General features: G+C 36.1%; 3 protein-coding genes and 2 non-coding genes across 5 annotated transcripts; all 5 read right to left on the bottom strand.

Moving 5' to 3' along the window:
• Positions 1-8,682: 8,682 nt before the first annotated feature.
• On the bottom strand, positions 8,683-8,790 carry LOC148545874 (small nucleolar RNA R71). Its single transcript, XR_015900228.1, has one exon. It is a non-coding gene; the product is annotated as a small nucleolar RNA R71 (small nucleolar RNA).
• A 26,465-nt stretch (positions 8,791-35,255) lies between these two features.
• Positions 35,256-36,575, bottom strand: LOC107615699 (uncharacterized). The gene is made up of 2 exons (XM_088499104.1): positions 36,425-36,575; positions 35,256-36,361 (listed from the first exon to the last, which is right to left on the bottom strand). Exons 1-2 carry the CDS (start codon positions 36,573-36,575, stop codon positions 35,256-35,258), a joined length of 1,257 nt encoding a protein of 418 aa, XP_088355230.1.
• Positions 36,576-37,159: 584 nt separating this feature from the next.
• On the bottom strand, positions 37,160-38,077 carry LOC148545873 (glutathione S-transferase T3-like). The gene is made up of 3 exons (XM_088499103.1): positions 38,056-38,077; positions 37,717-37,945; positions 37,160-37,628 (listed from the first exon to the last, which is right to left on the bottom strand). The coding sequence occupies exons 1-3, from the start codon at positions 38,075-38,077 to the stop codon at positions 37,160-37,162; spliced, it is 720 nt and encodes a 239-aa protein (XP_088355229.1).
• Positions 38,078-40,069: 1,992 nt separating this feature from the next.
• LOC148545872 (uncharacterized) lies at positions 40,070-41,184 on the bottom strand. The gene has a single exon (XM_088500263.1). It carries the CDS (start codon positions 41,122-41,124, stop codon positions 40,159-40,161), a length of 966 nt encoding a protein of 321 aa, XP_088356389.1. The 5' UTR covers positions 41,125-41,184; the 3' UTR covers positions 40,070-40,158.
• Positions 41,185-59,151: 17,967 nt separating this feature from the next.
• LOC148545871 (small nucleolar RNA R71) lies at positions 59,152-59,259 on the bottom strand. The gene has a single exon (XR_015901965.1). It is a non-coding gene; the product is annotated as a small nucleolar RNA R71 (small nucleolar RNA).
• Positions 59,260-72,089: the final 12,830 nt, after the last annotated feature.

The following is a 72,089-nucleotide window of genomic DNA, read 5'->3' as shown; positions in this document are numbered from 1 at the left end:
ACAATTTCGTGCACCATGCATATTATAATTTGTAATGTATGGATGTAAGTTTTGAAAAAATATGGTTTAAGTTTTAAACAGGCTCCTATTTTAGTATTAAATATGTTTAGAGTCATCGTAATATCCAAGCTATCAGAGTAGCGCAGCCGGAAGCGTGACATTCTGATAGTGAGGGTGTTACATTATGGTATCAGAGCGGTCCTTCCTGTATTGCCTAAGAAATGGACCAACTATGCTTCAATTGCATACTCTGAGTGTTTGTCATGTAGTAGGTCTTGTTCAGATAACGAGAATTAGAGTTTTATGCACATGACAGTCTATTGATTAATGCCATTAGTCTTACATTGCATAATTCCTGGTATTAAGTTTGGCTGGCTTAATATTAGTGAATTATGTATATGAAATCACTAATGGGTTGTCATAGATGATATACGAGTTATAGGAAATGCGAATCGCGGGTTTTGGGAACGTTATGAATTAATTCTTGAGGTTACTCAGTTAGGTGTCTTAAACTCTGCGAATATCATGTATCTTATTCCTACTTGTATGCTCTAAGGTTCTTGTTTGCGATTCTATTCTTTGAAAGTGATCGGATTATCTTCCAATCCTGTCCTGTTGTTCACGCGCGCTCTTGTTTGATCCTAACTGCATATGTCTGCTTAAAATTCTTGGTGTATTTACCTTCTTTGTTTAGACACTTCCTCTTGAGTCATGTATTCTTTGATATACATTTGAACCTATTTTGATGTAGTATACCGTTTTAAGTTCTTATTCCGAGTCATTTGTAAACAAATTGTGATTTAGTTTTCCTCTTATTTGACGATAATTACAGCCATTCTTCAAATCTTAACAAAACTGCTTTTGATTTGATATACACTTCTCTATATAAACTTTGAAAGTTCCTTATACAGTTTAAAACTAATTGTTTCTAATACCTCGCCTGTTCCTTCACTGATTTATGGAAATATATTTACTTTAAATACAACTTGATTTTCTAACAACTTTATTACAGTTTTTACAAATATCTTTATTTGATTATGTAATTAGGTATTCTTCAAAAGAAAGATTTTTACCTCTTTTCCATTGATTTTCATTTGACAAACTTCACTTAATTTATTTTTAATTTGAATTTGGTTTAGTATAACACATTGTCTATGCAATTGTTGTTCTTTTGAAAGTATTGGACTCATATCCTTCCTTTTAGGAACGGACCAATTCCTTTTTAAGCTTTTGACTTCTTTGAATGATATACTTGGTTCTGTTTTTATTTATTCTTTTACTGCTACGAACATCACCATTAGTTTTAGTTTTTCTTCTCTTGTGAATCTCATACTCGTCTGAGTCATCCTGAATTTGTTTCAATCTAGTGCACCGTTTGTCCTCTTATTTGTCTTTTTTTAGTCAAAGGTTCTTTCTCAAAAATTCACTATTTATTGAGTTGTCTTTCCTTACGAGTTTTGTATTCTTTTGGGTCGATTGAAAGCTTGTTTGATGTCTCATGCCTCATGGATCTTGTTTGAACTCCCTTGATTTAAGATCCTTTCTCATATGGCTTGATTTCTTTTCAGTACACCTTAATATTCTTGAATGTCCCTAGGTGATGGAGATTTCAAGTGTATTCTGGAAGTTTTGATGTGAATTTTTAAAACAAGTTTCGGATTCCCTTCTTAAGAAATTTTAAATCAATTTTTCACACTTAATTGCATCCATAGCTATTCTTTAAATTTGACAAAGTTGTTTTAAATTTGGCATGCTGATAAACCCCAATTTTGTGGTTTATCTTGTGCTTAATTTGGGAGATTTTATCAACTTTTCTCATATTTATTCAATGAAACAGCATGGTTTTGTAATTCTCCCTAAATTTGTGCTTAAGTGTGAAAACATGCTTTTTAGGCCTTAAAATAGCTAAATTTAACTCACTTTAATTCCTTTCGATGTCTTGATATGTTTGTTAAGTGATTTCAGGTTTAGAAGGCAAAGATTGGATTGAAGGAATGAAGAAAAAGCATGTAAAAATGGAGAACTCATGAAAAAATGAAGGAATCGCAAAGCTGTCAATCCTGACCTCTTCGCACTAAATTGATCATAACTTGAGCTACAGAGATCCAAATGAGGCGGTTCTAGTTGCGTTGGAAAGCTAACATCCGGAACTTCAAAATAATATAAAATATGTCATAGTTGCCTTGTATTTAGACAATGCGCACGTGTCCTCCACGCGCACGCGTCCTCCACGCGCACGCGTCGCAGGACCAGCGTGGACCATTTTGGGCAAAATGTGGCCAGCAATTTCTGAAGCATTTTGGGCCCAACCCAACTCATTTCTGATGCTATTAAACCCAAGGATTGAAGGGGGAATGAACCAAGTAGTCATAGTTGAGTTTTCATCATGTTTTAGGATAGAATTCTAGAGAGAGAGGCTCTCTCTTCTCTCTAGATTTAGGATAGAAATTAGGGTAAAGTTAGGTTAATCTCTCTCAAATTTCTCTTTCAATTCTTGTTATGATTTCAATTCTCTTTATATTTTAGTGTTTTATTGTCTTGATCCTCTTAGTTTCTCTTGTTAATTTCTCATTTTGCTTTCTTTTATGTTGATGAACAATTGTTGGATCTTGATTTCCTTTTTATGCAATTTTATGTTTTCATGTTTCTTTTATGTTGATCTTGATTGTTATTGTTGATTTCTTACTTATGTTAGTTATGGGTTTCAGTAATTCTTGCATGTTGTGATGTTTACTTTTCTTGCACTCTATGTGTTTGTTAAAATGCTTTCACTAATTTTTGAGTAGTTTTCTTGATTCATGGCCTAGGCTAAGGAAATTGAGTTACCTTGAGTCATTGGGTCTCATTGAATTAGTAATTTGAGAATCCTTGGTGGTCAATTAGATAACCATTGATACTAGCCTACTACTAAGTCAATTAGTAGCTAGGTTAGAACCTATGGATTGATGTTGATCAAGCCATTTGATATACTTCAAGCATAGAAGTAGACTTAATGAGCTTGGTTCCTCACAATTGTCAATATATAGTTTGTAGACAATGATGGTGATCTCAATTACCTATGTTTAGCCAAAAGTTCTTTTTCTTTATTTTATTAGTTAATTGTCATTTACTTTCTTGTTATTTACTTTTCTTGCCAATTATAAATCAAACTCCCTTGCATCTTCATAGCCAATAACTAAACACTTCATTGCAATTCCTTGTGAGACGACCCGAGGTTTAAATACTTCGGTTAATTTTCATTGGGGTTTGTACTTGTGACAACTCAAATTTTTTATGTGAGAATTGTTTGATGGTTTGGAGCTATGCTTACAACGAAGTTCTTATTTCTATAAGAGAAATTCTAAACCGACATAACAAATTCCTTCACTATCAAAATGGCACCGTTTCCAGGGAATTGCAATGGTGCTATGTTATTGGCTATTATATATATGTTAATTGGCTTCTTTGTTAGTTTTGCTTGCTTTAGAAGTTAGTTTTTATTAGTTCTTATTAGTACTTGTTTTTATTCTCTTTTGTTGTTTTGAATTCTCATCCTCAATTTGGCTATGAGTTTGGCTCAAATTATGTTGTAGGAAATGGGAGCTATAATAACAATATGCATCAAGGATGGAACAATCAAAGGTGGGAGGAGCCTCAAGGAATTGATCAACCTTCTTGGCAACGACAACCTCCGGTTTCTTATAGGTATAATTCTGATCCTAATGCATATCAATCTAGTGGATGTGGTGACCCTTATTGTGATTGTCAACAATCACCACCATATGCCTATGAACCACCTCCCCAATATAATTTTGAACCACCATACTCACAAGCCCCTATTCACCAAACACCTCCATATGACCGTAACTCATATCCACCATACTAACCACCTTGTGAACCATATGAACCATATGAAGAACCACCCCAATTCAACCCCCAATACCCTCAAGAACCACCACCTCCATGTTATTTCCAAGATGAGCCACCTCCAATGTATGAGAACTCTCAACCACAAGATGAATCACCTCCCATATTTGAAAAAATCATGGCTCAGCTTGCTAAAATTACTACTATCTTAGAATCATGGGACCCATGCAACAAGCAAAGCATCCCCACAGATGAATGTGAGGAATCAACCAAAGAGTGGAGCATGAAGGATATTCTAGAATCCCAACATGAGGACAAGAAGATGGGGCATGTCTTGCAACAAGTGGAGGAGGAAGAGATTGTTGAAAAATAAGAAGTGGTTAAAGAGCTAGAGAAAGTTGAACAAGAGGTGGATTTCAAGCTTGAGAACACTTCCACACCAAGTGATGTTGATGATGATCTTGTGAAAGTTGTTGAGCCTTCTTCCAATGAGCTTGAATTTGGTGTTAAGGAGGATAATGTGCAACCTCCAAGGCATAGTATGAATGATGAAAGATTGAAAGAGGTTGAGCAAGAAGCAAGCTCCATCATTGAAGATGATTTCACACCTACCAATGTGTCTTTTGAAATTGGTGAACCTACCTCATTGTGTTATGAAATTGATGACAAGGAGGACCGTGCACAACCTCTGACACATATTGAACTTAAAGAAGCTTGCAAAGAGGTAGGAGTTGCAAAGGAAGAGCACAAGGGAATGGATCTCACATTGGCTAAGTATGGGGAGGTCCTGATGAGCGGATAATTTATACGCTTTTTGGCATTGTTTTTAGTATATTTTTAATAGAATCTAGTTGCTTTTAGGGATGTTTTCATTAGTTTTTATGTTAAATTCACATTTCTGGACTTTACTATGAGTTTGTGTGTTTTTCTGTGATTTCAGGTATTTTCTAGCTGAAATTGAGGGACTTGAGCAAAAATCAGATTCAGAGGTAGAAGAAGGACTGCTGATGCTGTTGGATTCTGACTTCCCTTCACTCAAAGTGGATTTTCTGGAGCTACACAACTCAAAATGGCGCGCTTCCAATTGCGTTGGAAAGTAGACATCCAGGGCTTTCCAGCAATGTATAATAGTCCATACTTTGGCCGAGTTTAGATGACGTAAAAGGGCGTTGAACGCCAGTTCTACGCTGCTGTCTGGAGTTAAACGCTAGAAACACGTCACAAACCAGAGTTGAATGCCAGAAATATGTTACAACCTGGCGTTCAACTCCAGAAAGAGCCTCTGCACGTGTAACATTCAAGCTCAGCCCAAGCACACACCAAGTGGGCCCCAGAAGTGGATTTATGCATCAATTACTTACTTTTGTAAACCCTAGTAACTAGTTTAGTATAAATAGGACTGGTTACTATTGTATTAGACATCTTGGGACGTTTCGTTCTTAGACTTGGGGGCTGGCCATTCGGCCATGCCTGAACCTTTCACTTATGTATTTTCAACGGTAGAGTTTCTACACTCCATAGATTAAGGTGTGGAGCTCTGCTGTTCCTCATAGATTAATGCAAAGTACCACTATTTTTCTATTCAATTCAACTTATTCCGCTTCTAAGATATTCATTCGCACTTCAACCTGAATGTGATGAACGTGACAATCATCATCATTCCCTATGAACGCGTGCTTGACAACCACTTCCGTTCTACCTTAGATTGAATGAGTATCTCTTGGATCTCTTAATCAGAATCTTCGTGGTATAAGCTAGATTGATGGCGGCATTCATGAGAGTCCAGAAAGTCTAAACCTTGTCTGTGGTATTCCGAGTAGGACTCTGGGATTGAATGACTGTGACGAACTTCAAACTCCCGAGTGCTGGGTGTAGTGACAGATGCAAAAGGAGGGTGAATCCTATTCCAGTATGATCGAGAACCTCAGATGATTAGCCATGCTGTGACAGAGCATTTGGACCATTTTCACAAGAGGATGGGATGCAGCCATTGGCAAGGGTGATGCCTCCAGACGATTAGCCATGCAGTGATAGCGCATCGGACCATTTTCCAGAGAGGATTAAAAGTAGCCATTGACAACGGTGATGTCCTTACATAAAGCCAGCCATGGAAAGGAGTAAGACTGATTGGATGAAGACAGCGGGAAAGCAGAGATTCAGAGGAACGAAAGCATCTCTATACGCTTATCTGAAATTCTCACCAATGAATTACATAAGTTTTTCTATCCTTATTTTATGTTTACTTATTATTTAATTTCGAAAACTCCATAACCTTTTGATATCCGCCTGACTGAGATTTACAAGGTGACCATAGCTTGCTTCAAGCCGACAATCTCCGTGGGATTGACCCTTACTCACGTAAGGTTTATTACTTGGACGACCCAGTGCACTTGCTGGTTAGTTGTATCGAAGTTGTGAATGAAAAACGATTTATTAAGACGTGCGTACAGAGTTTTTGGCGCCGTTGCCGGGGATTGTTCGAGTTTGGACAACTGACGGTTCATCTTGTTGCTCAGATTAGGTAATTTTCTTTTTGTTTTATTTTCAAAAATTTTTTAAAAAAAAATCTTTCAAAAATTTCTCCTTTGTTTTCGAAAAAAATTTTAAAATAAAAATGTTTTCAAAAATATATTTTTCTTCAGAATTTTTAAGAATGAATTCTAGTGTTTCATGAAGCATGTTGAAGCCTGGCTGGCTGTAAAGCCATGTCTAATTCTTTTGGATAGGGAATGTCAGGCGTGTCATGTCTGAGTTACATACTAAAGCTTGGCTGGCTATTAAGCCATGCCTGACCCTTTGATTGGAGTTTTAGACTAAAGAGCATAAGATTCCTGGAATTCATATTAAAAATTTTGGAATCCTTATTTTTCTTTTTCAAAATGATTTTCGAAAAAATTAAAAGAAAATACAAAAAAATCATAAAATCATAAAAATCAAAAAAAATATTTTGTATTTCTTGTTTGAGTCTTGAGTCAGATTTAAAGTTTGGTGTCAATTGCATATTCATCTTGCATTTTTCGAAAAATTCATGCATTCATAGTGTTCTTCATGATCTTCAAGTTGTTCTTGGTAAGTCTTCTTGTTTGATCTTGATGTTTTCATATTTTGTGTCTTTTCTTGTTTTTCATATGCATTCTTGAATCCATAGAGTCTAAACATGAAAGATTTCTAAGTTTGGTGTCTTGCATGTTTTCTTTGCATTAAAAATTTTTCAAAAATATGTTCTTGATGTTCATCATGATCTTCAAAGTGTTCTTGGTGTTCATCTTGACATTCATAGTGTTCTTGCATACATTCATTGTTTTGATCTAAAATTTTCATGCATTGCATCATTTTCATGCTTTTCTCTCTCATCATTAAAAATTCAAAAATAAAAAAAATATCTTTCCCTTTTTCTCTCATAAATTTTCGAAAATTTGAGTTGACTTTTTCAAAAAATTTTAAAATTCAATTGTTTCTTATGAGTCAAATCAAATTTTCAATTTAAAAATCTTATCTTTTTCAAAATCTTTTTCAAAAATCAAATCTTTTTCATTTTTCTTAGTTATTTTCGAAAATTTTAAAAATATTTTTCAAAAATCTTTTTCTTATCTTTATCTCCTAATTTTCGAAAATAACATCATCAATTAATGTTTTGATTCAAAAATTTCAAGTTTGTTACTTACTTGTTAAGAAAGATTCAAACTTTAAGTTCTAGAATCATATCTTGTGATTTCTTGTGAATCAAGTCATTAATTGTGATTTTAAAAATCAAATCTTTTTCAAAACTAATTTCAATCATATCTTTTCAAAAATATCTCCTTATCTTATCTTTTTCAAAATTTGATTTTAAAATATCCTTTCTAACTTCTTATCTTCTTATCTTTTCAAAATTGATTTTCAAATTTGTTTCAACTAACTAACTAACTTTTTGTTTGTTTCTTATCTTTTTCAAAGCTACCTAACTAACTCTCTCTCTTTAATTTTCAAAAATATCTTCCCTCTTTTTCAAAATTTCTTTTTAATTAACTAATTATTTTAATTTTTTTATTTTAATTTTCGAAAAATTACTAACCTTTTTCAAAAACTATTTTCGAAAATCACTAACTCTTTTTCAAAAATTATTTTCGAAAATTATCTCCCTCTCTTATCTCCTTCTATTTATTTATTCATCTACTAACACTTCATCTTACCCAAATTCGAACCCCCTCTTCCATCTGTGTTCGAATTTTTTCTTCTTCTTTTCTTCTACTCACACAGGGACATCTATACTGTGGTAAAAAGGACCCCTATTATTATTATTTTTCTGTCCCTCTTTTTCATATGAGCAGGAGCAAGGACAAGAACATTCTTGTTGAAGCAGATCCAGAACCTAAAAGGACTCTGAAGAGGAAACTAAGAGAAGCTAAATTACAATAATCCAGCAAGAACCTTTCAGAAATTTTCGAACAGGAAGAGGAGATGGCAGCCGAAAATAATAATAATACAAGGAGGATGCTTGGTGACTTTACTGCACCTAATTCCAATTTACATGGAAGAAGCATCTCCATTCCTGCCATTGGAGCAAACAATTTTGAGCTTAAACCTCAATTAGTTTCTCTGATACAGCAGAACTGCAAGTTTCATGGACTTCCATCTGAAGATCCTTTTCAGTTCTTAACTGAATTCTTGCAGATATGTGATACTGTTAAGACTAATGCAGTAGATCCTAAAGTTTACAGGCTCATGCTTTTCCCTTTTGCTGTGAGAGACAGAGCTAGAATATGGTTGGACTCTCAACCTAAGGATAGCCTGAACTCTTGGGATAAGCTGATCAAGGCTTTCTTAGCCAAGTTCTTTCCTCCTCAAAAGTTGAGTAAGCTTAGAGTGGATGTTCAGACCTTCAGACAGAAAGAAGGTGAATCCCTCTATGAAGCTTGGGAGAGATACAAAGAACTGACCAATAAGTGTCCTTCTGACATGCTTTCAGAATGGACCATCCTGGATATATTCTATGATGGTCTATCTGAATTGGCTAAAATGTCATTGGATACTTCTGCAGGTGGATCCATTCACCTAAAGAAAACACCTGCAGAAGCTCAAGAACTCATTGACATGGTTGCTAATAACCAATTCATGTACACTTCTGAGAGGAATCCTGTGAGTAATGGGACGCCTATGAATAAGGGAGTTCTTGAAATTGATACTCTGAATTCCATACTGGCTCAGAATAAAATATTGACTCAGCAAGTCAATATGATTTCTCAGAGTCTGAATGGAATGCAAGCTGCATCCAACAGTACTCAAGAGGCATCTTCTGAAGAAGAAGCTTATGATCCTGAAAACCCTGCAATAGCAGAGGTAAATTATATGGGTGAACCTTATGGAAACACCTATAATCCATCATGGAGAAATCATCTAAATTTCTCATGGAAGGATCAACAAAAGCCTCAACAAGGCTTTAATAATGGTGGAAGAAATAGGTTTAACAATAGTAAACCTTTTCCATCATCCACTCAGCAACAGACAGAGAATTCTGAGCAGAATCCATCTAGCTTAGCAAATTTAGTCTCTGATCTATCTAAGGCCACTGTGAGTTTCATGAATGAAACAAGATCATCCATTAGAAATTTGGAAGCACAAGTGGGCCAGCTGAGTAAAAGGATCACTGAAATCCCTCCTAGTACTCTCCCAAGCAATACAGAAGAAAATCCAAAAGGAGAGTGCAAGGCCATTGACATAACCACCATGGCCGAACCTGTAAGGGAGGTTGAGGACGTGAATCCCAGTGAGGAAGACCTCTTGGGACGTCCAGTGATCAATAAGGAGTTTTCCTCTGAGGAACCAAAGGAATCTGAGACTCATCTAGAGACCATAGAGATTCCATTAAACCTCCTTATGCCCTTCATGAGCTCTGATGAGTATTCCTCTTCTGAAGAGAATGAGGATGTTACTGAAGAGCAAGCTGCCAAGTTTCTTGGTGCAATCATGAAGCTGAATGCCAAATTATTTGGTATTGAGACTTGGGAAGATGAACCTCCCTTGTTCACCAATGAACTAAGTGATCTGGATCAACTGACATTGCCTCAGAAGAAACAGGATCCTGGAAAGTTCGTAATACCTTGTACCATAGGCAACATGATCTTTGAAAAGGCTCTGTGTGACCTTGGTTCAGGGATAAACCTCATGCCCCTCTCTGTAATAGAGAAACTGGGAATCTATGGGGTGCAAGCTGCTAAAATCTCTTTAGAAATGGCAGACAATTCAAGAAAACAGGCTTATGGACAAGTAGAGGACGTGTTAGTAAAGGTTGAAGGCCTTTACATCCCTGTTGATTTCATAATCCTTGATACTGGGAAGGATGAGGATGAATCCATCATCCTTGGAAGACCTTTCCTAGCCATAGCAAGAGTTGTGATTGATGTTGACAGAGGTGAATTAGTCCTTCAATTGAATGAGGACTCCCTTGTGTTTACAACTCAAGGTTACCCTTCTGTAAACATGGAAAAGAGGCACAGTAAGCTTCTCTCAAAACAGAGTCAACCAGAGCCCCCACAGTCAAACTCTAAGTTTGGTGTTGGGAGGCCACAACCAAACTCTAAGTTTGGTGTTGAACTCCCATATCCAAACTCTAAGTTTGGTGTTGGGAAGTCTCAACAATGCTCTGAACATCTGTGAGGCTCCATGAGAGCCCACTGTCAAGCTATTGACATTAAAGAAGCGCTTGTTGGGAGGCAACCCAATTTTTATTTATCTAATTTTATTTTTGTTCTTTCATGTTTTATTAGGTTCATGATCATGTGGAGTCACTGATGCACATAAACTTGTTATGCTACGATTTAGGAAATTGCACTATCGGCAAAATTCCTTCCGGCAAGTGCACCGGTTATCGTCGTCAAGTAAAAACTCACAATAGAGTGAGGTCGAATCCCACAAGGATTGGTTGAGTGAGCAATTCGGATTAGAAGTGTGTTCTAGTTGAGCGGAATCAAGATTTGCGATGAGAATTGCGGAATGTAAAATTGGCGGGAAAAGTAAATGACAAGAAAATTAAATGGATGAATCTTAAATTGCATGAATTAAAGAGCGGAATGTAAATTGTTGAAATTAAAAGGGAATGGGGATGATTGCAAGAATTGAATTGCAGAATGTAAAGAGAAAGTAGAAATCAGAAATGGGGAATTCATTGGGTTTAGGAGATATTGAAATCTCCGAATCAAAACATGTATATCTCTTCCTCAACCAATGCATTCATTGAATTTTGCTTGGCAATCTTATATGATTGGATCCCAATTCCTTGGCTCACCAATGCTCTCTAAAAACAAACAAATTCCCAATCCCTTGGTTTAAATGTTCATAAGAAGAGATGATGCTTGATCACTGATTATACCACACAATTTCATGAACCACAATTTGGTAGGATTACATGTCACAATATCCATCCAAACCCCAATCCAATCCACTGTGAGAAAGCTTCTCTAGCATGAATCCTCCATTCCTTTCCCAAGGCTCCGAAGGATTCCAAGTATGAGTAGTTTCTTTCCCAAGACAACTACTCAATGGAATTAGATCGAGAAGCTTTCTAACAAAATTCAAGAGAAAAGATTGAAGAAGAAGATAAACTATTATTGATTCATTGAATTACAATAGAGCTCCCTAACCCAATGAAAGGGGGTTTAGTGAGTCATAGCTCTGAATTCAATTACAAAGAAAAGGAAAACTAGCTAAAAGTGAAAGTAAAAAGTCCCCTTCAGGGGCTGGATTCCCCTTCAATCCCCCGTGTGTGTCAAATGTAGAAACTAAGGCCTTTAAATAGGCTCCCTAAATTACAAAATGAAAATGAAATTCAAAGCAAATTACAATCAAATGAAAATAAACTATTCTAGATGATTCTTGTGGCCTTGATTTGGTGTTGTTGATGGGCCTTGCTTGCTTGAAGGGTAGAGTGACATAATTGATCCAAAAAGGATAATGATCCATTAAACTACACTCAAATGTTGCACCCCCTTTCTTGAGTCGTCACTTTGTTCTCTTGTCAACCTTGCCAATTTGATGCCAAATATAGACTATTATACCTCGTTAGAAAGCTATGGATGTCAGCTTTCTAACGCAACTGGAAGAACCTCAATTGGATCTCTACAACTCGAGTTATACTCCATGGAAGGTGAAGAGGTCAGCTGGCCTGATTGCATGTTGGTACTATGCTCTTCTATGCACATTACGGGGCTGTTTTCTCCCTCAATTTTTAGTATCCACCATGCATGCCATATATTCTTGGAAAGCTCTAGATGTCTTCTTTCCAATGCATTTTGAATCACCTCATTTGGAGTTTTGTAGCTCAAGTTATTTATGTTTGAAGAAGGCATGGTCAAGCTGTTCCATATAACACGTTTAAGCTTCAGTTTAAGGTTAAACTGAAGCTTAAACGTGGAAATGGAAAAGGTAGCCCTGGAGGTCGAACACGTTTAAGCTCCAGTTTGAGGTCAAACTGGAGCTTAAACGTGGAAATGGAGAGAGCAACCCTGGAGGGGAAAACTTGGTCGAACACGTTTAAGCTCCAGTTTGAGGTCAAACTGGAGCTTAAACGTGGAAATGGCTCCCTGGTGCTTTTCCCATTCTGGCGTTTAACCTCCAGTTTAAGGTTAAACTGGAGGTTAAACGTGGAACTCCTTCCTGAGTGGCATTATCATTCTGGCGTTTAACCTCCAGTTTGAGGTCAAACTGGAGGTTAAACGTGGAATGCTTCTTTGGTGAGACTTTTCATTCTGGCGTTTAACCTCCAGTTTAAGGTTAAACTGGAGGTTAAACTTCAATTCTAGCATTTCTTAGCCTTCATGATTCTGGCGTTTAAACTCCAGTTTAGGCTTAAACTGGAACTTAAACTCCACATTTGATATTCAAGCTTCCTTTATTGATTTTGTTGCTTCCTTGCTTAGCCTCTTCTTCCCTGAAATCATCCAAACAATTGCATCAAAGTCTTGCAAAATTTCATGAGAAATCTTCCATTCATAGCATTCAAGTAATATAACTAAAAACTCATGGAATTTGCATCAAAATCTTCATGTTGAATGATTTAAGACAAGCATGACTATTTGGCCCAAATGATTACTTAAGGCTCAAGAAAATGCATAAAACAACTAAAAATAAAAGAAAAAGGCTAGTGAAACTAGCCTAAGATGCCTTGGCATCACAACACCAAACTTAATCCTTGCTTGTCCCCAAGCAAGTTCTGAATTATTGAGAAAAAAGAATGAAACAGAAAGTAAATTCATTAGCCATATCAGTAAGTAATTGACATTGAATAATGGGGTGTTCATGCAGAAAGTTGTTGCAGCATCACTTTATTGTTTTTTAGGTAAGAATGTCACTTTTTATGTTTCCACTAAAACACTGCTATGGCCTCTTGTTATTCACATATCCTTGGCAAGTTTCTTTTCTTTGTTTTTCTTTTCCTTTGAGCTTATTTGCTCCTTGTTGCTCAGTGTCATGTGTTGCACAAGCCTTTGGCATTTTTTTTTTCTTATCAGTGCACTACACATATCCACTACAGGCATTTTAGTTCACATTTCTTCTTGAGACATTGGTGCCCAGCACCTCTTTGTGTGACTAAATGTTTTGTATTTAGGTTGCTCTTGATAATGGACTTTTGGTTGATAATCCCGGGTTAGTTAACCCAAGTTACCAAGTGTTGAAACACTCCTCAGAACCTATTCATCCAAGCATATCCTTAATACATAAACACCACAGGCATTTGTCTCAGAAGTTCAAACCATTGGTGCCTAGCTTATTTTCTCAATTTTTTTGCTTTTTGGTTGCCCTTTTTCAGTGGCTTTTTCTTCTTCTTTTTCTTTCTTTTTCATGGCCAAAGACATTTATTCATCAAGATCCATAGACAGCATCCTAATTTCCACTAAAAGTGACAATTCTAACTTAATTTCTTAGTGAGCTGACTATTCAATCAAACATGCATACCACCACTTAATCTTATTTGATTTCTTACTAAATGGAATTGAGTTACTTTTGTTCAAACTTTTCTTTTATTTTTTTTGGAAACAGAACAAGCATGGCAATCATACATTTAAGCAAGTGAAGTTTATCCAGACACTTAGACTATCACTTATTTGGAAATTAAACAAACAGACAAACAAAAACTGCAATGACTCAAACTTAAAGCAGGGGTGCATGCAAACTTCCAATATCAGCAATTCAAAGTACAAGCAATTAAGTGACAATACAACCTTTTATCATCTTCTTTGTTGTTCATCATCCTTCCTAGCCTTGGTGTTCTCTTTGATGATGATGTATATTCCTTCCATGAGATTGATTGTCTTCCTGCAAAGCTATTAGAAGTTGCTTGTTCCCCAAGCACTTTGAGAATTGGTTAGCATGCATGGATGTTTGTAGGCCTCTGAACTTAGATTGGTGTGTGAACACCAAACTTAGTTCCTTGCCATATGCAGCAATTTGGATCATATGCAGAAAACCTCATGTGCTTTTATTAAGAAAATAACTATGAACTAGAAAAAGAAACTATGAACTAGAAATTAAACTATTGTTTAAGTAGTTTCCCTGATTGGTTGGAGCTAGTGACTAGTCATGCTGAGGTAGAAATGTGCTTTTAATGAAGTTTTTTTTTTGGTGGAACACCAAACTTAGAATCTCACATTCACCCTTGAATTGTTTTGGTGTGCAACACCAAACTTAGCTCCTTGCAATACAGATAAATCTACTTAACTCTTTTATTGAAATAACTAGAAAAGAAAAACTACCTTTGGTTGGGTTGCCTCCCAACAAGCACTTCTTTAACGTCATTAGCTTGACATGCTGTTCCTGACTTTCTTCCTCTTCTTCCAGTTTGTTAAGAGGAATGACTTCAAGTGGATAAAGGAGCTAGTTAGTGCCCCTTGTTGTGAATGCTTCTTTCCAGCAAGCTTTCCCTTGTGATTGGCTTGAGTGAACTTGCTTGTTGGCTCAGGAGTTGGATTGTTCTTCGACCTTCTCTTCTTCATGGATATGATCCTTTGTTTCTCGGTCACAATCCTCATTTTGGTGCTTGTTTCTACTGCCTTCACATCCTTGATCTCAGAACTTGGTTGTTGTTGGACAGTTGGAGTATCCTGTTCATCAAAAGCTTCCTGAATTTGTGGTTCAATGAACCCTTCCTCTTTGCAACTCTCTGTGTCATTGGAGTGTGATCTCCCTTGATTGACTTTCTCCCTTTCTTGTTCTTCTGATTCCTCCCTTGGGTTTGCCATGGTATCACTAGAAGAATTGTGGGTAGGGATTTGCTTTGATAGATATCCAATTTGTGCTTCTAGCTTTTGAATGGCAACACCATGATTTTGTAAGTTGGATATCACTTCTTCCTTAAAGCTTTTCAAATCGGCCACATCTCTGCCCATAGTTGCAATCATTCCTTCTATCCTGTTTAATTGATCTTGAAATTGTTGGTTCGGATTGGATTGATGAGGTTGATTATCTTGGCTGTGATATGGTGGCTGGGAGTATGTGTTTTGTATGGGCTGATAGAGTCTTTGGTTGGCGTGTTGGTAGTGGTATGACTCTTGTGGATAGTGAAATGAATTGTATGAATTTGAGAAGGAATTTTGTGCTGAGAAATGCTCAAGTGATGAAGAATTTGGATATGTAAAACTAGGAGGTGAGGTTGGATAATTCAGAGGTGATGGCTCTTGATGAATGGGGTGTGAATAAGTGAAATCTCTTTGGTTTTGATCTTCCCAGCCACAACTTGAGTAGTGATCAAATTCACCAAAACATGGACCATTTTGTGGCTCTGGGAAGTACCCCGTTTCCTGTTCCTGATATTCCCACCCACCATGAGCATAATAACATGAATCATTCTGTGGTGATGGAGAGTTTCTCATGGATTTTGATTGACCAAAAGATGATGGATACTCCTTTCTTTTTTGCAATGTGCCCAGTCTCAAACAATACTCATCCAAAGATAGTGGAAATCCCATAGTGAGGCAATATCACAAACAGCTAGTGGTTAGTATGCTAACAAGTGAATAAGCAAAGAAAACAAATTAAAATTTGCAGAAATTAGCAGTAATAAACTGAAACAAAAACTATTAACAAAAGAAAAGAAAAATTGCTCAATCTAGTTAACTTCCAATTTGAGAATTGTCAATCGAAAACCAATCCCCGGCAACGGCGCCATAAACTTGATGCACATAAACTTGTTATGCTACGATTTAGGAAATTGCACTATCGGCAAAATTCCTTCCGGCAAGTGCACCGGTTATCGTCGTCAAGTAAAAACTCACAATAGAGTGAGGTCGAATCCCACAAGGATTGGTTGAGTGAGCAATTCGGATTAGAAGTGTGTTCTAGTTGAGCGGAATCAAGATTTGCGATGAGAATTGCGGAATGTAAAATTGGCGGGAAAAGTAAATGACAAGAAAATTAAATGGCTGAATCTTAAATTGCATGAATTAAAGAGCGGAATGTAAATTGCTGAAATTAAAAGGGAATGGGGATGATTGCAAGAATTGAATTGCAGAATGTAAAGAGAAAGTAGAAATCAGAAATGGGGAATTCATTGGGTTTAGGAGATATTGAAATCTCCGAATCAAAACATGTATATCTCTTCCTCAACCAATGCATTCATTGAATTTTGCTTGGCAATCTTATATGATTGGATCCCAATTCCTTGGCTCACCAATGCTCTCTAAAAACAAACAAATTCCCAATCCCTTGGTTTAAATGTTCATAAGAAGAGATGATGCTTGATCACTGATTATACCACACAATTTCATGAACCACAATTTGGTAGGATTACATGTCACAATATCCATCCAAACCCCAATCCAATCCACTGTGAGAAAGCTTCTCTAGCATGAATCCTCCATTCCTTTCCCAAGGCTCCGAAGGATTCCAAGTATGAGTAGTTTCTTTCCCAAGACAACTACTCAATGGAATTAGATCGAGAAGCTTTCTAACAAAATTCAAGAGAAAAGATTGAAGAAGAAGATAAACTATTATTGATTCATTGAATTACAATAGAGCTCCCTAACCCAATGAAAGGGGGTTTAGTGAGTCATAGCTCTGAATTCAATTACAAAGAAAAGGAAAACTAGCTAAAAGTGAAAGTAAAAAGTCCCCTTCAGGGGCTGGATTCCCCTTCAATCCCCCGTGTGTGTCAAATGTAGAAACTAAGGCCTTTAAATAGGCTCCCTAAATTACAAAATGAAAATGAAATTCAAAGCAAATTACAATCAAATGAAAATAAACTATTCTAGATGATTCTTGTGGCCTTGATTTGGTGTTGTTGATGGGCCTTGCTTGCTTGAAGGGTAGAGTGACATAATTGATCCAAAAAGGATAATGATCCATTAAACTACACTCAAATGTTGCACCCCCTTTCTTGAGTCGTCACTTTGTTCTCTTGTCAACCTTGCCAATTTGATGCCAAATATAGACTATTATACCTCGTTAGAAAGCTATGGATGTCAGCTTTCTAACGCAACTGGAAGAACCTCAATTGGATCTCTACAACTCGAGTTATACTCCATGGAAGGTGAAGAGGTCAGCTGGCCTGATTGCATGTTGGTACTATGCTCTTCTATGCACATTACGGGGCTGTTTTCTCCCTCAATTTTTAGTATCCACCATGCATGCCATATATGCTTGGAAAGCTCTAGATGTCTTCTTTCCAATGCATTTTGAATCACCTCATTTGGAGTTTTGTAGCTCAAGTTATTTATGTTTGAAGAAGGCATGGTCAAGCTGTTCCATATAACACGTTTAAGCTTCAGTTTAAGGTTAAACTGAAGCTTAAACGTGGAAATGGAAAAGGTAGCCCTGGAGGTCGAACACGTTTAAGCTCCAGTTTGAGGTCAAACTGGAGCTTAAACGTGGAAATGGAGAGAGCAACCCTGGAGGGGAAAACTTGGTCGAACACGTTTAAGCTCCAGTTTGAGGTCAAACTGGAGCTTAAACGTGGAAATGGCTCCCTGGTGCTTTTCCCATTCTGGCGTTTAACCTCCAGTTTAAGGTTAAACTGGAGGTTAAACGTGGAACTCCTTCCTGAGTGGCATTATCATTCTGGCGTTTAACCTCCAGTTTGAGGTCAAACTGGAGGTTAAACGTGGAATGCTTCTTTGGTGAGACTTTTCATTCTGGCGTTTAACCTCCAGTTTAAGGTTAAACTGGAGGTTAAACTTCAATTCTAGCATTTCTTAGCCTTCATGATTCTGGCGTTTAAACTCCAGTTTAGGCTTAAACTGGAACTTAAACTCCACATTTGATATTCAAGCTTCCTTTATTGATTTTGTTGCTTCCTTGCTTAGCCTCTTCTTCCCTGAAATCATCCAAACAATTGCATCAAAGTCTTGCAAAATTTCATGAGAAATCTTCCATTCATAGCATTCAAGTAATATAACTAAAAACTCATGGAATTTGCATCAAAATCTTCATGTTGAATGATTTAAGACAAGCATGACTATTTGGCCCAAATGATTACTTAAGGCTCAAGAAAATGCATAAAACAACTAAAAATAAAAGAAAAAGGCTAGTGAAACTAGCCTAAGATGCATTGGCATCAGTCACAAAATAAATATAAAAATTGAAAACGGAATCAAAAACAGCAAAAGAAAAATCATACCCTGGAGGAAGACCTTACTGGCATTTAAACGCCAGTAAGAAGCATCTGGCTGGCGTTCAACACCAGAACAGAGCATGGTTCTGGCGCTGAACGCCCAAAATGGGCAGCATCTGGGCGTTTGAACGCCAGAATTGCACCCTGGAGAAGAGCTGGCGCTGAACGCCCAGAACAAGCATGGTTCTGGCGTTCAACGCCAGAAATGGGCAACAAATGGGCGTTCAACGCCCAGAACAAGCACCAACTTGGCGCTGAACGCCCAGAGTTGTGTGCAAGGGCATTTTGCATGCCTAATTTGGTGCAAGGTTGTAAATCCTTGAACACCTCAGGATCTGTGGACCCCACAGGATCACCTCAGGATCTGTGGAACCCACAGGATCCCCACCTACCTCCACTCACTTCTTCTCACCCCTCTTTCACACAATCCCATAAACACTCTTCCCCAAAACTCTTCACCAATCATCTCAATCTCTCTTCCCTATAACCACTTCACCACTCACATCCATACACCCACCTACCTTCAAAATTCAACATCTCTTTCCCACCCAATCCCACCCATATGGCCGAATACACACAACCATCCATCCCCTCCATATCTTCTTCTTCTTCTTCTTCTATTCTTTCTTCTTTTGCTCGAGGACGAGCAACATTCTAAGTTTGGTGTGGTAAAAGCATAGCTTTTTTGTTTTTCCATAACCATTAATGGCACGTAAGGCCAGAGAAACCTCAAGAAAGAGGAAAGAGAAGACAATTGCTTCCACCTCTGAGCCATGGGAGATGAAAAGATTCATCTCAGAAGCCCATCACTAAGAAAAGGATGGAACAAACAAGAGAGCACATTTATGGATCTCAACAGGCACATGAAGAAGCTCATCATCAAGAAACCCCTGAGATACCTCAAGGGATGCACTTTCCTCCACAGAATTTTTGGGAGCAAATCAACACCTCCCTAGGAGAATTAAGTTCCAACATGGGACAATTAAGGGTGGAACATCAAGAGCACTCCATCATCCTTCATGAAATAAGAGAAGATCAAAAAGCAATGAGGGAGGAGCAACAAAGACAAGGAAGAGACATAGAAGAGCTCAAGGACATCATTGGTTCCTCAAGAAGGAAACGCCACCATCACTAAGGTGGACTCATTCCTTGTTCTTACATTCTCTGTTTTTCATTTTCTCTATGTTAATTAAGTGCTTATCCATGTTTGTGTCTTCATTACATGATCATTAGTATTTAGTAACTTTGTCTTAAAGTTATGAATGTCCTATGAATCCATCACCTCTCTTAAATGAAAACTGTTTTAATTCAAAAGAACAAGAAGTACATGAGTTTCGAATTTATCCTTGAACTTAGTTTAATTATATTGATGTGGTGACAATACTTTTTGTTTTCTGAATGAATGCTTGAACAGAGCATATGTCTTTTGAAGTTGTTATTTTAGAATGTTAAATATGTTGGCTCTTGAAAGAATGATGATAAGGAGATATGTTATTTGATAATCTGAAAAATCATAAAAATGATTCTTGAAGCAAGAAAAAGCATCAAAGAACAAAGCTTGCAGAAAAAAAAAGAAAAAAATATATATATAGGCGAAAAAAAAAGAAGAAAAAGCAAGCAGAAAAAGCCAAAAGCTCTTAAAACCAAGAGGCAAGAGCAAAAAGCCAATAACCCTTAAAACCAAAAGGCAAGGGTAAATAAAAAGGATCCCAAGACTTTGAGCATCAGTGGATAGGAGGGCCTAAAGGAATAAAATTCTGGCCTAAGCGGCTAAACCAAGCTGTCCCTAACCATGTGCTTGTGGCATGAAGGTGTCAAGTGAAAACTTGAGACTGAGCGGTTAAAGTCAATGTCCAAAGCAAAAAAAGAGTGTGCTTAAGAACCCTGGACACCTTTAATTGGGGACTTTAGCAAAGCTGAGTCACAATCTGAAAAGGTTCACCCAGTTATGTGTCTGTGGCATTTATGTATCCGGTGGTAATACTGGAAAACAAAGTGCTTAGGGACACGGCCAAAACTCATAAAATAGCTGTGTTCAAGAATCATCATACTGAACTAGGAGAATCAATAACACTATCTGAACTCTGAGTTCCTATAGATGCCAATCATTCTGAACTTCAATGGATGAAGTGAGATGCCAAAACTATTCAAGAGGCAGAAAGTTACAAGTCCCGCTCATCTGATTAGAGCTATGTTTCATTGATAGTTTGGAATTTATAGTATATTCTCTTCTTTTTATCCTATTTGATTTTCAGTTGCTTGGGGACAAGCAACAATTTAAGTTTGGTGTTGTGATGAGCGGATAATTTATACGCTTTTTGGCATTGTTTTTAGTATGTTTTTAGTAGAATCTAGTTGCTTTTAGGGATATTTTCATTAGTTTTTATGTTAAATTCACATTTCTGGACTTTACTATGAGTTTGTGTGTTTTTCTATGATTTCAAGTATTATCTGGCTGAAATTGAGGGACTTGAGCAAAAATCAGATTCAGAGGTAGAAGAAGGACTGCTGATGCTGTTGGATTCTAACCTCCCTGCACTCAAAGTAGATTTTCTTGAGCTACAGAACTCAAAATGGCGCGCTTTCAATTGCTTTGGAAAGTAGACATCCAGGGCTTTCCAGCAATGTATAATAGTCCATACTTTGGCCGAGTTTAGATGACGTAAAAGGGCATTGAACGCCAGTTCTACGCTGCTGTCTGGAGTTAAACGCCAGAAACACGTCACAAACCAGAGTTGAACGCTAAAAATATGTTACAACTTGGCGTTCAACTCCAAAAAGAGCCTCTGCACGTGTAACATTCAAGCTCAGCCCAAGCACACACCAAGTGGGCCCCGGAAGTGGATTTATGCATCAATTACTTACTTCTGTAAACCCTAGTAACTAGTTTAGTATAAATAGGATTGGTTACTATTGTATTAGACATCTTGGGACGTTTCGTTCTTAGACTTGGGGGCTGGCCATTCGGCCATTTCTGAACCTTTCACTTATGTATTTTCAACGGTAGAGTTTCTACACTCCATAGATTAAGGTGTGGAGCTCTGCTGTTCCTCAAAGATTAATGCAAAGTACCACTGTTTTTCTATTCAATTCAACTTATTCCGCTTTTAAGATATTCATTCGCACTTCAACCTGAATGTGATGAACGTGACAATCATCATCATTCCCTATGAACGCGTGCCTGACAACCACTTCCGTTCTACCTTAGATTGAATGAGTATCTCTTGGATCTCTTAATCAGAATCTTCGTGGTATAAGCTAGATTGATGGCGGCATTCATGAGAGTCCGGAAAGTCTAAACCTTGTCTATGGTATTCCGAGTAAGACTCTGGGATTGAATGACTGTGACGAACTTCAAAATCGCGAGTGCTGGGCGTAGTGACAGACGCAAAAGGAGGGTGAATCCTATTCCAGTATGATCGAGAACTTCAGATAATTAGCCGTGCTGTGACAGAGCATTTGGACCATTTTCACAAGAGGATGGAATGCAGCCATTGGCAAGGGTGATGCCTCCAGACGATTAGCCATGCAGTGACAGCGCATCGGACCATTTTCCAGAGAGGATTAAAAGTAGCCATTGACAACGGTGATGTCCTTACATAAAGCCAGCCATGGAAATGAGTAAGACTGATTGGATGAAGACAGCGGGAAAGCAGAGATTCAGAGGAACAAAAGCATCTCTATACGCTTATCTGAAATTCTCACCACTGAATTACATAAGTGTTTCTATCCTTATTTTATGTTTACTTATTATTTTATTTCGAAAACTCCATAACCTTTTGATATCCGCCTGACTGAGATTTACAAGGTGACCATAGCTTGCTTCAAGCCGACAATCTCCGTGGGATCGACCCTTACTCACGTAAGGTTTATTACTTGGACGACCCAGTGCACTTGCTGGTTAGTTGTATCGAAGTTGTGAATGAAAAACGATTTATTGCGACGTGCGTACAGAGTTTTTAGCGCCGTTGCCTGAGATCACAATTTCGTGCACCAGGTCCCCCTTCCTAAGTCACCATCATCCAACACAAAATTCAAGTGGGTAAAATTTCTATCCCTAAGCTTTACTTTCTCACTTGAATATAGTTTGGTTGAAAATGATGGTAAACTTAGAGCTCTTTGTGGAGTAAAGAGTAGGAGGGAGTTGTGTAGTGGTTGGAAACATCACTCTAAGTTCATGATGGTTGCATGCTCAAAGTTGAATAGTAATGGTTGGTGTAGAACCAAATTAAAGGGGTCTAGGAAGATGCTTTGGTGTTTACTTGAGAATTCAGATCACTTCTCACCCAATTGGAAATGTGATGATCAACTTGAAGATGGGTTTGAAAACAAGGTTTGGGATCCCGGATCGCAACATGAAGTGCTAGGTGGGAGACACCCAACCATGGTAACCTCTTTCCATTCTCTTGTATATATAATCAATGAATGAATTGAGTTGCCATTGTAGGTAGTTTTTCTTATTTTCTATACCCTTCTACATTTTGCTTTGATTGATAGATTTCTTGTTAGATTTATGTTTTGTTTAGAATAGTTGTTGTTAGATTGTATTTTACTTGAAGTGTAAGTTTTGGTGTGTCTTGTATTTAAAAATTTTTCAAAAACCAAAAATATTTGTTGTTAAATTTGAATTTTGATTGTTTTAGAATGCTTGTAGATTAGGAGAGTGCCCTGTTTCTGTTTTTTTTTTTTTTAAAAAGGGGCCAGGCATGCGTACGCGTGCCCGACGCTTACGCGTCGATGCGTCAACATGGCTCCATACATGGAACCCAAGAGTTGCGCGAACACCACGCGTACACTCCGCGTAACGCACAGCTGCACCCACGCGTACGCGTATATCACGCGTATGCGTCAATTCACACTCTCACTATCCATGCTCAAGCGTACAGGATGCTTACGCATCACTTGTCCATCCTGCCATCCACGCGCACGCGTGAGCGACGCTTATGCGTCACCTTCCGTGCCCTGTTTTCTCTTGTTCTGCCCTGTTTTTTTTTTTCCCTTCTTCTCTTCTTTTCCTTCTCATTTCTTCTTCCTTCTTTCTCCTTCTTTCTTCTTTCTTCTTTCTTCCCTTCTTACTTTCTCTTCTTTCTTCTTTTCTTTTCAAAATTCTGCTTTTTATTTTTCCTATTTTCATTTTGTTAGTTATATGTTGTATTTGCATACTAGCATTCATTGCATTTTAATTTTGTTTTTATAGCTTGTTCTTCTTTTCTTTTCTAAGTCTTTTATTTTAATAATAGTGTTGAATTTTTTACCCAATCGTTGAGAATTTCTTGGTTAATCTTGGTGCTTCTTGACTTGTTTGATATTGATAGGTGATGAACTTTTAAATCAATGCTTAATCTTATACGATTATTGCGTCCTTTACGCATTGATGTGAACTTTTAATGTCTCTCATGACCCACTTTTTTGTGTTTGAACTTGATGCTTCTGAGTGTGCTCTTCATGTCATTCACTCATGCTTTGCCTTTACTCTTGCATCAAGTATTAGTTGATATGCCATTTGCCTATATTGTTTCCTCACTTACATGCGTAGCTAACATGTAGTGAGAATCCTATTCTTATTTGGCATTAGCCCCCGCCTATGTTCTATTTGGTTTGATATCTTTGTTATGGGCTTAATTGTCTTTCTTTTTCTTTTCTTTTAGGTTGGCCACCAAGAGGGAAAGGAAAAGCTTCTAAATAGGGAAACAAACAAGTCCACCCGCACGATCCTTTGAAGAAGCTCATCAATTGTAGCAACCTGTCCACCTTGCTCTTCTTTGCATGCACCGAGGATGGTGCAATCTTCAAGTGTGGGGAGGTCGTTCGACCGATCTCCATAGGTAACAATTTCCTTTTTCAACACCAATTTTTAATCTTCTTCGTTAGTTAGTTGTTTCATTGCATAATAGGTTGCATGTTAGTTAGAATTTGTAGATATTTTAACAATTCTTTTTTATGTTAGGACTACTTGGATAGGGTGATGATTTCTTTTCCAAGAAATTATTTTTAAGGTACCCTACCAATTTGAAAAAAAAAATTTGTTGAACTTTCTTGAAGAATTTGTTTTGGAACATGATTTTTGAGCTAAGAACACAAGCATGTGAGTTTTGAGCCCAATTGTATGGTTACATCTTATAACCATTTATTTTTTATTCTTGTGTGCCTTGTTCTCTTTCTATGATTGTAATCTTTGATTTGTTTGGTTCTATATGTCCATTATTCCATGTATACATGCATTTATATGATTGAGGCCATCATTTCATTTAACTCACTTACCCAAATAGCCTACGTTTTATCAACCATTGTTAGCCAATTTTGAGCCTATTTAATCCCTTTTGTTCTTAATTTTAGCACATCACTACCCCTAAGTGAAAAACAATAATTGTCCCTTAATATGGATCTTTGATTAGCTTAGGCTAGTGAGGGTGTGTATCATTTGGGTATGGGAAACTTGGGATATTGGTTGAGGTAAAAGTGTATTTTGTATTTTTGTTGAAAATCATAGAATTGGGTACATGCTTATGCATTAAATATGTAAAACCATATACATTGATACGTTTGTATATGAAAAAAAATGTAGAAAAAGAAATAAAAAAATAAAAGAAAGAAAAATATATGAAAAAAAAAAGAGGCAATAAAAAGGGGACAAAAATACCCCAAAGTAAAGTAACAATAACAATGCATATGGAATGTGAATTAAGAGAATGCATGAGTATGTGAAAAAGTGGGAATCATGGGTAGCTAGGTATTGTATTAGAATTGTATAGGTTGTTATATGTGTTTGGTGAGAGCTTAGGTTAATCAAAGATTCAAATTTCAAACTCACTTGACCATATGCATCCTTACCTTTCACCCTAGCCCCATTACAACCTATGAATAAGTCCTCATGACGAATGTATGCATGCATTGAATAATTGTTGATTGTTAGAAGAAAAACAAATAATGAAAAGCATGATTAGAAGAGAATTGAGTGATCAACCCTATACACTAGAGCGACGACTAGAGCGGATACACATCCGGTGAGGGTTTGATGCTCAATTCCTTGTTCCCGGCTTTCATGAGCTTTCTTCTTGCAAGTCTATTTGAACTTCATTTTGATATTTGAATTGGTAGGATTCATGAATCGTCATATGATCTTAGCCCTACTTGCTTATATATGTTCATGGAGATTGATTTACTTTTAACCAAGTAGATAGAGTCATATTGCATTTAGTGCATTCATAAAGATAGGTGCATATAGTTTATTTGCATTGAATAAATGTTCATATCCCTTTTCTTGTCCTTCTTTATTCCTAGCATGAGGACATGCTTGGTTTAAGTGTGGGGAGATTTGATAAACTCCAATTTTGTGGTTTATCTTGTGCTTAATTTGGGAGATTTTATCAACTTTTCTCATATTTATTCAATCAAATAGCATGGTTTTGTAATTCTCCCTAAATTTGTGCTTAAGTGTGAAAACATGTTTTTTAGGCCTTAAAATAGCTAAATTTAACTCACTTTGATTCCATTCGATGCCTTGATATGTTTGTTAAGTGATTTCAGGTTTAGAAGGCAAAGATTGGATTGAAGGAATGAAGAAAAAGCATGTAAAAATGGAGAACTCATGAAAAAATGAAGGAATCGCAAAGTTGTCAATCCTGACCTCTTCGCACTCAATCGATCATAACTTGAGCTACAGAGGTCCAAACAAGGTGGTTCTAGTTGCGTTGGAAAGTTAACATCCAGGGCTTTAAAATGATATAAAATTTTCCATAGTTTCCTTGCATTTAGGCAATGCGCACGCGTCCTCCACCCGTACGCGTCGCAGGACCAGCGTGGACCATTTTGGGCGAAACGTGGCCAGTGATTTCTGAAGCATTTTGGGCCCAACCTAACTCATTCCTGATGTTATTGAACCCAAGGATTGAAGGGGGGAATGAACCTAGTAGTCATAGTTGAGTTTTCATCATGTTTTAGGATAGAATTCTAGAGAGAGAGGCTCTCTCCTCTCTCTAGATTTAGGATAGAAGTTAGGGTAAAGTTAGGTTAATCTCTCTCAAATTTCTCTTTCAATTTTTGTTTTGATTTCAATTCTCTTTATATTTTAGTGTTTTATTTTCTTGATCCTCTTAGTTTCTCTTGTTAATTTCTCATTTTACTCTCTTTTATGTTGATGAACAATTGTTGGATCTTGATTTCCTTTTTATGCAATTTTATGTTTCCATGTTTCTTTTATTTGATCTTGATTGTTATTGTTGATTTCTTGCTTATGTTAGTTATGGGTTTCATTAATTCTTTCATGTTGTGATGTTTACTTTTCTTGCACTCTAGGTGTTTGTTAAAATGCTTTCATTAGTTTTTGAGTAGTTTTCTTGACTCTTGGCCTAGGCTAAGGGAATTGAGTGACCTTGAGTCATTGGGTCTCATTGAATTGGTGATTTGAGAACCCTTGGTGGTCAATTAGATAACCATTGATACTAGCCTACTACTAAGTCAATTAGTAGCTAGGTTAGAACCTATGTATTGATGTTGATCAAGCCATTTGATATACTTCAAGCATAGAAGTAGACTTAACGAGCTTGGTTCCTCACAACTGTCAATATATGGTTTGTAGACAAGGATGGTGATCTCAATTACCTATGTCTAGCCAAGAGTTCTTTTCCTTTATTTTATTAGTTAATTATCATTTACTTTCTTGTTGTTTACTTTTCTTGCCAATTATAAATCGAACCCCCTTGCATCTTCATAGCCAATAATTAAACACTTCATTGCAATTCCTTGTGAGACGACTCGAGGTTTAAATACTTCGGTTAATTTTCATTGGGGTTTGTACTTGTGACAACTCAAATTTTTTATGCGAAAATTGTTTGTTGGTTTGGAGCTATGCTTACAACGAAGTTCTTATTTCTATAAAAGAATTTCTAAACCGACATAACAAATTCCTTTACTATCACATGCGCTATTTTAAATGAAGTTTTGAAAAGCTTCCTTATTTAGCAGAAACCTATTTGTTTGCAACGCATCACTTATTTTCTTTACTGACCTATAAGCAAATTTTACCTCGGAATTTTCTTTTCTAAATGGAGTTTGAATATGAACTTTGAAAGTTTGTGTAGTTTAAAACTTTACCCCATACTTTCTTTTTCTAACAAAATTTGACTCCTTCCAACTTTGCTGCGATTCCATTGTACAACTTTATTTGATTTAGTACCTACATGTCTTTTGAGAATGGTGAGACATTATTTTGGCCTTAACACAATTGATTTTTATTTTTTCAAACCTCACATATTCTGTCTTTTACTTGGAAACTATTTGGATGAAATGCAATTAAATTTTCCTTTGACCATATTGTAGTTTTGATATATGTTTTTGTCATCCTTTTGCAAAATGCAAGTTATATATCTTTTCTTTTAGAACGTGAAATGATTTTCCCTTAAGATTTTCATTCTTTATGAACAATGTATTCGAAAGTATTTTTAAATCATACTCAAGTTTTGGGAGCTTTGTCTTTGGTTTTGGATATTCTTCTTCTGTAAATCTCAATACCTCTTTGACTAAGCTTGAATTCATTTCAAAATACTGCATTATTTTTCATCTTATTGGTCCTATCAAATTCCTTTTATTCAAGAGTTACCTTTAAAATTGTTAGTCGTTGATTCTCTTTCCAGCACTCTTCATTGATTGTACATCCTTGTCTACTTGTAATTTCAACAATTCTTTCAAATTCTCGCGAATGTGGTCCTAGTCAAATTTCTTTCTTTTCTAAGCTCTATTATCCTTCTGAGTATACTCGAGATTTATTTTGGTATCTTGTGCAACCATTAAACTTAGTAAACGACACATTAGTCCTTTAGGACACATTTGGTGGACGCAAAAGGTGAAACTTGTATGTGTAAAAAGTCATAGGGAGTTGTGGAACCTTGTTTTTTGTGAAGGAGTTTTGTTGATGTTAGGTTTGTAACTAGTAAGATTTGCAAAGTGTTTGATAAGGTTGAGAACCCTCGGATGAGTTGATTGATGAAGTACGATTGAGAATGGTGGAGATAAGTTATGTTGAAGTTTGAATAGTTAAATATCTGAGGTTGGTGCGAGATCAATGTGCAAATGTTAAGCACGTCGTCTTAACCCCAGCCTGTTTTATAACCTTTAACCGCCTTACTTTACCATTACATGTTTGAACCATGTCATCATTTGTATCAAGCTTGCTTTGTAATTTCTGTCTTGCAGTCACACTCCTACCCTTATGTCTTTATGCTATGTGATAATCAAAGTATTTGAAACTATATAAATATGAATACTAAGGTTCTTTGCTTTTACATAAAGTGTTAAAATCATGTAATATTTTTTTGTAATACGCTAATTTTTTAGGACGAAAATTTTTATAAGTAAAGTAGGATGTAAGACCCAGAAATTTCAAAAAAATCTTATTATGAGTCAATTTCAATTTATTTATTCATTAAAGACTTTATTTATAGAAATTATTTTATTAAAAAAATTAAATTAAGTTTTGATAATTAAATAGAAATTTTACTTAATTCTATAATTATTGAATAATTTTCTATATTTAAATTATAAATCTTAATAGTGTTAAAAGAATAAGAATTTTATTTGATTTAGTTTAAATAATTGAGAATTTAGAATTTAATATTTTAATTTTATAAATAAAGGAAATAAATTACATTATTTCTAATTTTAAATTTGGATACTTGATTAAAAGTCAATTAGCAAATTAATAATTAAGTAATATTTTTACAGTAATTTTAAAAAAATTAAGTTATATTTTAAATTTATACATTATACCCTAATTTTATTAAAATTACCCTAATCTATTAACTCAATCCCCAAATTAGAACCACTAACCCTAACTCCTCACCACCACTCACTCTCACCCACTACCATCCCTCTTTCCCAAACACACACAGCACCAACACACGCACACAGTAAGAAAGAAAGAGAGAAACATAGAGAGTGAGCGAAGAGGAGAAAAAGGAAGAGAGAAGAGGGAGATCCGAGATGGTGGGAGGGCGCCGGTGGAAGGGGGAAGACGCGTCGGAGCTGGTGGGCTGCGCCGCCGCTGTCGTCGCGCCCTGCCTAGTCGCCGTCGAGATGACTGAGCGTGAAGAGGAAGGAGATTTTTCCGTTAGTGTCGCGGGTCACCATCAACGAGGTCCTTGTCACCGTTACTGCTCGCATCTTCCTGCCGCCGCGGGGTATTCATCGCGCCGCTATCAGATCTCCTAACTGAGGAGGAAAAGGACGCTGTCGTGCTGTGCACCGCCGTTCCGGGAACCACCGCCACCTCTGCCACCGAGAAACGCCACTCCTGTCGCTGAATCCTCTGTCTTGGTAAGCGTTCTCGTGCCGAAAAGCCCTTTTAGTCGCTATTCTGTTACCTTATGCTGAAGTGTTACGGCGTTGTCTGTCATAGGGTTGTGTATCGATGCTTGCGTATCGTGCTCAAAGTTGCGGTTGTTTCGTTTTGTCATTTCAGTAAGTAAGTGTGTTTCGAAAACCCTCGTGTTAGTGTTCTGTTACGTGTACTAAAGTCTTTGCGATATTAATATGTTAGATGTTAGTAACCGAGGTTGCATGTTGTGTTTTAAAGCTGTTTTTGCTATTGAGAAAGCAAGCGGAGTTGAGGTTTTGGTTGCCATCAATCTCGGGTTGAGACGAAAGAATTTTTGAAAGGCGTTTGGGTTATGGTTTTGATTTATCGAGGTAAGGGCTGTTTTCAATAAATTATACTTTATAAATTGGAATTATTATATATGCATATTTATGTGAGAAATGTATTTTTAGTGATTATATAAGTCTTATGTGTTATTTGGTTGTCTTGGATGGATATGAATGCTTGTTTGATTGGATTGTCGTTCGGTTTTGTGAAATAGATTGTTTTCAAAGTGTTTCTTTAAAGTTATTTCTTCTAAAGTCTTGAAATTGAGTTCAATCCGTTGGAGGTTGGTTTGAGTTGAATTGGTTTTCTTGAAAATGAAAATGGTATGCATTTTTGGGAATCAACTTAATTTTAAACTGATTTGGTTTTGAACCCATTATAGAGGGTTGTGGAATGGTCTGGTTGGGACCCAGAAAGGGTCCAAGTTTTAGGGGAGGTGTTGCCGAAATTCCTATAAAATCTGAGGTTTTATTTGAAATGTTAATTGGAAAGTCATAAATTTAAGACTGGTACAATTTTACTTGAACTATTTAAAGTGATGAATTATGTTTTAAAATGGCTTATTGAAAAGAGAACTATGATTTAGCTTATTAAGAAAGGTATTATATTTTTGGGAGCAAGACATTTTAGAAGAAACTTATGTTTTAAGCTGTTTTAAATGTGAAAAGGGTTTATGTTTCTGAAATCAACTTGAGGATTTTAATTAGAGGAGTTTACGTGCTTGTGAAAGAAGGTGAATTTCGATTGATAAAACCTCATTTTTACAATGTTTTAGAAAGAAGTTTAAAGTATTCTTTAAATTCTGAATTTCGCTTCGAGTCGTTGGGAACGCTTCGGATTTTATCAAGCAATTGAAAGTGGTTTTTTGTCTAAGTAAAAGAAATAGTTTTGAAAATTGTTTAGAGTAATCGATTACCTGATATGGTTTGGCTTGAATTATATTTTATTTATTCAAATAAAAAAGCTAAAGTTTTAAAGATTTTAAACGAATTTGAAGAAATGAGTTATGTTATTCTCCACTAAAGTCTTGAGATTCTGCTGTGGAATTTTCGTTACCAAATCATGTTTTAGGGTGAATGATTTTGAATCTTTCAGAAGAGACTTTTAAATTGGTGTGCTTTTCAAATGTTTTGGAAAGATGTTGTCTAGGGCGACTGTGTTTTAGAAAGGGAAATTTACGTTTCACGAAAAGTGGCTTATGAGTTTAAAATGATTTGAGAAATGAGGATTTTAAAGTTAAGACTGAGATGGATTGACTTTTGGTTTCTAAGTAAAGATATTTGAGAAAAAGTCACTTATGGCTTGAATGATGATTGATTTGTTATGAATTGTTAATGAAGTGCGGAAATGATGATGAATAAATGAATATGTGGCTTTTGCGCTTCTTTTATCTGAGATACGAGTTTTTCTGGGTAAAGTACCGTGGCTTGCCACTATGTGTTCCAAGTTGAGACTCGATACTCTGTTGACCCTACGACGTAAGGGTGACCGGACACTTATAAATTTCCGGGAATGGTACCCCATTGAGCGATTTGATATATATATGAGAAAGGGCTATGCATAGACTCATGGGGATGCGCGTCGGGGGACAATACAAGGGTTTAGCAAACCGGACTTGTCGGGTTGGCTTGATAACTGACAGATGAGACTCATCAGCCATAGGGCAGGGATTCATTATATGCATCTATGTGACATTGTTTGGGTGTGCATATTGTACTTGGGTTTGTCTATGTGAATAATTCTGTCTAATTGCTAATTGCTCTACTTGATGTTACTGCTTGATTGTGCTTGAACATCCCTACTTATGTTTGTGACTGAAATTGGTTGAATTTGTAGTAAATTGGCTGTGGATTGATTTGTTTGGGCCTAGAGCCATGGATGATTATGAGATAGGCCGAAGGCCGTGTTTGGTTGAGTTTTTGGTTTAGAAAAGTATGAAAAACTAAACTGGTTTAGCATAGACTTAATGAACCTATGCTTGGAACTGGTTTAGTATAGAAAAAACTTTTTGAAAAGCTTTTGAATTTTTGAAGAAATAATAGTTTTCTCTTTTAGAAAGGATTTCAGATTTTTAATGGTAAATCTTTTGGTTTTGAAAGGGTGCATAAGACGGTTATTAATCACTATGTTTTAAAAAGTTTTATTTTCGCGTATCCTATTATAGTAATTCTCTAACCTCATAGTGAGAACCTGCGTGGATGATATTCTCACTCCCCTACAGGTATTTTCTTTTTCAGGTTATGGGCAATGAAATTCGGAAGAGCTTATTTATTTCCTTTTCTGTTTTAAACGATGTTTGTGTTGTATTAGTTACTTTTTCCCTCACCTTTATCTTTACAAGTTTTTATAAGAGGAATAGGATTCTGATTATGTAATGCTTGTAAAATTAATAATATGTATATATATGTATTCTTTGCGAGTATTATAATTTGTAATGTATGGATGTAAGTTTTGAAAAAAATATGGTTTAAGTTTTAAACAGGCTCCTATTATAGTATTAAATATGTTTAGAGTCGTCGTAAGATGGCATTCTGATAGTGAGGATGTTACAATAAATAATTCTAAATTTTAATAATATGAAAATAAAATATTAATTATTAATATTAATAAAATATTGACTGGTTACCTTTTCTTTTTTCTTTTTTCTTTTTGAATTTTGATAGCGTTCCTTATAGAAAGGTTATTTATAGGGGTGGCAAAACGGATCGAACCCGTCGGCCGATCCGCTAAATCCGCTAAAAAAGACGGGTCGGGATAGGATTTGGAGCCCGCCAAATTAAAAAAACCCGCCAAACCCGCACCGCCAAATTGGCGGATTTTGGCGGGGCGGGGCGGGCCGGTCCGCCGGGTCGAAGCTTTTTATTTTTTATTTTTTTTATTAAATAAAAGAGTGATTACTATTATAAAATTAATAATTATAAATTTTTAAACACTTTTTTTTGTTTTTATTCTTCTTTTAGTTATTAACTTTATTTATTTTATTTTATAATTTCTTATATATGCTCAAATTATGTAACTTATTTTTTAAAATAAAGGTGATTCTATTGACAAATATTATTTTGAACAATTTTATTGAAGTTAAAAATTAAAAAAAAATAGTAAAAAATTATATTATAATTTGACTATTTTTTATTTGTATTTAATTTTTTAATTATTATTTTTTGGTTAATTTTAATGAATTTTTTTTTTTAAAAAAAGAAGCGGGCTAGCCCGCCAACCCGCCAATCCGCCATAAAGCGAGGCGGGCTAGCATTTTGAACCCATTTTAGTTGGCGGGGCGGGCCAATCCGCCCCGTTTATGGGGCGGGCCTAGGCGGGACGGGGCGGGTTGGGGCGGGCCAGCCCGCTTTGCCACTCCTAGTTATTTGTCCATGGATGATATGGTCTTCGAGGATAAATGAAAAACATATTATTTAATATTTTTATCAGATCAAAATTAACTATTGATTAGATTAGATCATTCAAGGCAAATATATATATATATTAGATCATTCATATTTTTTTTGCGATGAATTAAAAAAATTAACATATGTATAATAAAATTGATACTTATTTAGTTTAATAAAAAGCTTTAATTTGTAAAAATTTATAGTTTTAGGGACTTCCTTTTTCTAATCGAAAAATTAGAAATTACCTCTAGAAGATATGTTAGGAGAAAATAATAAAAAATAAATATAGAACATCACAAGATCAACATATATGTAAGTGATAATTATTAGGCTTTAAAGTGAATTGCATTGCTTCATAAAGTTAACCATAAAACCATAAAATTTTGAGATTGTACTATAGTTATGGGATAAAATATACGTTTGTAATATATCCTATGTTTAATTTGATTCAAGTTATTTTGAATAATTTGATTCATACCGTTTATTGTTTGACAATCAAAGATTATTCAATTTTTTTGAGAACTTTGTCCCTCTCAATCTAATTCTAATCCTAACTCTAAAAGAGAAAAAGCAGAAGAAACATTAACAAATTAAAATAAGAGACAAACTGCAGAGACAAAACAAAGATGATGATAATGGTAGTAACAATAATTTCTCTACATCTCTCTATTTCTGTCTGTAGTAAAAGGTGATAGTGAGTAGTGGTTGTGTGGTGGTGGTGAGGGAATGGCGATCGACGATAGCTAATATTTAAAGAGGAGTGTTAGAGGACTAATAATTTTTGTGATTTATAGACATTAAGGAGTTATTAATGATGTTTTTAATGGTGTGAGATTTTATCTAATAGTATGAGATTATTCACTTTTTTTTATTGGTTATATACTGGCCAAAATTTAATAAAGTTGAACTTTTCCATATTTAAATTGGGAGGTGGATGGCAGTGAAATTTAAAAAATCAGGTTTGAAATATAGGTTTTAGTAGAGGGCTTAGGGGAGCGAAATTATGATTTATTGGTAGTCCGAATTTAAAACTAAAATAAGAATTAGAATTAAGAATTATAAAATTTGAAAAAGATACTGATTAATTATTATTTATAAAAAAATTAATAATAAAAATAGAATTAAAATTTATTTTAAACTTCAAGAACAAAATTATATTTTAAGAATAAAAGGTATAATTTACCTAATATGTATGCCTGATGATTAAAAAAAGAAATCCTCTATAATCTATTACTTTTTGTTTTAGTTTCTTATAATATCTTCTCATAGTTTAAAAAATATAATTAAAATTGGTCTATTAGTTTCGTTGAATAGAATGTTGTGTTAATAATCCCAAGGTCGCAGGTTCAAGGCTGACGTGCGCTGTATTTATTTTTTATTTTTTCCCATTCTTTCCTATTGAAATTAAATAATAAACAGAACAATAAAGCATAAGACCATCTCCAGTAGGAACTCATCTCAGTTTCTGTTTTTGTTTATAATTCACCTGTCATAAAAAGTAATTTCACATCAATTTTTGTGTCATAAACAGTAAATAGGAACTCAAAACATCTCTCTCTTCTCCATTAGGAGGAACTAACTTTAGTCCCTGTTGTGATCCCACTTAATAATTAATTAAAATACTTGAAATTAATGTAATTAATTTTTTTAATAATGTAATTTAAATATTTAAATTTAAAAATAATTCACTATTAAAAGATATTAATATTAAATAAATTTATATATAACAATAATACACAATATATAATTCGGGATTACACTAATTTGTAAAATTACTTAATACAAAAAAAAACATAATTAAATTCTATAGTTGACGACAAGCATTGTGAAATTGCCATATGTATTCAATCAAGTCCTCTTTCAATTGTCTATACTGCTGCCTATTTCGAAGTTGGGCATTTCTTTGAAGAAATTGATGGTATGGTGCAAAATCTTCTTCTCCTACCTGAGGTTGTGATAAGCCATTTTCAACATCATCATACTCTAAGCCTTGAGCAAAATTTCTTGCATAAGTGTCTCTTTCATCCTCAACAATCATATTATGCAATATAATACAAGCTCTCATTATGTTGACAAGCTTCTTCTTTTTCCAAAAACGAGCTGGACCACGTATAATTGCAAAGCGTGCTTGCAACACTCCGAATGCTCGTTCCACATCTTTTCTTTGCCCTTCTTGGTATTGTGCAAATAACTTGTGTTTCTCCCCTTGTGGCTTTGAGATTGATTTGACAAATGTGGCCCATTCAGGATAAATACCATCTACTAAGTAGTATCCCATTGTATAATTATTACCATTAATAGTATAATTTACCCCCGGAGCACGATCATTTAGAATGTCATCAAACACTGGAGAACGATCTAACACGTTGATATCGTTATTTGAACCAGAAACTCCAAAGAACGCATGCCATATCCAAAGGTCTGAAGATGCTACAACCTCAAGTACTATGGTTGCAACCCCACGATAACCACTCATGTACATACATTTCCACGCCTTTGGACAATTTTTCCATTGCCAATGCATGCAGTCAATGCTACCCAACATGCCAGGGAAGCCACGACCCTCTGCCATTTGTAGTAGGCGTTGTACGTCATTTGGATTTGGTTTTCGCAAGTATTCATCCTCGAACACCGAAATGACACCTTCAACAAATTTTTCCAAGCATTCAATTGTAGTGCTCTCGCCTATGCACACATAATCATCAACAGCATCAGCTGCTACGCCATATGCTAACATCCATATCGCAGCGGTACATTTCTGCAGTGGCCACAAGCCTCTTCTTCCAGTTGCATCAACCCTCTGTTGGAAATAAGGATAGACGTTTGAGAGAGCATCTACTATCCGAAGGAACACATGTCTTCTCATTCGAAATTTCCGTCCAAAAATGTTAGCATTATACACCGAATCATCTGCAAAGTAATCTTAGAAAAGGCGATCATGTCCTGCTTCTCGATCTCTGTTGATCCATCTACGAGTAATTGGGATAGAGCTTCTATCGATATCTTCTTCTTCTGAATCTTCGAGTAAATACTCATTGATCCAATTATCTATGAGTGTGTTATCTTGCCGTCTTCTTTTGCCATACAAAACCTCATTAAACATATCATCAAAATTTCTAGCCATATCTAGAAATGTAATTTTTAGTTTTCTTTCGAGGTGAGAAACAAGAGTTGAAGTGGAGTTGAGGAGTTATTGATAGTTGATATTTATAAGTGTGTCTGCAATAAGTACTTTAACGGCTAGTTAACAGCTAGTTTTGCAACGGCTACTTAACGGCTAGTTTTGCAACGGCTACTTAACGGCTAGTTTTGCAATGGTCACTTTCATAAACAATAACGGCACAATAATATTGACTAATTTAAAAACTTACATCAGAAATAAATAAAACAAACTACATTACATACCAGTAATACGCAATAAAAATAAGAACATACTACATAACTCTACGAATACAAGGAACCATTAAGTAAACCATTTGGCAATTATTTTCTCATATGCAATCTCATGAAGAGCTTATCGTTTTTCACTCATTGTAGCGTGTCAGCATTAAGTATTTGCATATCCATCTCCCTTTCCCTTTCCTTCGCCATCCTTTCCATTTCCCTTTCTTTTGCTTTTATCTCCATTTCTTTAATATACCTCTGAGTTTGTAATTCTTGTTCTTTCATTGCCGCTTGAGCTTGTAACTCTTGTTCTTTCATTGCCGCTTAAAATTGTAACTCATTCTCTTTGATTTCCATCATCTTTGCTCTATGTTCCTTCTCCTCTTCTCTTTCTTTTTCCCTTTCCAGGAGTTCCTTTTCTCTAACATTCTTAATATCTTCCATGAGAGATAATTTTTTGACAACCGATGATTTTCTTTCGCTAAAATCTTTAGACATCTGTACTTTTTCCTTACCTTTTAACTTGTTCTTCTTTGATCCTTGTGGGCGAACGGGAGAGTCCACACCGGGTTCGTCAGGCAACGGTGTTTCTGGGTTTGATGAGGATGAGTATGCTCCAATTGCACTAACTTTGGTTCTCTTTGAGCTGCCACTCTGTGTAGGTAGTTGGCTTCTCCATTTTTGCTCCAGCCGAAGCATGTTCCAATGCCTCTCAAAAGTGAATTTTTGACCATAATGTGTGGAATAAAGTTTATAAGCCAACTCCTTTATATCATCAGCGTTCGAACCACTCCTTATGTTTCACTAGCTTGATCGTAGCAACCAGCAAATTGTGCAACAGCCTTGTTGATCTTATACCATCGTTTCTTACATGAAACTACCCCCTTGTCATGTCGGAGCAAAATTCTACACAGTATCTATGAATTCGACTCCAAAATATTTCCCCCTTTTGATCGGTACCAACTACAGGGTCAGTTGAAACATTTAACCATGCACTGATCAGCATCTCATCCTCGTTCCAATGCCAGTGTTGAATACTATCTTGCCTCTGATCTTCAATATCATCATCATTGAGGTCGATAGCATCTAATCCATGAGGGTTGGCAAAATCTGAATATTACGAATTTGGACTAGATTGTATAGGAGTCTAAGAGGATGGGTTAGAAGAGCCACCAACACCAGATGAGTTATGTCTTGATGCACTGAATTGAGTTGGAAACGGCAAGGAAGTTGGAGTAACATTTTCGATAGAGGGGTTAAATATGGATGAAAATGAAAAATGGGGTGTTTGTGAATTTTGATTTTGCGGTTGGAATATAGGAAATTGATTATTATAAGGAGCTTGAAAATTGAAATTAGAAAGATTTTGTGGATTTGGATTTTGAAATGTATTTGGTAGTGTGAAGTTTTGATTTGGAACTTGAGAGTTTGAGGTTTGAGATTGTTGGGTATTTGGAATTTGAGGAAAGTTTTGTAAGTAATTGAAGAAAGAGTTGAGTTGGTTTGGATCCATTTTTTCGAACAAAAAATAATAGTAGCAGAACTTTGATTTTGTAAACTTGAAAGAAGATGAAGAAGAGTAGTAGAGAGTGTGAGAATAGAAGTGTATCTAAGTGGTATATATAGAGTAATAAAATATTAATTTATTAATAATAACGGTAACATAGTAACGGCTAGTTTCTAACGGCTAGTTTTACAACGGCTAATTTAATATAATAATATAAATATAAATAATATTTAATATTAATTTTGATATAAATAATTAATATGAATTATTAATTTAATTATTTAATCTACTTAATTATTATAATTATTAATAAATTATTAATTAAATAAGAATATCAATATTTAATATAATTAATTATTATAATTATTATTACATTAATTATTATTTAATTATTTAATATAAATAATTATTATAATTATTACTAAATTAATTATTATCTATTTATTTAATATAATTATTTATTATAATATAATTATTTAATATAATTAATATAATTTTATATAATTATTTATTTAAATAATAACTTGCCACTTGGCAAGTTATTATTGGCTTGTCAAAGTCCTTGCTCAGAGGGTCTCGTTCCCCTAAAAATATGTGTGGGGACAACCTTCTCTTGGTTTGTTCCAACGGTTAAGATCTGTTAGTGTCAGAAAAAAGCAAAATTGGGTCTCCGCATTGGACTTGTTCTAAAGGCCCACCGCATGTCCTAAAAGTCAAAAGTCTTGAACAACTCACTTTCTCATTTTCTATAGTGAAATCAGAATTCTGGAAAAATTTACGGGGCAGCAACTTTGTTAAATTCTGACCAGTATGTAACTATAAAAAAAAAGTGAGGCATTGGATGAAATTTCACACCAATTTCACACCATTAAAACTATCATTGATGGCTATTTGATGGCTACAAATCACAAAAATTACTGATCCCTATCATTCCTCTTCTCCTTGTGCAACCAGTTCAATTCACTCGGTACAATCACACTCAAAATTAGTATTGCAAGTTGCAATGCACTTGTTAGTTGTTAGAAGTCTGAGTTCTGATTCCAGCATATGCTCTCAAGTTTAAAGTTCATTTGTTCTCCCTTGTAGCTGGAGTAATGCATAGTATAATCGATTTTCCACTCTTTAGCATTAATGTGAGCCCTCAAATTGAAATATATACATCATATGAAACAAATTAAATGTCATTCTCAGGGGATATGTGCTCTTACAACTTTTATGCAAATGACCATTAATGTTCTCTGTCTTGTCTCATTCACTGCATCTTTAATAGATAGAATAAAGTTTTTCTTTCTTTCTTCAAACAACATTTAAATTGCTACAACTTTGATATTTTGGTTTGATGTATACTACTGTCATTTTCTCTTTACATAAGCCTCCACTTCTCCAGCTATCTCCATGTAGCATCACTTTATAGTATATGATCATTCATTTATCAATTATCATGATGTAAAGTCTTCTCATGCAATAGTTTAAGACTAAACATGAACAACAACAGCTTAATTTTAAAGTTTTAATTTATATGATCATCCAATTAAATTGATATATTTATATGATTTTTTAAATAATAGATGCATATAATATATAATTAGTTGACTATATAAAACTCTTCTACAATAATAATAATAATAATAATAATAATAATAATGAGAAATATTAGAAAGAAGAATACACAAAATTTAAGAGTGTATATTTATTGATTAATTATAACTAATCATTATATATCACACAAAAATACTTGTACATCAATGATTGTCAGCATAATTTCTCTAATGAATTTCCTAACTTGTAGTTTCCTAGCTATATTCTAATACATAATCTAGAAGTTGGAGGGCACGTGGGATAGAATTCCCAACGAAGCCATCCTAACATCAATCAAACTTTTATACAAATCCTTAACTCTTCCCTCAATGATCACAATCCCATCCGCCAGTTTCATAGAACTCTTCTTTAATCTCTCAACAGCAAATTTAATCTCCTTTTCCTTCTTACTATTATTACCCTTAATATGCTCCTTCAATTCCCTTGCTGCAATCACTGTTTGATGCAATTCATTCATCAAGAAGCAAGACCCAGATCCCATTTTCTTCATCTTCTTATCACTACTTCCTTGATTCGCCAATTCCATCAACAATCTCAACCACAAAGAGCTAGTACCCTGCAGAGAGTGCTTGGTGGAAGACGACAACACATGTTTCGATTTTGATTTTGATTTTGATCGAAACGAAAGGCCGAGGTCAAGGAACATGCAACAAACCAAAGCCATAGCCTGGGAGCCACACATGATCTCACTGAACTCTGTTTCATGACATAGCTTTTGCTTCTTCAACAAGCAAGAGCTACAATTATAGTTCTTTTCTACACTTTGAAACGAGTCCAAAAGCTCCAATGCACGTTTTGTTGCACTATGCTTATTGGAACTTCCACTATCAACCAAACGTCCAACCATTCTCAATGATTCCACATAGTTCTTGATTTGGTCAATTTTGTCCACAAAGTAATTGCATGCATCAAGAACCTCAACATTTGTTTCTAGGTGCAAATCAACACCTCCATGATCAGATTCATCTCTATAGGGGATTTTCGCTAGGGAATTGATTGCCATTTTTTGAGTGGCGATGGTAGCATCAAGCAATTGAGCCAACCCAATTTCAACACTACTAGTATCAATAAGGGTGCCTAGGACTATAGTGAGTTCGCCGCCGAATTCAGATTCTTCCGGCAAAGGGGCCACCGCGGCAAACCTCAAGGGGAGGCTCCTTAGCATGGCTGATGGTGCTGTCATGGTGATGTACAAACTTTGGAAGTTTTGAACTCTAGCTAATAGACAAAGTTTGTTAATTTTGGGAACATATGTTTTATGACCATTTCACAATGTTGTGAAATGGATATATATAGAGCCAGAAAAGCGACATGAAGAGACACGTGTCAATATTGCATTGCATATTAACTTCATCAAAAAGTGAAAGCATCAAATATCACAATCACAATTTAAGGTGGTTTCTAGCTGCAATTTTTGGACCAAAAAATTCCTGTCCACCTTTATAAAAGAACGACCTTATAATGCAAGTTTAATTTTTTTTCGACTTGCTTTTTGAATAAATTAATTTGAAAAAAAAAAAGAGAAAAAGGGTAAGCGTGGGACCCATTTGAATTGAGATTTATCATTTATGGCTTTTTGGTACCGTTCTCTTCTATTTTCTCATTTTGGGTTTTGGGGTGAAGCATGTTATTGAGAGAGCGTGGTGAGGAAGTAGTGTAACACGTAGTGAAAGTGAAACAAACACTCACCAATGACAACCACGTATCTTCTTAACTGGCTTCAACAATTATTATTCTGGGATTCGCTTCCAGTTTTTGCAACACCTTTTGTTTTGCATACCCAATGTGATTTCCATCAATTTTTCTTTGAGATAGACACTATTTCAATATTCATGAAAGTCAATTACTTATTGTCATATTGACAAATATAGTTAAGTCTTATGTTTGATGTTTTATTTTTCAATTCCGCTAGTAACTAATAGGAATTCGGTCAATTCCTACTAATTTTGATTGGGTTAAACTCTAAAGTTCATTTTATTTGAAAAGTTATATTTTTAATGTCTCATATTTATTATTGTAAATTTAATTTACCCAAAATTTTTATTGTACAGTTATATTTTTTACTTTATTTTTAATGGAAGTGTCTTCTATTATATGTATCTTCTTTTTAAAATTTCTTTGAATGTGCTTTTGGTAAATATGTCTTCTGTTAAAAGCCTTTTTAATAAATGTATCTTTTATTAGAAGTGTCCTTAATAAATGTGTTTTTCGTTAAATGTGTCTTTAATAAATTTGTCTTCTATTTAAAATTTGTTTGAATGTGTCTTTATTAAATGTGTCATTAATTCCATAACTAATTAACAAACCTTTTGCTTTCTAATCATTTCTACAATCTTAAATTATTTCTAAACAACGTATATAAGTACAGATTACGAAACATAATATAATAATAATAATAATAATAATAATAATAATAATAATAATAATAATTCAAAATTGTAACCAGAACTAGCTTAAGATTTTGTATATGCTCTTCAGTTACAAGGTTCATACTTGACTGATGTAACATACAAAATGTTACTGGTCCATAATTTATAACTTACCATAAGCAGATTGATATGTTGAGAATTTGTATTGATTCAGATTTTCTCTTAAAATAGGATCACTTCGTTGTAAGTATAATCAAATTAACAACTAACTCTCAACATTAAATTTAATTCCTAAAGATAGTCACAATACAAAATAAAGATTATTAATCGAGAGTATTTAGTTCTCCGGTCATCTTCCCTAGGAGTTACAATTAAGTGTAATATCATTGGCTATGAGAGAGAGTATGAGATGGCGAGAAGTGCAAGAAATATAAATAGCAAGAATTGAAACAAGCAAGCATGGAATTGAAAAGAAAGCAATTAAAGGGCTCTTGGCAAGAAGTGTGTAATATAGGTTTCCTATCCTAGTTATGGATCACAAACATGGCAATTGTGTGGAATCAATCCAAATCAGTCAATCCTCCTTGAGAATTAATCAAAAGGCGTAATTGATCTCAATTCATAAGTCCTAGTCAACTCACTAATTACTTAGTGAAAGACTAGCATCAATGGAAACCAAACCAATTAACCAATCTCACACAATACGGAATGGACATCCACAACTCAATTCTACCCAAACACCCAATTTCTCAACCAAGAATGTGAAAATTAAACATGCAAGAAATTAAACATCAAAGCAATCAAATAAACATGCAAGGAATTAAAAGTCAAAGCAATAAAATGCAAGGAAAGGAAACTTAAAGTGCAAGAAAACCTCTTGGCAAGTAATTGAGAGTTAAGGCTACCTATCCTATCCATTGACCACAAACATATGATGATTATGAAGAGTTAATCCTACTTAGTCAACCTTACATCGAAGATAAGTCAAATAGGCATAGTTAATTTCAATCCCTAAGTCCTATGTCAACACTAAGGGGTCACATAGAGTCAAAGAAGACCAAATCAACTAACTACTCTAATATATCAAATAAGAATTGACATCAATGACTCAAGGATCACCAAAGTCATCAATTTCAAGCCAAGAGTGGAGAAAAAACTATGTAAAAACTAAGCCAAGTATTTTATCAAACACTTGGTGTGCATGAAAATAAAAAAAATATTAAAATGCATTAAAAATAAAGTCTAGCTACCAAAAGCAAGAAAATCATAACAACAACTAAAGAAAGCATTAAATGAACATAAAACATAAATTGCATTAATTAAGAATCAAAATGACAAGAGTGTTCATAAACATGAAAATGACAAAATAAAGGAAATAACAAGAGAAATGAAGAAGAACAAAGAAGCAATAACAATAAATGACATGGAAAAGTAAATAGAAATAATAATTAGAAGTAGAAATTACAAGAAATTAAACTAAAGAACCCTAATTCTAGAGAGAGGGGGAGCTTCTCTCTCTAGAGAACTACACTAAAACATGATAAAAGCTAACCCTAATTGCCCCCCTTCACATGGAATGAGGCCTCCTTTGATATAGCAAGAATCAGCTTCAGAGAGTCCAAAAACTGGGCTCTGGAGGCCCAAAAATTGCCCCCAGCGATTTCCATTAAATGGGTCACGTGCTGGCTGCAACGCGTACGCGTGCAAAATACACTCACACGTGTACGTGTGGGTCACATGTACGCGTCGCCAAGCTTGCTCGCGTGTGCGTACGCACGCATCACTGTGCGCACGCACGGAAGCTGAATCTTCCAAAACTTCTTTTCTTCATACTTTCTCCCTTTTTGCATGCTTTTCCATCACTTCTTCCATCCATATTAGCCTTGTAAACCTGAAATTACCCATCAAACACATCAAGGCACCCAATGGAATAAAAGTGGAATAAAATTGGTTAAATTGAGTATAAAATAGCATGTTTTCACATTTAAGCTCAATTTAGGGAGAAAACACAAAAGCATGCTATTTAGATGAATAAATGTGGGTTTATGCAATGAAATCCACTCAAATCAAACTAAAATATACCGAAAAATATGGACTCATCAATTCTCCCACACTTAAACAATAGCATGTCCTCATGCTAATCACACTCAAAGGAGAAGGAAAGGAGGGAAAGGAATTTATTCAATGCATCTTACTATATGCATGCAACTATACTAAATGCTATCCATCTACATCTCTACATATGGTTCCTATTGAGTTTGGCAAAAATAAACAAAAGAATCTCAATCAATCCAAAATAATGCTTAGGGCTAAGACAAAGCAAATATAGCAATATGGTCCACATCTAAAGATTTGATTTGAAATTTTTAAATTCATTTCAACAACTTGCAAGAAGATACAAGATAAGCAATGAGAACATAGAATTGAGCAATTGAAACCCTCACCGGATGTGTTTACACTCTAATCGCTCAGTGTGTAAGGTTTAATCACTCAATCCTCCTTTAATCATGTTTCTCAAAGATTTGTAAGTCATCTAACAATCAACTAAGATTTGATGAATGAATGCAAATATCATGAGGACTTTTGTGGGATATAATGGGGCTTAGGTAAGGGTAGGATTAATATGGTTAAGTGGGCTATTAGATTGGATCTTTGATTAGCTCAAGTATCCCACCTAATCCTATATTAACCTATGTACATAACAAAATAACCTAACTACCCATCTATTCTCTTTTTCACATTCACTTATGCATTCTCTTTCCAATTCACACACACATGCATCCTTTATTTATATTCTTATTGTCATTTCTTTTTCTTTTCTTTTCTCTCTTTTTTTTAAAAGGTATATACACCAAAATTTTTGTTTTATCATAAAAGAGAGATGCATATGTTTCAAGTAATGAATGGATGAGTGTTTACCCATTTTTCCAAATTTCGCAATGAAAACCCAAGGTAAACTAACTACCAATGTTTCCTACAAATTCCTCCACACTTGATTAACATACACACTCAAACCCAAACTAATCAAAGATACAATTAATGAATATTATTGGTTTTTCACTTAGGGTGAATGATGTAGTAAAATAAAGAACAAAAAGAAGTTATCAAGGCTCAAAAGTGGTTTACAAAGGTAGATGCAAGGGTTAGTCATATGGGTTAAGTGAGCTTAAATTCAAAGAATGGCCTCAATCATACTAGATGCACACAAAATACCAAATATAGGACACAAAGATTCAAGCAAATCTAATATTACAATCATAAAAAGAGTATAACACATAAGAATAAAAATAGTGGTTAGGCTCAAAACTCACAAGGTTGTGTGTTCTTAGCTCAAAAACACGTTCCACAATATATTTCAAGCAAGTTTCAATCAAAAGTACCAACTCAAATCAATTAGGATACCAATGCCCTATCAAGAATGTTTTTCTTGGAAAATTTCATTAAATTAACTAAGTTTATTATGTATATGCAAAGAAATGCCATAAACTAATAAAAAATTTAATTAAAGCTCTAAGATATGTACAAACTAAGAAGAAAAAAATGCAACTAACAATTCAAAATGAAGATGAAAGTGTTAGGATTAGAGTATGTCACCCAAGATTGCCGATCGGAGACGACCTCCCCACACTTAAGGAATTGCACCGTCTCCGGTGCAACTAAAGGTGAGCAACGGCGCCGGGAGGGGGGGGGGTATGGTGACTTCGGATTGCCACCTTCAGCTGGTAGATCAATCGGCTGCTGCATGCTCTTCCTCCCGCTTTCCTTGTTGTACATAGCGACTCATCCATGAAAAATAGAAAACAGGATGGAAAGACAAGTAAATGCAAAAACAAGGAAGCAAAGAGTGTTGGAATAAGGTGGTATTCACTAGAATGAGGTGAGTGAATAAGTTTGTGACATGAAAGAAATAAGTGTGTATATTCTAAGTTGTGCACGATTTAGAACACACACACACTAGCATGGTAAGCTAGATCACAAGTATACAAAATAACATGCACTTCATTCATCCTAGCGTGCTTGAAATACTTTAAAGAAAACTAGTAGGTTAAGATAAACAAACAAGCAATAAAGAGGCATGAAAGTATTCAAGCAAAAATCAAGGAATTGTGAATTGGATAATGAAGCAACACCTAATTGACATGAAGTGGAAAACATGACAAGTATAGTCCACAAAGCTTTAAAAAGCTCAAAAAGTGTCATTAAGCAAGCTTGTGATCCAATTTCATAATTCTCAATGTTAATGCATCAAATAGGCGACTTAAATAAAAATCAATCATAACAAGCATCACCTAACAAAAAATGCATCAACTACATACAAATTGCCTATCTATAGATAATGAAATCAAATTACATGGTGGCCAAAACATGCAATTTAGAAATCCAAAGAAAGTCTCAAAGGCAATGTTATGATTACTTGGCATGTGCGAAATTAAACATGAGAAACTCAACACCAAGCAACAATTTATAACCTCAATAAATAGTAACAACGATAAAAATTCAGTAGCAATATCTCAATACAATCAGTAAATCAACTCAATTATCCAACACTTAGCATCAAAATAGAAAATTAAACTAACCTAGCTAAATAACTAACTAAAAAACAAACTAACTAACGGTGAGTGTCGTGGGTAGTGAAGGATAGTGGTAAGTGATGGTTGAAGGGGGGAAAGAAGAGAGGAGAAGAGAAAAGAAGAGGAGAAGTAGAGAGAAGAGAAGAAAAGAAGTGTAGTACTGAGAAAACAGGGGCGTGCGTATGCACAAAGAGCTGTGCGCACGCACAAGGGGTCACGCGTACGCGTAAAAGACGCGTGCGCGTAAATGGGAAAAAATACAGAATAACGTGTACGCGTGGATGGAAAAATGCAAAAGGCTTGTGCGTTCGCACTAGGCATGCAAACGCTGCGACTAGAGGCCTTGGATTGATGTGTGCGTGGGCACAGGCCTGTGCCGACGCACAGAAAGGCTAAATTTTTTTTAAGGAAAGGATCATGTGTGCGTGGGCACACAGGTCCGTGCGCACGCACATAAGCATAAGAGGGCAGGGGTTCACACGCACAGGCTGTGCCAACGCTCCCACCAGAGTGGTTTTAAGTTGGCGTGCGGACGCACAAGCCTGTGCGGCTGCACATAGAGTACGAAAAAGGACATGTGTGCGTACGCACAGGTTCGTGCAGACGGATAGGTCACAGAAAACAGGGGAATGCGCGTGCACAAGGGGTGCTGGCACTGCGAACAGAGGGCATAGAGGTTAGTGTGTGTACGCACAGCTGGGTGCGTACGCACAGCTGGGTGCGTACTCACAGAAGGTGAATTTTCGTTGTTGCTTGTGCGCACACACATGCCCTGTTTTTCCCAAAAATTTTTCTTTCAAAATCTAAGGCTCTAAGCCTTAACTTAATCAAAACTCAACACCAAAACATGCAAGAACCCATAAATTCATGATCCAAACCAAAATTAACATAACTAACTCAAAATTAAACTAATTCTAAGCTAACCATGCATAACAAAAAGCAAATAAGTCAAAATATGTACAAAAGAGAAGAGTTAGAACAATGTTACCAAGCACTTTATTTAATGTCTTTAAGTTAGACAATTGGGAGAGCCCTTGCTATGATGTCTTGTGCTTGACTTCTCCAACAATGGCTTGAATCTCCAATGTCCTCCGGGATCCCAATCCTAACAAAAGACAAACAAAAAGTAAGCTATTTACATATTAACATATTTACAATAGCCACTAACCTTACACCATTGCAACTCCTCGGCAACGGCGCCAAAAATTTGATATGTTGAGAATTTGTGTTGATTCGGATTTTCTCTCAAAATAGGATCACTTCGTTGTAAGTACAGCCAAATCAACAACTAACTCTCAACATCAAATTTAATTCCTAAAGATAGTCACAATATAAAACAAATATTATTAACCGAGAGTATTTAGCTCCCGAGTCGTCTTCCTTAGGAGTTGTAATTAAGTGTAATATCATTGGCTATGAGAGAGAGCATGGGATGGCGAGAAGTGCAAGAAATGTAAATAGCAAAAATTGAAACAAGCATGCATGGAATTGAAAAGAAAGCAATTAAAGGGCTCTTGGCAAGAAGTGGATAATCTAGGTTTCCTATCCTAGTTATGGACCACAAACATGGCAATTGTGTGGAATCAATCCAAATTAGTCAATCCTCCTTGAGAATTAATCAAAATGCGTAATTGATCTCAATCCATAAGTCCTAGTCGACTCACTAATTACTTAGTGAAAGACTAGCCTCAATGGAAACCAAACCAATAAACAATTCTCACACAATGCGGAATGGACATCCACAACTCAATTCCACCCAAAAACCCAATTTCTCAACCAAGAGTGTGAAAATTAAAAATGCAAGAAATTAAACATCAAAGCAATTAAATAAACATGCAAGGAATTAAAAGTCAAAGCAATAAAATGCAAGGAAACCTCTTGGCAAGTAATTGAGAGCTAAGGCTACCTATCCTAGCCATTGACCACAAACATATGATGATTATGAAGAGTTAATCCTACTTAGTCAACCTTACATCAAAGATAAGTCAAATAGGCATAGTTAATTTCAATCCCTAAGTCCTATGTCAACACTAAGGGGTCACATTAAGTCAAGGGAGACCAAATCAACTAACTACTCTAATATATCAAATAAGAATGGACATCAATGACTCAAGGATTACCAAAGTCATCAATTTCAAGTCAAGAGTGGAGAAAAACTATGTAAAAACTAAGCCAAGCATTTTATCAAACACTTGGTGTGCATGAAAATAAAAAAAATTAAAATGCATTAAAAATAAAGTCTAGCTACCAAAAGCAAGAAAATCATAACAACAACTAAAGAAAGCATTAAATGAATATAAAACATAAATTGCATTAATTAAGAATCAAAGTGACAAGAGTGTTCATAAACATGAAAATGACAAAATAAAGGAAATAACAAGAGAAATGAAGAAAAACAAAGAAGCAATAACAATAACTGACAAGGAAAAGTAAATAAAAACAAGAATTAGAAGTAGAAATTACAAGAAATTAAAGTAAAGAACCATAATTCTAGAGAGAGGGGGAAACTTCTCTCTCTAGAGAACTACACTAAAACATGATAAAAGCTAACCCTAATTGCCCCCCCTTCACATAGAATGAGGCCTCCTTTGATATAGCAAGTCAGCTTCAGAGAGTCCCAAAACTGGGCTCTGGAGGCCCAGAAATCGTCCCCAGCGATTTCCATTAAGTGGGTCACGTGCTGGCTGCGACGCGTAGGCATGGGTCATGCGTACTCATCGTTTAGCGAAATACACTCTCACGCGTACGCGTCGCCAAGCTTGCTCGCTTGTGCGTACGCACGCATCACTGTGCGCACGCACGGAAGTTGAATCTTCCAAAACTTCATTTGTTCATTCTTTCTCCCTTTTTGCATGCTTTTCCATCACTTCTTTCATCCATATTAGCCTTGTAAACTTGAAATTATTCATCAAACACATCAAGATACCCAATGGAATGAAAGTGGAATAAAATTGGTTAAATTGAGTACAAAATAGCATGTTTTTACATTTAATCTCAATTTAGGGAGACAACACAAAAGTATGCTATTTAGATGAATAAATGTGGGTTTATGTGATAAAATCCACTCAAATCAAAACAAAATATACCAGAAAATATGGACTCATCACAGATCTATGCAATAATTTAGAGCATATCCATCAAGGTTTGGCATAAAATTGAATCTATTATATCTTACTAATTTTACAATCAAAATGTGCCACATGTCACTTTTTCATTACAATTGAAATCTAATTTTTCCTCTAAAATTAAAGAGTTTTACCCTTCTTCCTTATAATTTTACAACCAAAATGTACCACATGTCACTTTTTCATTACAATTAAAATAAAATCTTTTCCTCCAAAATTTAAAATTTTTTCCCTCTTCCCTACTAATTTTTCAAACAAAATATGTCACATCACATGTCATTCCCTCATTGCAAATGAAATTAAATTTTTCCTACCAAAATTAAAGAGGTCTTTCCTCCTCCTTCTTCCTTTATCTATCCCTCTCATTCCTTCAAAACTTCAACCACTCTATCTTTTTTATATATCATTATTAATTATTATTAATGACTAATTAAAAATTTGACAATCAAAATATGCAACATGACATTCTTTAATTATATTAAAATTAAAATTAAAATTAAAATATTAACATTTAAATATAGCTATATATTATATTATATTATATAGTACTATCTAATTTAATGACAAAATGTGTCACATGACACTCTTATTAGATTTGAGAGAAAATATTTTCCTCCAAAATTAATAAATTTCCTAAATTCTCTCATCTACCTCTCTTTCTTTTTTCTATTTCTCTCTACCCTTCTCACTCCATATATAATTTATTATATATTTATATTTATATATTATTATATATTATCTAATTTAATAACCAAATGTGTCATATAACATTCTCTTATTAAAATTGAGAGAAAATATTTTCTTCCAAAATTAATAAATTTTCTTCCTAAATTCTCTCATCTATCTCTCTTCGTTTTTCTATTTCTCTCTACCCTTCCTACTCTATATATAATTTATAATTTATATTTTATATTAGTAATTTGACAAATCAAAAAGTGTCACCCAAGGTTGTGAGAACCGGACCGGTCAATGAACCGGTGAAGTCACTGGTTCAATAGTTCACTGGTTCGACCGGGTTCAACCGGGGTTCAACCGGTTTAATTAAATATTAAATAAAATTATTAAAAAATTTAAAAATAATTTTAAATAATAAATATAAATTTAATAATTTCTAACTTAATAAAATTTAAAATTTCACATAATAAAGAGCAAAACTTCAAGAAGAAAGCTATATAGAGTCAGCACCTAAGCATAAATATGCAGCATATACATATAGTATTCTTCCATACATTAGTCTTTGAAACAAGACTAAAAATGCACAAGCACAAGCATAAAAATCAAAACCATGTAAATAACATAACACTTATGTCTAAATTGTTAATAACCACAACACCAGCAGCAGTTTAAATACAACACCAAGAACAACACAGCAAGATTATTAACAAAAAATACAGATTATTGTGTAATATAAATTATTAACAATTAATCAATAACACAACAAAAAGAATAATTATTAACACCATAACAAGAACACAGTAACAACCAAAAACACAGCAAAGAGGATTGCAACAACACACCATTCCATACCATAACACAGCAAGAACGACTTTCCAATACACAACACAGCAAGAACACATCAAAGAGGAGAGGACCAACCTACCAGAATCTTCAACGAGCACGGAAGAGCAGAGGGAGGCGACCACGGCAGAGTAAAGGGGGCTGGAGAAATTGCGGCGAGCACGGCAGAGCAGAGGGAGGCGACCACAACAGAGCAGAGGGGGCTGGAGAAATTGCGGTGAGCACGGCAGAGCAGAGGGATACCTGCGACGAAGGAGAAGGAGGAGCGACCGACCACTAATGGACGACGCACACAAACAGCGGCTGCGGGACGCGGTGGAGGCTGTGGTGGTCAAACCCGTCGCTGCTGTGGCTGCGGGACGCGGAGGCTGCTGGACGCGGAGGCTGCTGGACGCGGAGGCTGCTAGACGCGGATACCTGATATTTTTTATTATAATTAAAATAGAATTTTTTCTTTTAAATTTAACAAATTTTTTCTCTCAGTCTTCATCTTTATCTTTCTCTCTCTTTTCTCTCATTCTTTATTTTTTTTATCTTTTTGTTCTACAAAAAATAAAATTAACAAAATAATATAATTTAAATAAAAAATATTATTATTATTATATACATATTTTTTAGTTATTTATTTAGTTTTAAATTTTCATAACTTATCTTTCTAATCTATATTATCATTTTTCTTCTTTCAAATATTATTAAATATAATTTGGAGAGAATACTAATGTTATGATTAAAAGTTAAAATCAAAATTCAATTGTTTAAAAAAATTAATTTTGAGTTAATTTTATAACTATCAATATAATTTTTTTATACTAATATCTAATTATATTTTCATATTCATAGAGAGAAAATAATATTATTTTTAAATAGCAAGCATAAAAATTAATTATTGTTATTTGTGCAACAGAGTTAACACCTAATCAAAAGTATACAAGTTAAATCGTTTCAAATTTTAGATAACGAATATTAAAATTAATTATTAGTAATAAATTAAACTCTTTCACATAAAAATAATAATTAAAAATCTTATTATTCGATTTTTTATCTACAGAGACACTGATCTTCTTAGCCGACAGAGACTTTTATTCTCTACAATCTTTTTGTAAAAGTAGTTTGATTCTATAAAATTTTTGTGCCATAATCTATAATGTCAGGACAAAATCGACATAATTTTAAAAGATTTATATTCCTGTAATGTAAATACGGATAAAAATACTAGTTAAAAAAATAATAAGATGAAAGATCTATTATCTCCATGATAGATGAGTTATATCCTAAATTAACTACCTTTCATTCATAAGAATAAAACTAAATTGATTCACTTTCATCTTTTGACTACCAACTATACAAAAAATGAAGCATGTTCAATTGTCCTTATCCCCCTTTCTACTCATGTTTGCTACCTTCTATTCTTGCACCAATTCAGCAACAGCACCATCTCCAAAAGCTTCATCCACAACATCATCAAAACCATCGGCAACAATCGGACCAAAAAATTCCACAAATCAATAGAACCAAAAAATTCCACAAATCAACAGAACAAGAATAATCTTCATCAGCAACAAAAGATGTTATAAACATGATCATAGTAAATGCAAAAAACAATTATTGTGATTACATATCTTCAAAATCATTCTTGATTTTCAACTTTAAAACCTTGAGATCATAAGAAAATATAGGATGTTACAAGTATTATCACAGTAAATACAGAAAATCACTAAATCAACAAAACAAGAATAATCTTCATTAGCAACAAAAGAACACAAACCCTCAAAATCAACAAACGCTGCAAATTCCACAAGGACCCACAATTTTTATATTAATGTAAGCATAAATATACAAAGTCACAACTCATAATCTCACATAAAATTAATATATGCACTATGGCAAAACAAGTAAATGCACCACGGATACAAAATTTGAATAATACATAGCTGACTAAAATTTTTTCCCAAATTTCCAATAAATCATCCCTTAATATATTCTTCAGTGTTAACAAGCTACAAAAAGATCCATCCACACAAAAAATAATATCAGTAGCTAGGAACTAAGAATCATAACATGAGTAAACTAGACAACAGCAAACAAATAGGGAATAATTCAGAACATGCACCTGCAAATTTGTATAGAAATCAACTGAGACAAGATAACCTAGAGCAAAAAAAATACCATAAACACTAGATGATTAAAATCATGCTTTAACAATAGACCAACATTTTCTCCTTATTTTGTTTGAGGGGAGCAAAAGGAGGGCTGCAGTGGTGGTGGGGGAGGAGGGTTGCGGCGGTGATCTATGAACCACGAGAGGAAGAGGGCTGCGGCACTGTAAATCCTGACAAGAATAGAGATGATGTGCTGGCGTGGCTGCGAATTGCGATGAGGATGGTGTCGTTGTGGTCGGCGGCGCTTCAAATCATGACGAGAAGGGCTCTGCAATGGTGGACGACACTGCAAATCGCGAGGGAGGCACTGTAATGGTTGGAGCCAGTGCAAAATTCAAGGGACAAAGGCACTCTCAAGGGACGACGACGGCGAGAGTGGTTTGAGTGGGTGTGGGTGTGGCGCGATAAATAAATCTGAAGAATGGTGAGTGACGCAAGGGCGGGGGTGCGGCGCGATGGAGAACGGTGAGGCGAGGGAGAAAGAGGCAATGCCGGGGCTGAGTAAGGTGGCGTTCTCGAAGAGGCAACGTCGGTGCCAACAAGGGAAGGAGAAGAAGGAGGCTGATACAGTAAGGAGGGGCAATAGAGTCAAAATAAGCACACTGCTAGGAGAAGGGAGACATGGTTCTAACTAACTGAAAGCGAAAAATAATACAGAGGAGGGGAATATCGATAAGGGGAGGAAATGAAGAGGAGGGTGGTTGATGAACGGAAGATTGATGGTTTAGAATTCACAATAAATTCTCGTTGCAAGTATAGTTTCTAAACCAAGCAATAATCCTTTCATACAAAAACTTGTTTGTCACTTAAGCAAACCCAATAAAATTGATAACCGAAGTATTGAAACCTCGGCTCGTCTCTTAAGGAATTGCAGGGAAGTATGATTTATTATTGGTTATGGAAAAATGTATATTTTTGGGTTTTTGAAATAAGGAACAGGAAAATAAACTGGCAATAATTAAAGTAAATTATCATGAAAACTATTGCAAGGTATAAGAACTGGAAATCCCATCCTAGTTATCCTTATCAGGTGTGATGAGAATTGTTTATTGGTCCCACTTAGTTAACCCTTACTAAATAAAGGAAAGTCAAGTGGACTAATTAATTTGATTCCTCAAGTCCTAGTCAACTCCTGTGGAAAGACTAGCTTTAGAGGGATCCAAATCAATCAGCAAATCCCAATTTTCAATCAACAGCTGAGTTTGATAACTCAAGTGTCACCAATTACTCAACCAAAGCAAAGGGGGAAAAATCTAAATTATTTATATCATAAATAGAAGAAAGCAATCATAAATCTGAAATACCTCGAATTATATTAAATAGAGAATCAAATTAAACATAGGAATCCATAAACCAATTTGGCAAAATAAGTAATCAATAAGGGAAAAATAGATAAAGTAGAATACTAAGACAATTAAAAGTAGAAAAGAAACTAAATTAAGGAATATTGAACCTGGAATTGAGAAGGAATGAACCATAAACTAAGAGAAATCCTAAATCCTAAAACCTAAGAGAGAGGAGAGAGTGATGAGCGGATAATTTATACGCTTTTTGACATTGTTTTTAGTATGTTTTTAGTAGGATCTAGTTACTTTTAAGGATGTTTTTAATAGATTTTGTGTTAAATTCACATTTCTGGACTTTACTATGATATGTGTGTTTTTCTGTGATTTCAGGTATTTTCTGGCTGAAATTGAGGGACTTGAGCAAAAATCAGATTCAGAGGTTGAAAAAGGACTGCTGATGCTGTTGGATTCTGACCTCCCTGCACTAAAAGTAGATTTTCTGGAGCTACAGAACTCGAAATGGCGCGCTTCCAATTGCTTTGGAAAGTAGACATCCAGAGCTTTCCAGCAATATATAATAGTCCATACTTTGGCCAAGAATTGACGACGTAAACTGGCGTTCAACGCCAGCTTTCTACCCAAATCTGGCGTCCAGCGCCAGAAAAGGATCCAAAACCAGAGTTGAACGCCCAAACTGGCACAAAAACTGGCGTTCAACTCCACAAATGGCCTCTGCACGTGCAACACTTAAGCTCAGCCCAAACACACACCAAGTGGGCCCCGGAAGTGGATTTATACATCAAATACTTACTCATGTAAACCCTAGTAGCTAGTTTATTATAAATAGGACCTCTTACTATTGTATTTGACATCTTTGGATTACCTTATGATCCTTTGATCACGTTTTAGGGGGCTGGCCATCTCGGCCATGCCTGGACCTTCACTTATGTATTTTTAACGGTAGAGTTTCTACACTCCATAGATTAAGGTGTGGAGCTCTGCTGTTCCTCAAAGATTAATGCAAGTACTACTGTTTTCTATTCAATTCATTTTATTTCGCTTCTAAGATATCCATTCGCACCCAAGAACGTGATGAAGGTGATGATTATGTGTGACGCTCATCACCATCTCCCCTATGAACACGTGCCTGACAAACATTTCCGTTCTACATGAAATAAGCTAGAATGAATATCTCTTAGATCTCTTAACCGGAATCTTCGTGGCGTAAGCTAGAATGATGGCGGCATTCAAGAGAATCCGGAAGGTCTAAACCTTGTCTGTGATATTCTGAGTAGGATTCAATGATTGAATGACTGTGACGAGCTTCAAACTCGCGAGTGCTGGGCGCTAGTGACAGACGCAAAAGGAGGGTGAATCCTATTCCAGCATGATCGAGAACCGACAGATGAATAGCCGTGCCGTGACAGGGTGCGTGAGCATATTATTCACTGAGAGGAGGGGATGTAGCCACTGACAACGGTGATGCCCTTGCATAAAGCCAGCCATGGAAAGGAGTAAGACTGATTGGATGAAGATAGCAGGAAAGCAGAGGTTCAGAGGAACGAAAAGCATCTCCATTCGCTTATCTGAAATTTCTACCAATGATTTACATAAGTATCTCTATCCCTATTTTATTAATTAATATTCGAAAACACCATTATCAATTTATATCTGCCTGACTGAGATTTACAAGGTGACCATAGCTTGCTTCATACCAACAATCTCTGTGGGATTCGACCCTTACTCACGTAAGGTATTACTTGGATGACCCAGTGCACTTGCTGGTCAGTTGTATCGAAGTTGTGACAATTATGAATTAAGATCAGAGCACCAAGCTTTGGAGCCATTACCAGGATTTGTTCGAGCCTGGAGATCAATTTCGTGCACCAAGTTTTTGGCGCCGTTGCCGGGGATTGTTCAAGTTTGGACAACTGACGGCTCATCTAGTTGCTCAGATTAGGTAATTTTCTTTTTATTTTATTTTCAAAAATTTTTCAAAAATATTTCTAAAATTTTCTCATCTGTTTTCGAAAAAAATAAAAATGTTTTCAAAAAAAAAAAATTTTTTTTTTTTCAGAATTTTTAAAGAATGAATTCCAGTGTTTCATGAAGCATGTGAAGCATGGCTGGCTGTAAAGCCATGTCTAATTCTTTTGGATAGAGCATGTTAGGCTTGTCATGTCTGAATTACACTCATATTTTGATTAAAGCTTGGCTGGCTATTAAGCCATGCCTGACCCTTTGATTGGAGCTTTAAGACTAACATGGCAAGATTCTTGGAATTCATATTAAAAATTTTGGAATCCTTATTTTCCCTTTTCAATAAATTTTCGAAAAAAAAAATCCAAAAAAAAAAGTTAGAAAATCATAAAAATCAAAAATATTTTTCTGTTTCTTGTTTGAGTCTTGAGTCATATTATAAGTTTGGTGTCAATTGCATATGCATCTTGCATTTTTCGAAAATTTCATGCATTCATAGTGTTCTTCATGATCTTCAAGTTGTTCCTGGTAAGTCTTCTTGTTTGATCTTGATGATTTTTTGTTTTGTGTCTTTTCATGTTTATCATATGCATTCTTGAATTCTTAGTGTCTAAGCATTAAAGAATTCTAAGTTTGGTGTCTTGCATGTTTTCTTTGCATTAAAATTTTTCAAAATTATGTTCTTGATGTTCATCTTGACATTCATAATGTTCTTGGTGTTCATCTTGACATTCATAGCATTCTTGCATGCATCACATGTTTTGATCTAAAAATTTCATGCATTGCATAATTTTCATGTTTTTCATAAAAATTTCAAAAATCAAAAAAATATCTTTCTTTTTTTTTCTCTCATCAAATTCAAAATTTAGATTGACTTTTTCAAAAATTTTTAAAATCAAGTTGTTTCTTATGAGTCAAATCAAATTTTCAATTTGAAAATCTTATCTTTTTCAAAATCTTTTTCAAAATTCAAATCTTTTTCAAAATTCATGGTTATTTTCGAAAATTCAAAAAAAAAAAAAAATTTTCAAAAACCTTTTCCTATTTTATATCATAATTTTCGAAAATAACATAATCAATTAATGTTTTGATTCAAAAATTTGAAGTTTGTTACTTGCTTGTTAAGAAAGATTCAAACTTTAAGTTCTAGAATCATATCTTGTGATTTCTTATGAATCAAGTCATTAATTGAGATTTTAAAAATCAAATCTTTTTCAAAACTAATTTCTATCATATCTTTTCAAAAATATCTTCTTATCTTATCTTTTTCAAAAAAAAAATATCTTTTCAAAATATCTTTTCTAACTTCCTAACTTCTTATCTTTTCAAAATTTGTTTCAACTAACTAACTAACTTTTTGTTTGTTTCTTAACTTTTTCAAAACTACCTAACTAACTCTCTCTCTCTCATTTTCGAAAATATCTTCCCCCTTTTTCAAAATTTCTTTTTAAATTATTAATTATTTTAATTTTTAAATCTTAATTTTCGAAAATTACTAACATTTTTCAAAAACTATTTTCAAAAATCACTAACTCTTTTTCAAAAATTATTTTTGAAAATTCTTTTCTCTCTCATCTCCTTCTATTTTTTTTTATTCATCTACTAACATCTCTCCCTCATTCAAAAAAAAAAAAAGAAAAAAAAGGGGATCTCTATTATTATTATTTTTCTGTGTCTTCTTCTTTGTCATATGAGCAGGAGCAAGGACAAGAATATTCTTGTTGAAGCAGATCCAGAACCTGAAAGGACTCTGAATTACAACTAACCAGTAAGCACCTGTTAGGAATTTTCAAACAAGAAGAGGAGATGGCAGCCGAAAATAATAATAATGCAAGGAGGATGCTTGGTGACTTTACTGCACCTAATTCCAATTTACATGGAAGAAGCATCCCCCTTCCTGCCATTGGAGCAAACAAATTTGAGCTGAAACCTCAATTAGTTTCTCTGATGCAGCAGAACTGCAAGTTTCATGGACTTCCATCTGAAGATCCTTTTCAGTTCTTAACTGAATTCTTGCAGATATGTGATACTGTTAAGACTAATGGAGTAGATCCTGAAGTCTACAGGCTCATGCTTTTCCCTTTTGCTGTAAGAGACAGAGCTAGATTATGGTTGGATTCTCAACCCAAAGACAACCTGAACTCTTGGGATAAGCTGGTCACGGCTTTCTTAGCCAAGTACTTTCCTCCTCAAAAGCTGAGCAAGCTTAGAGCTGATGTTCAAACCTTCAAACAGAAAGAAGGTGAATCCCTCTATGAAGCTTGGGAAAGATACAAACAGTTGACCAAAAAGTGTCCTTCTGATATGCTTTCAGAATGGACCATCCTGGATATATTCTATGATGGTTTATCTGAGCTATCAAAGATGTCACTGGACACTTCTGCAGGTGGATCCATTCACCTAAAGAAAACGCCTGCAGAAGCTCAAGAACTCATTGACATGGTTGCTAATAACCAGTTCATGTACACTTCTGAAAGGAATCCTGTGAGTAATGGGACGCCTATGAAGAAGGGAGTTCTTGAAGTTGATACTCTGAATGCCATATTGGCTCAGAATAAAATATTGACTCAGCAAGTCAATATGATCTCTCAGAGTCTGCATGGAATGCAAGCTGCATCCAACAGTACTCAAGAGGCTTCTTATGAAGAAGAAGCTTATGATCCTGAGAACCCTGCAATAGCAGAGGTGAATTACTTAGGTGAACCTTATGGAAACACTTATAACTCATCATGGAGAAATCATCCAAATTTCTCATGGAAGGATCAAAAGCCTCAACAAGGCTTTAATAATGGTGGAAGAAACAGGTTTAGCAATAGCAAGCCTTTTCCATCATCAACTCAGCAACAGACAGAGAACTCTGAACAAAATGCTTCTAATTTAGCAAACTTAGTCTCTGATCTATCTAAGGCCACTGTAAGTTTCATGAATGAAACAAGGTCTTCCATTAGAAATTTGGAAGCACAAGTGGGCCAGCTGAGTAAAAGGATCACTGAAATCCCTCCTAGTACTCTCCCAAGCAATACAGAAGAGAATCCAAAAGGAGAGTGCAAGGCCATTGACATAAGTGCCATGGCCGAACCTGTGAGGAGAGGAGAGGACGTGAATCCCAAGGAGGAAGACCTCCTGGGACGTCCAGTGACCAATAAGGAGCTTCCCTCTGAGGAACCAAAGGACTCTGAGGCTCATCTAGAGACCATAGAGATTCCATTGAACCTCCTTATGCCCTTCATGAGCTCTGATGAGTATTCCTCTTCTGAAGAGAATGAGGATGTCACTGAAGAGCAAACTGCCAAGTTTCTTGGTGCAATCATGAAGCTGAATGCCAAATTATTTGGCATTGATGCTTGGGAAGTTGAACCTCCCTTGTTCATCAATGAACTAAGTGATCTGGATCAACTGACATTGCCTCAGAAGAGACAGGATCCTGGAAAGTTCATAATACCCTGTACCATAGGCACCATGATCTTTAAGGCTCTGTGTGACCTTGGTTAAGGAATAAACCTCATGCCCCTCTCTGTAATAGAGAAACTGGGAATCTATGGGGTGAAAGCTGCTAAAATCTCACTAGAGATGGCAGACAGCTCAAGAAAACAGGCTTATGGACAAGTAGAAGATGTATTAGTAAAGGTTGAGGGCCTTTACATACCTACTGATTTCATAGTCCTGGATACTGGAAAGGAAGAGGATGAATCCATCATCCTAGGAAGACCTTTCCTGGCCACAGCAAGAGCTGTGATTGATGTTGACAGAGGTGAAATAGTCCTTCAACGGAATGAGAACTCCCTTGTATTCAAAACTCAAGGATCTCCCTCTGCAACCATGGAGAGGAAGCTTGAAAAGCTTCTCTCAAAGCAGAGTCAACCAGAGCCCCCACAGTCAAACTCTAAGTTTGGTGTTGAACTCCCATATCCAAACTCTAAGTTTGGTGTTGGAGAGTCTCAACAAAGCTCTGCACATCTGTGAGGCTCCATGAGAGCCCACTGTCAAGCTATTGACATTAAAGAAGCGCTTGTTGGGAGGCAACCCAATGTTTATCTAATTCTTATTTTTATTGTTTTTCATATTTTCTTAGGTTCATGATCATGTGGAGTCACAAAATAAACAAAAAATTCAAAAACGGAATCAAAAACAGCAGAAGAAAAATCACACCCTGGAGGAGCATCTGTCTGGCGTTCAAACGCCAGAACAGAGCATAGTTCTGGCGCTGAACGCTCAGAATGGGAGTATCCTGGCGCTGAACGCCCAGAACAAGCATGGTTCTGGTGTTCAACGCCAGAAATGGCAGCAAATGGGCGTTGAACGCCCAAAATGGGCACCAACCTGGCGCTGAACGCCCAGAGTTGTGTGCAAGGGCATTTTGCATGCCTAAATTGGTGCAGGGATGTAAATGCCTTGACACCTCAAGATCTGTGGACCTCACAAGATCACCTCAGGATCTGTGGACCCCACAGGATCCCCACCTACCTCCACTCACTCTCTTCTCTCTTCTCAATCATCCTCTATTCCCAATAAACACTCTTCCCTATTAACTCTTTACCACTCACATCCAAACACCCACTTTCCTTCAAAATTCAACATCTCTTTCCCACCCAATCCCACCCATATGGCCGAATACACATCTCCCTCCATCTCCTCCATATCTTCTTCTTATTCTTCTATTCTTTCTTCTTTTGCTCGAGGGCGAGCAACATTCTAAGTTTGGTGTGGTAAAAAGCATAGCTTTTTTTGTTTTTTCCATAACCATTGATGGCACCTAAGGCCAGAGAAGCCTCTAGAAAGAGGAAAGGGAAGACAAAAGCTTCCATCAAGGGTCTATAGCTCAGTGGTAGAACATTTGACTGCAAATCAAGAGATCCCTGAGATACCTCAGGGGATACATTTTCTTCCACACAATTATTGGAAGCAACTAAGGGTGGAACATCAAGAGCACTCCATCACCCTTCATGAAATCAGAGAAGATCTAAAAGCAATGAAGAAGGAGCAGCAAAGACAAGGAAGAGACATAGAAGAGCTCAAGGACATCACTAAGGTGGACTCATTCCTTGTTCTTACTTTCTCTGTTTTTCATTTTCTATGTTATGTGCTTATCTATGTTTGTGTCTTCATTACATGATCATTAGTAGTAGTAACTATGTCTTAAAGTTATAAATGTCCTATGAATCCATCACCTCTCTAAAAAAATGTTTTAAATCAAAAGAACAAGAAGTACATGAGTTTTGAATTTATCCTTGAACTTAGTTTAATTATATTGATGTGGTGACAATGCTTCTTGTTTTCTGAATGTATGCTTGAACAGTGCATATGTCTTTTGAAGTTGTTGTTTAAGAATGTTAAATATGTTGGCTCTTGAAAGAATGATGACTAGGAGACATGTTATTTGATAATCTGAAAAATCATAAAAATGATTCTTGAAGCAAGAAAAAGCAGCAAAGAACAAAGCTTGCAGAAAAAAAAAATAGGCGAAAAAAAAAATATATAGAAAGAAAAAGAAAAAGCAAGCAGAAAAAGCCAAAAGCTCTTAAAACCAAGAGGCAAGAGCAAAAAGCCAATAACCCTTAAAACCAAAAGGCAAGGGCAAATAAAAAGAATCCCAAGGCTTTGAGCATCAGTGGATAGGAGGGCCTAAAGGAATAAAATCCCGGTCTAAGCGGCTAAACCAAGTTGTCCCTAACCATGTGCTTGTGGCGTGTAGGTGTCAAGTGAAAACTTGAGACTGAGCGGTTAAAGTCAAGGTCCAAAGCAAAAAAAAAGAGTGTGCTTAAGAACCCTGGACACCTCTAATTGGGGACTTTAGCAAAGCTGAGTCACAATCTGAAAAGGTTCACCCAATTATGTGTCTGTGGCATTTATGTATCCGGTGGTAATACTGGAAAACAAAGTGCTTAGGGCCACGGCCAAGACTCATAAAATAGCTGTGTTCAAGAATCATCATACTGAACTAGGAGAATCAATAACACTATCTGAACTCTGAGTTCCTATAGATGCCAATCATTCTGAACCTCAATGGATAAAGTAAGATGCCAAAACTATTCAAGAGGCAAAAAGCTATAAGTCCCGCTCATATGATTGAAGCTCTGTTTCATTGATAGTTTGGAATTTATAGTATATTCTATTATTTTTATCCTATTTTGATTTTCAGTTGCTTGGGGACAAGCAACAATTTAAGTTTGGTGTTGTGATGAGCGGATAATTTATACGCTTTTTGACATTGTTTTTAGTATGTTTTTAGTAGGATCTAGTTACTTTTAAGGATGTTTTTAATAGATTTTGTGTTAAATTCACATTTCTGGACTTTACTATGAGTTTGTGTGTTTTTCTGTGATTTCAGGTATTTTCTGGCTGAAATTGAGGGACTTGAGCAAAAATCAGATTCAGAGGTTGAAAAAGGAATGCTGATGCTGTTGGATTCTGACCTCCCTGCACTCAAAGTGGATTTTCTGGAGCTACAGAACTCGAAATGGCACGCTTCCAATTGCTTTGGAAAGTAGACATCCAAGGCTTTCCAGCAATATATAATAGTCCATACTTTGGCCAATAATTGATGACGTAAACTGGCGTTCAACGCCAGCTTTCTACCCAAATCTGGCGTCCAGCGCCAGAAAAGGATCCAAAACCAAAGTTGAACGCCCAAACTGGCACAAAAACTGGCGTTCAACTCCACAAATGGCCTCTGCATGTGCAACACTTAAGCTCAGCCCAAACACACACCAAGTGGACCCCGGAAGTGGATTTATACATCAAATACTTACTCATGTAAACCGTAGTAGCTAGTTTATTATAAATAGGACCTCTTACTATTGTATTTGATATCTTTGGATTACCTTATGATCCTTTGATCACGTTTTAGGGGGCTGGCCATCTCGGCCATGCCTGGACCTTCACTTATGTATTTTTAACGGTAGAGTTTCTACACTCCATAGATTAAGGTGTGGAGCTCTGCTGTTCCTCAAAGATTAATGCAAGTACTACTGTTTTCTATTCAATTCATTTTATTTCGCTTCTAAGATATCCATTCGCACCCAAGAACGTGATGAAGGTGATGATTATGTGTGACGCTCATCACCATCTCCCCTATGAACACGTGCCTGACAAACACTTCCGTTCTACATGAAATAAGCTAGAATGAATATCTCTTAGATCTCTTAACCGGAATCTTCGTGGCGTAAGCTAGAATGATGGCGGCATTCAAGAGAATCCGGAAGGTCTAAACCTTGTCTGTGGTATTCTGAGTAGGATTCAATGATTGAATGACTGTGACGAGCTTCAAACTCGCGAGTGCTGGGCGTTAGTGACAGACGCAAAAGGAGGGTGAATCCGATTCCAGCATGATCGAGAACCGACAGATGAATAGCCGTGCCGTGACAGGGTGCGTGAGCATATTATTCACTGAGAGGAGGGGATGTAGCCACTGACAACGGTGATGCCCTTGCATAAAGCCAGCCATGGAAAGGAGTAAGACTGATTGGATGAAGATAGCAGGAAAGCAGAGGTTCAGAGGAACGAAAAGCATCTCCATTCGCTTATCTGAAATTCCTACCAATGATTTACATAAGTATCTCTATCCCTATTTTATTAATTAATATTCGAAAACACCATTATCAATTTATATCTGCCTGACTGAGATTTACAAGGTGACCATAGCTTGCTTCATACCAACAATCTCCGTGGGATTCGACCCTTACTCACGTAAGGTATTACTTGGACGACCCAGTGCACTTGCTGGTCAGTTGTATCGAAGTTGTGACAATTATGAATTAAGATCAGAGCACCAAGCTTTGGAGCCATTACCAGGATTTGTTCGAGCCTGGAGATCACAATTTCGTGCACCAGAGAGCCTCTCTCTCTAGAGACTACATCTAAAACCTAAAATTATGAATATGAAAGTTGTTCTCTGAATCTGTCTTGAGTCTCTGCATGTTCTCTGGCTTTATTCTGTGTTTCTGGGCCAAAAACTGGGTCAAAACGCGGCCCGAAATCGCCCCTAGTGTTTTCTGTTATTTCTGCAGATCGCGCTTGTCACGCGTATGCGTCAATCACGCGTGCGCGTCATTTGGCGAATTTCCTTGTCATGCGTATGCGTCGTCCACGCGTGCGCGTCTTTTGTGCAGACTCTAATCCACGCGTACGCGTCAGGCACGTGCACGCGTCACTGCAATTTTCTCCATTTCGCGCGCTCGCGTGAGCCATGCGTGCGCATCGGTGCTCACTGGTCATCTCCTTAGTTTCTTGTGTTCCTTCTATTTTTGCAAGCTTCCTCTCCATTCTCTAAGCCTTTCCTGCCCTATAAAGCCTGAAACACTTAACACACGGATCACGGCATCGAATGGTATAAAGGAGAATTAAAATATACTAATTAAAGATCTCTAGGAAGCAAATTTTCAATCATAAAACAATACTAGGAAGGGATTATAAAATCATGCAAATCATATGAATAAGTGGGTAAAGACTTGATGAAACCACTCAATTAAACACAAGATAAACCATAAAATAGTGGTTTATCAGTGGTGCATTGTGAGTATTTTCTTCTCTAACTAATGTTTCTTTTCTCTTTCTCTATCATCTTCTTATTCTTATTCTCTTTCTCTATCATCTTCTTGTTTTTATTCTGGACTGCTACCATTATGCAGGAGAGTAGTGGAGTTTCTTATATTGTTTATTCTCATCTTCCTTTAATTCATTGTGCAATTTATTTGTAAAAAACTACAAAAATCCCAAATTATAGCCACGTACTCGTACATACATACATACTCCCATTTCACTTGTTTCTCTGAAATCGTATCATTTGGTGCTCTCGTTGACGACATAGCTGATAACACCCGTTTGCTGTCTATGCAAGCCGCCATCAATAAACTCGCTGAGCAATCCGATGGTCACCATGAACAACTCGCATCGCTTACACATTCCTTGGTGTCGATTCAGGTACAGCTCACCCAAAAGTTTGATGACTCGCCATGTCAACCTTCCCCCACTCCATTTTCACTGCTCCGCGACAAATGAAGGTTGATTTTCCGCGATTCTTGGGCGGGAATGATGTACTCCAATGGATCTTCCGGGCTGAGAGATTTTTCAGGATCTATGATATTCCTGAGAATCAGAGGCTCGATTTGGTTGCTGTTAGCCTCGAGGGCAAGGCCCTGGCATGGTTCCAAATATAGGAAAAGTTGGAGCAGGTACATGATTGGATTTCTTTGTCAACGGCACTTCAAATTTATTTTGGCCCATCTCAAATTGAAAATCCTAGAGAAGAACTCTTGAAATTGAAACAATCTGCTTCTGTCAAAGTTTATTTTGAGGCCTTTAACGATTTAGTGGCTAGGGTTTTTGGGATGGATGATACTTTGCTGATGGATTGTTTTATTTGGGATTATTGTCGGAGTTGTGGCGTCAGGTGAAATCGCGCTACCCGGCTTCATTAATGCAAGTAGTAGCTCTGGCCAAGCTTTTTGAGGAGAAGTTTGCTCCCAATACACAGAGGTGGAGATCTACAACCTTACCACACTCAGCTACACCGCCTAAATTTACTTTCGCCCCCACACCCAAACCACTAGCCATTATCCCAACTTCCCAACCATTAAACTCATATTCAACCTCACATCTACTACCAACACCACCAAAACCAGCCACCATGAGTAAATTGTCTCCCATGGATGTAACACCCTAACTACCAAAGCTCACGCTTCCGGCTGCGCGACTCTGATAGCTCGGACATTACGACGACTTTTATATTATTTAATACTAAATATGAGCCTGTTTAAAATTTTAAACCGCAATACCGCTCCCAAAAATACTTTCGTTCGATAACATACATCCATAAATACCATACAACTTACAACAACTCATAAAGAGTACATCCATATATATATAAATATATATAAATAACTTTACAAGCATTAACCAATACAATTCCTATCCCTCTTACAGAATATATCAAGATAATGGCAAGGGTTCAATAAACCATAACTAAAACAATACAGAGCATCTCAACAACAACTAAATAAACTCTTTATGACTTCTGCGCCCATGTCCTAAAAGGGAAAAAATGTAGGGAGGGTGAGAACATCATCCTCGAAAGGGTTCTCAGTAGAGGGTTTTTGGGAATTACTGTAATAGGATACGTGAAGATAAGCCGTACCAGTGATTAATAACCTTCTTATGCGTCTTTTCAAAAACAACGATTTTCAATAAAAGTAAAGTCGAAGATCTTTTCTGAAAGAGGAACCATTCAATTCTCAAAAACATCAAAAGCCTTTCAAAAAGGTTTATCTATACTGAACCAAAATAGCCTTTCATATCTTTCCAAACCATAACCACAAAACCGAAACCAACCATCGGTCCATCTCAATTCAACCACGGCCCTAGGCCCAAACAATCCATCCAACAACCAATCACCACAATCCAACAGAGTCCCAGTTGCAAACACAGATAGGAGGTTCAAGCACAAACAAACAGTTACAGCAAGTAGAACAAGTAGCAGTTAATCTCAAGTAATCACATAGGCAAACCAAGTACAATATGCACACGCAAATAATGTCACATAGATGCATATGATGCATGCCTGTCCCTAGTGGCTGATGATATCATCTGTCGGTTCTATAGCCAACCCGACACGTCCTGGTAGCTAACCATGGACAGAAACACCCATCGCGGAGCAAGTAGGTTTGAGCTACAATCCCATTGCTACTACCCGCTCAACCCAGAGCCAGTGGAATAACCACTACTGCGGCTACTACCCAGGCGGGTGTTTAAAAGCTCAACCTGGAGCGAGTGGAGTCACCACTACTACCGCTACTACCCAGGCGTCACAGTCTCTGACCTGGAGCAAGTGGGACGAACCACAACCCTTGCTACTACCCAGGTATCTCAAGCATATATTCATTTAGTCCCAGCCATGGATCAACATCCATCTCAGCCATTCGGCTTAAATTCATAATTCATAGTCAGCCATGCGGCCCATAACTCATTCGACAATCAGCCATAAATCAATATCATACACAGCCATCCCGGCTCACGGTTCAATCCAGAACCAGCCAATATTCATAATCATACACAGCCATTCCGGCCCATAACAAAACAGCACTTCTACCATTCAACATCATCAAATTCATAAAATCAGCATTTAAGCTATAAATCACTTTTCTCAATTCATTTCACTTTGAAATCAGGTTTCAACTATTTTCATCCTTGGCTTTAAAGATCTCATTTCTCAAATTATCTCAGGCTCATAAGCCAAATTTACTCAAGGTGAGTTCCCTTTTTAAAACAAAGCCACTCTCGGCATTCTCTTTCCAAAACTTCCAAAACCATGGCAAGTTAAGGATTTATTTCAAAGTATTCAAAATCACCCATCCAACAATGGGATTTTATAACCAAAAGTTTCCCGGCAGAGTCCCAAGTCTTTAGGGGAGAATAACATAACTCATTTCGCCAAATTCATTTAAAATCATTAAAACCTTGGCTTTCCGATTTGAGTAATAAAATAGGATCTAAGCCAAACCGAGTCACGTAATCATTTACTTCTTTCAAAGCCGTTTCCTTTACGTAGGCAAAACCAACTTCAACCCCCATGATAAATTCGAGAACGTTTCAACTGTTCAAAATTGTTTTAGTCTTGAAAGAATTCAAAATTCAAAGAGTACTTAAAACATTTCAAAATGAAACTTGTCAATAGACATTCAGGTTCTTTCAAAGTCATTGAAACTCCTCCAATTGAAACCCTCAAGTCAAATTCAAAAGCATTGCCCTTATCACATTTAAAACAGCTTTAAAACATAAGTCTCATCTAAATAACTTTCTCCTGAAAGAGATACAATGCCTTTCTTAAGAAGCAAGACTAAATCACAATTTCCTCTTTAATAATTCATTTCAAAAGCATGAATCATCCTTTTTTTGATAATTCAAATAAAATAGTATAAGTCTTTAACTCATCATTTTTCCCGACAACATTCAATAAAGACTCAGATTTTATAGAAATTTCGGCAGCACCACCCCTAAAACTTGGACTTTTTCCCCCCGGTTCGGGTCCCAACTAAACCGTTCCTCATTCCTTTTCAACAACTCAAAACCAGAACTCAATTCAAGACAAGTTAAATCCAACAGTCGCCTCAGTGGCATATCTCAAGGAAACTATTTCAAAATCAACTCAATATCAACTGATTTAACTCATTTCCAAAGCTTTAAAGAATCGGTTCAGCAACAAATCATTTATCAAAACCAAATCAATTAAAGCAAACCAAGTTGAATTTCAAGAGTATTCTATCTTTTTCACATTTTCCAGAAAATCAACTCAACTCAAATCAATTCCCAACGGATTAATCCCGATCTCAAAGCTTTAAAAGAATCAACTTCAAAAGCATTTCGTTTCATAAAACCACACAACAATTCAGCCAAACAAACATTCATAATCACTCGAGACAATCAAATAATACATAAGGCTGCTACAACCACCAAATACACATTGTCTCACATCAGTATCCATATGTAATAATTCCAATATAAAATATAGTTTTCGAAAAGCGCCCCTACCTCAAAATGCAAATCCATAATCCAAACGCCTCATAAGTTCTTTTCGCCTCAACTCGAAATCAAAGGCAGCTTCATAGCACAGCCCCACACATTTTTGTAGCAGCATAAACAGCTCTAAATTACAACAAGCAACCTCAGTTACTAAACTCTAAGAACATTAACACCGTAAAGGCTTTAATACACGTACGGGACACTAACGTAGGGCTTTCGAAACATAATTTCTTACCGGAATAACAACACAAAGCAGCTGCGATTTCGAATCGGCCCCGGCAACAGCTCCGGCGGCGGCCAGAAGCTCCGATGGGTCATCTATAAAAACCGCGCAGCATCAAAACCTTCTCAAAATCCAAAATGGCAGAAACCTCAATTAAAACCCTTACCGGAAGAGTTCTCCAATGACGGCAGTGAGGTTCTCCGGCGACGGCAGCAAGGTTCCCCAGCGACAGAAACGGGCGAAAGCTCCGGTGATGCTAACCGAGGCTTGCCGGCGGCAGAAACGGCGGCGATAGCTCCGCGCAGTGGGTCGCGTTCCCGCACGCGCCACTGGTCCGCATCTCTCACCCTCAACATTGTGCGACCTCTCTCTCTTCTCTGGGCTCTCTCCTCTGCGACGGGAAATGCAGTGACAGCCCGGCTCCTCACGCGCGGCGGTCCGGCGCGGTGACGCCGCGAAAGAGTCTCCCTCTTCCTCTGTCTGGTTCGGCGACAGCAGCAGTGGGACGGACTTGACGGAAAGCAGAACAGCGAGGCTGATCGCAGAAGGCGCGACGCCGACAGGCATCACGGCGAAGGGCGACCGCAACAACCCAAGCCCCGCAAAGTCGGCAGTGAACGCGTTTCTGGGCAACGGCAGTAGCGCGGGGTCCCCACTCTGCCTCCTCCTTCCACTGGTGGCGAAACCCTCACTCTCGAATCTCCCCTTTTTCCTGATTCTATTTCCTTCTTCCACGGAACAAGAAAAGGAACCGTGGGTGCTGCTATGGGTTTCAGGTTTGGTAAACTTGCTGAAGGTGAAAGGAAAGACAGCATTGGGTTTTCGGCTGCTGGGATGAAGGCCTTGGGGTTTCATTTTTGAAAATTAGGGTTAGGGGCATTTTAGTAATTTCAAATAAAATTGGGGAAAATATAGTAATTGAAACCCAATTTAAATCCAATACTATTTGTATATAGAAAAATACTATTTGCTCATCAATCTTACAAATTATTTTCCATAGAATGCCCAAATCAAAATAATTAGAAATAATATAATTAAACCCTTTATTTTCCAAAGTAATAGTATTAATATTTAAAATATTAATTATTTAATCCAAATCATATAAAAATTCTTATTATTTCACAATTACCAACTTTATAATATAATTATAGAAAATAATCCAATAATTATCAAATTTGGATAATAATCATAACTTATCTCAAATTCAATAAATCAAAACTTGCTTTAATTTTATTTAATAAAGAAATTTCTGAAATTAAAGCTACGGAAACACTGAATTTGAAATTAGCTATTGATAGCCCTTTTTCAAAGGTTTTGGGTCTTACAATGGACATTCAGTTTCGGCGAGAAAAGGGCCTTCGTTTTACGTGTGATGAACGTTACTCTCTTTCGCATCGTTGTGCTGCCAAACACTATTTCTTAATCCAATCTGTCAAGGAATTACCCTGGGAAGAGATTGTTGTGGAAGAAAATCTCGAAATCAAGCAGCCACTGCCGGTTGAACCTGATCCGCATGAACCATTACACCTCTCTTATAACATTTTGACAGGAATTCCAGATAGGAGATCAAATTGATTCTCTGGTTCTATGAATGGGAAAGATGTTCGTGTTTTGATGGATGGCGTCAGTTTGGATAATTTCAACCATCCAGCCCTCACCAAGCTTTTGTTACTGGCTGTTCACCAGGTGTCACAATTCAAGGTTCAAGTGGGAACTGGTGATCTCCTCCAATGCGAGGGAGAGGTAAAGGACGTTCCGGTTCAGATCCATGACCATACTCTCTTCATCACTACTTTTGTGCTCCCAATTACAACTGAGAAAATTGTTTTAGGTGATGTTTGGTTGGAAACTTTGGATATACACTTGGTGAACTACAAAAAAGAAATTCATTACCTTTTTAGATGGGGATCGATTGGTCACTTTGCAAGGGAAATGAACCATATACCGGCACAAGCACAGTTCCATCAGCTCAAAAGGCTAAACCACACGAAGGAAATTGTGACATTATATACTCTGCAGCTCCAACCCGCTCCCAGCAAGGACCTCATTCCATTTGTATTACCTGCTGATTTACAGTCAGAACTTACACAGTTGCTGCACAGTTATAGGGCAGTGTTTCAGAATCCACAGGGCCTTCCTCCACCTCGGTCTCATGATCATGCAATCCCACTTGTGCCTAATGCACCACCGGTCAAAGTTAAGCCATACAGATACCCTCACAGTAAAAAATCTGAAATAGAGCACATAGTGGCTGACATGCTGGCAGAGGGTATTATACGACCATGCACTAGCCCGTTTTCCTCACTGGTTCTTTTGGTTAAAAAGAAAGATGGCTTTTAGCGTTTTTGCACAAATTACTACGCTTTGAATGCGGTCACTATAAGAACTACAGCTAATCAACTAG

The sequence above is a fragment of the Arachis ipaensis genome, chromosome B9, assembly GCF_059453495.1.
Source record: "Arachis ipaensis isolate K30076 ecotype BB chromosome B9, ASM5945349v1, whole genome shotgun sequence".
In the NCBI taxonomy this organism is placed as follows: domain Eukaryota; kingdom Viridiplantae; phylum Streptophyta; class Magnoliopsida; order Fabales; family Fabaceae; genus Arachis; species Arachis ipaensis.
Note: the sequence above shows the minus strand (reverse complement) of the source record. Positions and strands in the feature narration are given on the sequence as shown.

Excerpts from the sequence above, each read along its gene's own strand:
- LOC148545873 (XM_088499103.1), bottom strand. The coding sequence starts at position 38,077 with ATGTTACTCCAACTTCCTTGCC. Across the intron at positions 37,946-38,055 it reads GTTACTCCAACTTCCTTGCC|ATTTTGCCAACCCTCATGGA; the intron begins GTTTCCAACTCA and ends CGTAATATTCAG. Across the intron at positions 37,629-37,716 it reads TGCTCCGACATGACAAGGGG|GAGTGGTTCGAACGCTGATG; the intron begins GTAGTTTCATGT and ends GTGAAACATAAG.
- LOC148545872 (XM_088500263.1), bottom strand. The coding sequence starts at position 41,124 with ATGACAGCACCATCAGCCATGCTAAGGAGCCTCCCCTTGAGGTTTGCC.
- LOC107615699 (XM_088499104.1), bottom strand. The coding sequence starts at position 36,575 with ATGGCTAGAAATTTTGATGATATGTTTAATGAGGTTTTGTATGGCAAA. Across the intron at positions 36,362-36,424 it reads AAGCTCTATCCCAATTACTC|ATGATTCGGTGTATAATGCT; the intron begins GTAGATGGATCA and ends ATTACTTTGCAG.